At 33.1% G+C, this 52,620-nt stretch overlaps 4 protein-coding genes across 4 annotated transcripts; all 4 read left to right on the top strand.

Annotated features, from left to right (window-relative positions):
- Window positions 1-1,633: 1,633 nt before the first annotated feature.
- On the top strand, window positions 1,634-2,093 carry LOC120172737. Its single transcript, XM_039180132.1, has 2 exons — window positions 1,634-1,985; window positions 2,071-2,093. Exons 1-2 carry the CDS (start codon window positions 1,634-1,636, stop codon window positions 2,091-2,093), a joined length of 375 nt encoding a protein of 124 aa, XP_039036063.1.
- Window positions 2,094-22,308: 20,215 nt separating this feature from the next.
- On the top strand, window positions 22,309-22,800 carry LOC120172736. The gene is made up of 2 exons (XM_039180131.1): window positions 22,309-22,580; window positions 22,746-22,800. Exons 1-2 carry the CDS (start codon window positions 22,309-22,311, stop codon window positions 22,798-22,800), a joined length of 327 nt encoding a protein of 108 aa, XP_039036062.1.
- Window positions 22,801-24,134: 1,334 nt separating this feature from the next.
- LOC120172667 lies at window positions 24,135-24,589 on the top strand. The gene is made up of 2 exons (XM_039180077.1): window positions 24,135-24,457; window positions 24,543-24,589. Exons 1-2 carry the CDS (start codon window positions 24,148-24,150, stop codon window positions 24,557-24,559), a joined length of 327 nt encoding a protein of 108 aa, XP_039036008.1. The 5' UTR covers window positions 24,135-24,147; the 3' UTR covers window positions 24,560-24,589.
- A 9,781-nt stretch (window positions 24,590-34,370) lies between these two features.
- Window positions 34,371-35,042, top strand: LOC120172666 (putative lipid-transfer protein DIR1). Its single transcript, XM_039180076.1, has 2 exons — window positions 34,371-34,779; window positions 34,865-35,042. Exons 1-2 carry the CDS (start codon window positions 34,428-34,430, stop codon window positions 34,879-34,881), a joined length of 369 nt encoding a protein of 122 aa, XP_039036007.1. The 5' UTR covers window positions 34,371-34,427; the 3' UTR covers window positions 34,882-35,042.
- Window positions 35,043-52,620: the final 17,578 nt, after the last annotated feature.

The raw sequence follows: 52,620 nt of genomic DNA, 5'->3' as shown, positions 1-52,620 counted from the left end.
GGCACAGAATCAAAACACAAAATCTTGAGAATTGTGAAGATTATGATCAAATACTTGGTGGGCAACTTCGAGTGATGAGCCGGAGCAAGGAATGTGGGATTTTCACCATCCATATGCAAACAATTAACAAAACTAAACAAACGATCCGTAATGAAGAATATGAGAACCACACAAACAAACAATTTCGACGCTATTCCATCAATGCAGTGAAGACCCAAACTGCCCAGAAAATGATGCAGTCCTTCCCCTTCAAGCACTAACCTGACCAAAGAGCCACTTGCGTATCCAAGGTTCAAAACCCCAATGATGTGGCGAAAGGTAAATGCATAGCTTGTAGATAACTTAGTTAGGTTTAAATATAATATATATTTTAAACCTATAAAAAAGAATGAATTTGTGTAATTCATATATTCTTTGGAAATTTCAAATTCACTGCTTGATAGCTTCTGCTTCTTTGGAATTCCATCTTTTGCTTCAAAATGTGCTCGTGGTCTGGACCTTGGGGACTCTCGGTGAGAAGCTGATCTGCATTGAACTGTGCAACCACGTCCTTCAAAACCTCCCTTCCAACAGCTCTTTGATCACCGTCAACGGTGTACATGGAAGCGCCGAGGATACTGGCGGCCGCACCGAGACCGAAAGCGACGCGTGCAAGGTTGGTCAAAAGAGAGACAGCGACTTGGTTGCCTCCCCTTTGTCTCTATTTCTTGCTTACTTTTCAGCTGGGTTTTTATGCCTATCGAGCCCTTTTCTTCCCGTCGTTCCCCTTGGCATTTTATACATAATATATATATAGGAAGAAGAAATGGGATTTGGTTTGAATTAGTGGGGTAGTGGTCGGTCATGATGGAAGGGGGAAGTAATGATTGTTGGGTAGTGTTCGAGTGGTGAGATAATAGTGGGCCTACAAAAAAAATAAAAAAATAATAATAAATAAATAAATAACTAAATATTTTTTATAAATTCAGATAAAAATAAGTGTCTATAATATATGTCCTTCATAATGTATTACCTATTTACACGAACTGAAGCACAATAAAATTATTAAAAAAAACGAGGGAAAAGGGAAAGAAGATAGGTCTTTTACAGCTGATGAGGTGTGAAAATACTCCCAAAGATAGATCCCACAGAAACAAATTGAAAAACACAAATTTTTATATTAAAAAAAGAGTAAAAGAACGACGAACTGGCAATTGATAGACCATGCATTTAAAAGGTAATGCTAGCTGCTCAGTTTCAAATTCTCTCTTTCGATTGTTATTGACCTGAGCTTGCGCTGCTTGATTCTAGCTGGTATGGGCGCTTAAACTGTGGATCAGTTTAATTAGGTTGGTTAAATAAAGATAACACAGTGAAACAAGATGTCTGTAACCTAGACTTAATATGTTCAGCTGACTCAAAATACATGTTCTTCAATACAGATACTGCACCTCACCAAACACTCTTTCTCTAGTTCCATGTCCCTTGTATTTGTAAAAGGCTGAATTCATATTCATTTGCCCACTTTTTACTTCTTTTATTCTCACTATAAATAGCTGAGGACCATCTTCGTTTGAGTTCAAGTTTTTCACAAGAATATCTTCGATAGAGTTCAAGTTGTACATCAAAAGTATCCCTGAATTGGTTTGTGGAAATGGAAACTCCAGTGAAGTACATGTGCGTTCTCGTGTTTCTAATGAGTATGACCATTGCAGCGCTCAATGGAGTCGAGGGAACTGCTAATTATTATGGTCCATGTGGGAAGCATGACATCCAGAAGGAGGCTGAGAAGTTGGAACCGTGTACATACGCAGCACAGCATCGGAGAGTTCCGGTTTCCGAGCGTTGCTGCACCGTGATGGAGAATAAGGTGAAGAATCCAGCCTGCCTGTGCGCTATTCTGTATTCTCAAACAGCATACGATATGGGGGTGAGGCCGGAAATCGCAGTGACCATTCCGAAACGCTGCAACATAGCTGATCGCCCTGTTGGTTACCAGTGTGGAGGTAAAATTGGCATTTCGCATCACCTTTACTCCTTGTATAGTGTTTGTTTCAATACTCTAATGAAGCTATTGTTTGTTTCTTGCAGATTTCACTCTGCCTCAACTCTGAAGACTCCCCATTACGTAGTATCAGCATGCTGGATTAGTTATGACAAATGTCGTGACACATTTCAATACATGATTGGAAGATTTTTTTATTAATTTAAATTTATTTAATTAAATAATTTTTTATCCAAACAAGCAACCGATTGGATAAAAAATAAAAAGATGCAAATACTATTGGGTCGAATTGAACTTGGGCCTAACTGGATACTTAAATAACACCCCAGCCACTGCACCTAACATACCTGATTATTTATTACTTACAACAAATTAAATTTTCTTTTAAAGCATTATAATTGCATAAAATAGAAGTAAAAATAAATTAGAATTAAATTTTTTTAATATTTGATTCAAGTTAATCTATTAATAAATTAATTACTGTTGATTATAAAAAATATTTTTAAAATATTTTACATCAATTTTTTATAAAAAAAATAAAGAAATCTATTTTTTTTTATTTTTTTAAAATCACATTTTTATCCCCTTTATTTATTAATAGATTTTTAATTAAAAGTCTATTAATAAATAAAGAGAATAAAAATTTTTACTCTTATTTAATTTTTTTTAAAATTTAACAGCATTTAAATTGATGTAGAGTATTTAAAAAAAATTAAATCAGCAATAAAAAAATAAAAAAATATGATTTTAAAAAAATTAAAATAAATAGAAAATTAATTTTTAATAATTTTGATGTAAAGTATTTCAAAAATAATTTTTTATAATTAACAGTAATTAATTTACTAATTCTAATTTATTTTTACTTCTATTTTCTTGTACCATTATCAAGCTTTAAAAGAATAATTACAATTTGTTAAGGTATTGGGATGTTTGGTGCAATGGTCGGGGTGTTGTTTATGCATCCAATTGTTCCTAAGTACAATTTCACCCAAGAGCAATTTCTTCTCCTTTATTTTCTATCTAATCGGTTGGTGACATGTGTCACCTTTTGATTGGATAAAAAATTATTTAATTAAATAAATTTAAATTAATAAATAGTCCTACAATGATGCATTAACACGTGGCATGCTCTTCTGGTGACACGTGTTAGATATTGATTGAATGGTTAACTTATTAAATTAAAGGGTAAAGTATAGTAATGTTCACTGAACTTTTCGAAAGCTTTCATTTAGGTCCCCCAACTTTTCAACTTATAATATAGTCCTCTAACATTTAGTCTATTTGCAATATGGTCCCTTGCCATTACACTACCGTTAGTACATTTGCAATATGATCACTGAACTTTTCAAGCACTTGCATTTAGGTCTCCCAACTTTTAAAACTTGCAAAATAGTCCTCAATTTCATTCTAAACCCTAAATTCTTTTTTCGATCTCGAATTTCCTTTTTCGCTTCTCTCTTCTCATTTCCAACGTAACTTTTCAGTCGGGGATGCATGGGAAATTCTAATCTAACTTTGAATTATGTGGAGGTATTGACTTGAATAAGGAGTATTGAATATCTTTCATAAGGAATACTAAAAGTTTTTATTAAGAAGAAAGAAAGAAAATTAGATGATTTTGGTTCAAAACTAACACGAATATCCAGATCATTGACATGCAGTTCCATAAACATAAAAATTTCAATAAAAAAGCACACGATGCGAGCTGAAAATGAGAAAGTGCGAAAGAGGAAAAGCTTACTTTCGGATAGCCCAAAAGAGAAAATAAATACCTTCTTGCAAGTGAGGGGAGAGGCTAATAAATAAACGCAATCGGTGTTGTGTTCCAGCAATTCTTCCTCCATTTTTTTCTTTGTAAATAAAAAGCTAAAAGGCAGAGCACTGTTGGGTTTACAATTTTACATGGCGGAAAATTGAAGAACAAAAACCAAACAAGAGTGCATGTGAGCAAAAGAGACTGAGAGGTGAAAGCGCTGTTTGGGATTTCATTATATTTGATCATCTGTTGAAAAATCTTTAACCACAAGGATCAAACGAATAAATTATTATATGTCATTTATACAAAATAATTCCAGCTTTGTTGGTGACTTTCAACAATGATACTTAGTTCATCTTAGTAGTATTTGTCAACTATGCATTTCTAACCCCATTTTTTCTCACAAGCATTTCATTGAACATCTACACTTCACTTGAGATGACCTGTATCTAACATTACACCTTGAATCGTTGATGGTCCCGATAGTCCATTGGTTGGGTCTTATCTTAATGGACTCTTATTCATGTCAACACCTCAACATAATTTAAAGTTAGATTAAAATTTCCCATGCATCCCTGACTGAAAAGTTATGATGGAAATGAGAAAAGAGGTGCGAAAGAGGAAATTTGAGATCGAAAAGGAATTTGGGGTTTAGAATGAAATTGAGGACTTTGTTATAAGTTTTAAAAGTTGGGGGACCTAAATACAAGCACCTGGAAAGTTCAGTAACCATATTGCAAGCTTACTAATGGTAGGGGACCATATTACAAATGAACTAAATATTGGAGGACTGTATTGCAAGTTTTAAAAGTTGGGGGACCTAAATGAAAGCTTTAGAAAAGTTGAGTGACCATTACTATACTTTACCCTAAATTAAATTAAATTTATGACCGAATTGAAAGAATATATAAATATTAAGGACTAAATGTAAAAATATATAAATTCTTTTAACTGTCACGTCAATATTTCCGTCAAATATTAACGACTAGTGGTCTGATTGATTAAATTAAATAATTAAGTGGTGTGATTGACAAAATTGAAAGATTGATGACAAAATAAAAGAGCTAAATAGTTAAGTGGTCAACTGAGTAGTTTACCCTTTAATTTTTATGTTTCAATTTAATCATTATACTTTAATGATAATATTAGTTAGTCTAAATAATTAAAACTTCTAACTATTTAAGTTAAAATTCTGATGTTGATTTTTTCTTTATAATATCTATTTTAATAGTATGCCCTCCTTCCCACTAAATATGTCCATTATTAACTTTCAAAATATGATCATGATTATTTTAAATAGTTTAACAATTAAATTTTATAAAATATATATTTAAAAAATACTTGATTAAAGTTTTATAAAATACATTTTTATCAATAATAAATTTTAAATAATGATGAGTCAAAATTAAAAAAATTGACAAAAAATCAATAGTGGACCGATTTAATAGGATAGAGAGATTTTTTTTAATTTCAAAATTATTATCAATGATGATGCGTAATATCTGAAAAATAATAAGAACAAAATAAAAAAGCATATATTTTACATAAAAAATTATTTCAGAAAAAAACACATATAGGGAAGATAAATTGTATTGTGTCGACAATAAAATACGAAACATACACATATCAAAAACCTAAATCCTCCACAATATCGAACAAGCTTAGAAACCTAAATTTATGTTTCACCACATATTCCCATTATTTTTTCTCAATTTATTTCTTCACCAAACAGGTCACTTGTGAATTTTTTGGATTTAGCAAAAATAAAAAAAATCAGATCACAGTTTCTATCAAACTTGATAAATTATAATGAATCTTTTTTTTTAAAAATCTATATCATTGTTTTAAATTGATTACTTAATGGTGTGTACTATTTGGATTAACTAATGGCGCTATCAAAATAAAGAATCGAATTATGTTAAATTAAAATATAAGGACTAAATTTTAAATTTGTATCATAGTAAAAGGAGTATAATCATCATTTGACCCTAGTTTATAAAACCTAAAAAGAAGGTTTAGGTCACCACTTGCTAGGGTGGCAATCGAGTGGGGGAAAAACCAAAAATCCTGGGGATTCGAACAAATATGAATGAGGAATAACTGAAATCTTCACCCATGGGAATGAGGATGGGGACGGGGATTGTTATATCCGAACCGTAGAGATAACTAAACTGTACCAATATGAATAACCATGGGGAACCCTGATATTTTACAAAATAACCGTGGGGGTCCTCGAAAGATATTTGTGAGATTACGTGTTGCCATTGCTACATCTCAAATGAACTAAAATTGAAGTTTAGATCTTTTCTCATTTAATATACAATGATTTTTTAGATTGAAATGGTTAAGATTATACATATACATTGGGTGTTAGATGAATATTAACGTTTGAAACTTTCATATTATAGATAAAGACCAATTTGAGACAATATGATATATCTTACAAGTTTTAGGTGTTGCATTAATTTCAAAAATGTTTTTTTTTATTTTTTTGGGATGAATATTAATCGCAAATCGCGGAGATCCGTAAGGGATGGGTACGGGGACAAAAAATTTCTGAAACATATAATGAGGAATCCCCAAAACCGTACATGCAAGTGTTGGGAACATAATGGGTAATGCAAAGCCGTCTCCACCCTTCCCTTTGCCACCCCTACCATTTGCTTCCTAAGGTAAAATCATTTGACATAAGTACTTCAAAGATTAAGGAAATTAAAGATTATCATTACATCTAGAAATTTTCTTATTAGTTTATATAAATAATCAATTTTAGAGAAAGATATATTTATTATTTGATGGAACATATGTTAAAAAGAATCAAAATTCCAAAACTGCACTTATAAAAATTCTATTTGTCTAGCCTAAAATATAAATTAGATAACAAGAAATTTAATCCAATCATATTTAATTATAGGGTAAACTACACATTTTGTACTTAAATTATCAATTTTATTTCGTTTTAGAACCTAAATTTTTATTTATTCAAAATCATATTTAACGTTTACTTTTTGTTTTATTTTAGTACCTCATTGTTAAAAACTTAATGGAACTACTACACATGACATTTTTATGGGTAAATTATTCATCATTTAACTATCTTTTCTCTCCTATTTTTGTTGCTAAAGTTTAAAAATTTTCAATTTAACTATTCAACTTTGAAATTGTTCATTTTTTAATCACTCTAATTTATTTTTTTAATAATTTTGTGACATGACATTTTATTATTATTTTATTAGCATATAATTAAAATAAACAAAATTAAATTTTGAAGTTAGAGTGATTAAATTAAGAGTAATTTGAAAGTTAAGTAATTAAATTTAAAAAACTAAATTTCAGTGACCAAAATATGAGTTAGAAGATAATTAAATTATGATTGATGTAATTTATTCATTAAAATGTGTCACGTTATAATAATCCTGTTAAGTTTTTTAACATGGAGGTACCTAAATAAAAATAATAAAATTAACATAACTATTCAAAACAAATATATAATATATAACAAGTAACCAAAATAAAATGCAACAAAACCTGCTGGCTGAAATCAAAACTAGCAAATAAAGATGAATCTAGTGGCCTTAAATCCCTCAACGTTTAGCGCATTTTAAAAAATGGTCATCTATAGGGATCAAACTTGATATTTATCATTTTTTATACGTATTGTATAATTTTTAGTTTAATTTTTGTTTAGTCCCCCTAGTTTAGCCATGTTTTTGCATGTTAGTCACCTGTATGGATTGTTTTTGTGATTTACCCAGTTTTATGCATGTTATGTATTTTTAGGGTTATTTTTCGAATGGTCCTTTATGTTTAGCATGTTTTTATAGTTTGGTCCTTGTATTTTTAGGGCTATTTTTAAATGCTTAGGGACTAATATTTTAATTTTCCTTTTTTATTTCGAATGTATTATTTTAGGTTAGGAAAATTGGAATATTTATAAAATAGCCCCTGTATTTTTGCATGTTTGTATTTCGAACCCGAATGTGCTTTTCATTTATTTTAATTTGGCTTTGTATTTTTAATTTATTTTAATTTAGTCCCATGTTTTATTTATTTTTCATTTATTGTAATTTTAGCATAGTATATTGAAAATGTTTCTTTTAGTCACTTTTATATTTTATTTTTGTTTCAATTTTGGCATTATGGTTTGATTATTTGTGCTTAGTCCTATTTTTAGTTTATTAGAATTTTTGCATGTTATTTGCATATTAGTTCATTTTAGTCTTAATTAATTTCACCTGAAAGCCTCATAAGCATAACTCAACTAATTTCATAATTAGATTAAGGGTAGTATTTATTTATTTTATAATATTAAGAAGGGACTGTATTAATGTAACTGGATGTCCTATTCCGATGTTTTAAAATAAATAAATGCCCTACTAAAAAAACCCAAAAAATTGATTACATGTAAAATTAAATCAAGATTAAAGGGAATGTTCTTCTTTTTAAACTTGTCGAGATGATTCGTCTAATTTATATTAGATATTTACTCTTGATATTTTTAAATAATTGAACATCTCTTATCTTTTCTGATTAATATAATTTGGATTAAGTGGCTTAAATTTTTATTTGGTCGAATCAAATTATTTTAATCTCGAATTCTGGGGGAAATTATTATATTCTTTTTATTTCAGTTGGAAAGAGAAATATTTATCCTAAATTATTTTAGGGATTATTTTCTCTTCGATTGGAAATATTAGAATATTTTCTATTTCTCTTTAGAAATTTTCATTCAATAAAAATTGCATGGTTGAATTTGAAATAATAAAATCGTAACTTAAATTTATATTCGAATTCTTAGATTTCCACTATTAGAGACAATTTATAATCGATGGGATACCAATTTTGGGCGTTGTAGGGGTGCTTATCCTTCCCCACACGTAATTAATCCCTGAACCCTTTTTTTATTACAAAAAAATGAATCTCTGGTTACACGTAGACTTGTTTATCTTTTAAAATGATGTTTTCTTAAAAACTCTTTTAAAAGAAAATTTTTAGGTATTCGACTTACCTAACCCAAAAGGTCGATGGCAGCTCCAAAACATTTTAAAACCTTTTCAAAGAAAAAACCCCCAAGTAAAACTAAGTTTTTCCCCGCCCAAGCAAAAAACGGTGTCGACAACTTTAAATCTCTTTTCCCAAAACACTCTGTCAGTTTCTCTTTGCTGAGAATTTCTTTTGTTACTTTTCTTCTTTACTTGCCTCCAAATAACTCTAGGGTGGAAAAAATTTGCACACTTTTCAACAACGATTACAAGTGCTGACATTAAGACTTAATTTGGATTCCATGCACTAAAAATATTAACTTAACGTGATACCATAAATCTTTTGCATATCTTGAGATTATGTTTATCCACCTATAAGATGCTTATAAAAGAATAAAATTGAAGATCCAAAAGATGAACTTGGAATTTATTGATAAAGATATGAAAATTTGTTCAAAGTCATGGTAATCATATGAATGAGAAAATATAGAAATCAGAGTCAGATGACCCAACAATTATTAGCATGAGTATTTCTGAACCAATCAACTTGATATGATTTAGAGCACTGAGGTAAGCTTATGTCTGAAAGATCTCAAATGTTTCCAGAATGTTTGTAGACATGAAGTTCTTCCCAAAATATCATGCTCTCAAGAAGGTTTAATTTCCAGATGCCTAATATCAACATGTATTTGAGCCGCCCTTCCAGGTTTTCAACTCAAATCCTTCATTTGGTTGCAAGACGCCCTTTGCGGGTTTTCATCTTGACCCCTTTTTTATTTTTTATTTTATTTTCTTTTTTTCTTCTTTTTTTCTTCTTTTCTTCAAGCATAATATTTCTTGACAGAATATTATTTTATTGGGTTTCTCAGAACTTCTCCATCCATTTCTGTCAAAATTAATGCTCATCTGGAAAAGACATTTTTGACAACATATGGCCCTTCCCAATTAGGCATCCATTTCCCACGGAAATCTTTATGTATAGGCAAGATCTTCTTAAGCACTAGATCACCCTCTTGGAACTCTGTCGGATGAACTTTCTTGTTATGAGCCTTTATCATCCGTTTCTTATACATCTGTAAACGTAAAATAGCTTTCAATCTATTTTCCTCAATAAGGTTAAATTGATCAAATTGAGCTTGGACCCATTCAGCCTCATCTAATTTTACCACCTTCAAGATTTGAAGTGATGGGATGTCAACTTCATTAGGTAAGACTGCCTCCATCCCATAGACTAAAAAAAAGTGTTGCACCAGTAGATGTTTGCACTGTAGTTCGATATGCATATAGGGAAAAGGGTAACTTCTCGTGCCAATCCTTGTAAGTTTCAGTGGTCTTTGTAATGATCCTCTTAATGTTCTTATTTACTGCTTCAACTGCCCCATTCATCATCGAGTGATAGGTCACTGAGTTTGCATGTTTTATCTTAAACTGTACGCAAAGTTCAATAATCATTTTATTGTTCAAGTTCATATCATTATTCGTAATGATTTTCTTTGGTAGCCCATACCGACAGATTATTTATTTCCTTATAAATTTACAAACTGTAGATCTCTTTATATTGGCATATGAGGCAGCTTCAACCTACTTAGTGAAATAATTAATTGCCACCAGGATGAAACGATGCCCATTTGATGCTTTTGGTGTGATTACCCCAATGACGTCTATTCCCCACATAGAAAATTACTAAGGTGCCGTCATCACATGTAAAGGCGATAGAGGTGCATGAATCTTGTCTGCGTATATTTGGCATTTATGACATTTTCTTGCATAATCAATGCAATTTTTATGCATAGTAGCCCAATAATACCCAAATCTCATTAATCTTTCTAGCCATAGAAATACCGTTTGCATGTGTTCCACATATCCCATTATGTACCTCCTCAACAATACTTCTTGCTTCTCTAGTATTTACACATCTCAATAGCACTCGATCACTGCCCCTTCTATACAAAGTCTCTTCATCGAGAATGTATCCGACAACCATTCTTCTTAGTGTTCTTTTCTCAATCTCAGATGTATTTTATGGATAAATTTGATATTTGATATATTGCAAAATATCATAATACCATAGATTACCATATGCCTCTTCTTCTACACTGTAGCATTGTGTCGGAATTTCATATACTTGTATTCTAATTGGCATCATATCAGCTTTCTTATTTGCTTTAAACATAGAGGCTAATGTCGCCAAAGTATCTACCATTTGATTATCTTCTTGAGGGAGATAAGTAAAGGTGACCCTTTCAAATTCCTTTACTAGTTCGAGGATTAAATCTCGGTATTCCAATAATTTTGGATCTTTTGTTTCCCACTCTCCTCGTAATTGATACACCACTAACGATGGATCTCCATATACCTTTAGTGTTTTAATTTTCCTCTCTATGGTTTCTTTCAATCCCATGACACAAGCTTCATATTCTGCCATATTATTGGTGCAAAAGAACTCACATCTACTTATAAAATAATAGTAGAAATTTTCTGAAGAAATTAACACTACCCCAATTCCTCGTCCCAAAGTGTTAGACGCTCCATCAAAATAAAGCTTTCATGACTCGTTATCTAATATGACTTTTTCGTCTGTAGATATGCACAATAAATCCTCATCTAGAAAATTAAAACTTAGGGATTGATAATCATCTTATGCACGACTGGCCAAAAAATCTACTATGGTACTTCCTTTTAATGTTTTTTTAGTTGAAATATACGATGTCAAACTCGAATAACAACATCTATCATCTAGTCATTTTGCCTATCAAAGCTGGTGATTCCATTAAGAACTTTAAAGGATTAAGTATGGATATCAAACAAGTGGTATAATATAACATGTACTATCTGAGCCTTCGAGTAGCTCACACCAAAGCACAATATAATTTTTGTATTGGTGGGTATCAAATTTCACAATCAGTAAACTTCTTTCTTAGATAATAAATGGATTTTTCCTTCCTTCCAGACTCATCATGTTGTCCTAGCACACATCCTATTGAATTTTCAAATAATGTCAAGTAGAGAATTAACGGTCTACCGGGAACTGGTGCTACTAAAATGGGGTCATTGGATAAATATTTTTTAATAATATCCAAAGTTTCTTGGCATTCATTATTCCAAACTTCAGGATTATTCTTTCGAAGTAACTTGAACATTGTATAACATTTATCAGTTAATTGAGAAATGAATCGAGATATATAATTTAAACTCCCCAAAAAACCTCAAACTTTTGTAATGGGTAGTGGAAGATCTTGAATTGCTTTTACTTTATCTGGATCAATCTCGATTCCTTTTTGGCTGACTACAAATCCCAAAAGCTTTCCTAATGTTACCCCAAAAGTACATTTAGCGGGGTTGAGCTTTAATTGATACTTTCTCAATCTCTGAAAAAGCTTTCTTAAATTTTGAATATGTTCTTCCTCAATTCATGATTTGGCAATCATGTCATCCACATAAACTTCGATCTCCTTGTGTATCATGTAATGGAACAGAGTTACCATTGTTCTCTGATATGTCTCCCTTGCATTTTTCAATCCAAATGGCATTACTTTGTAATAGAAAGTTCCCTACATGGTTACAAATGTAGTTTTTCCATGTCCTCAGGGTCCATTTGTATTTGATTATATCCTGAAAAGCCATCCATGAAGGAAAACCATGCATGCTCGACGGTATTATCCACTAATGTGTTTATATGAGGCAGTGGAAAGATATCTTTTGGACTAGCTTTGTTGAGATCTCTGTAATCTACGCACATTCAAACTTTCCCATCCTTCTTTGGTACTGGAACTATGTTAGCTACCTATTCTGGACATTTTGCTGCCTGTAGAAAACCTGCATTAATTTTCTTCATCACTTCCTCTTAATCTTCAACAACATTTCTGGCCTCATTCGCCTGAGCTTTTGTTGAACGGGTTTATATTCTGGCTTGATCGGAAGTTTGTGCACCACTATATCTGTACTCAAACCAGGCATATCTTGGTAAGACCAAGCGAAGATATCTTTGAACTCTTGGATGAGATTTATCAATTCTCGTTTTATCTGGGCTGACAAAGTAATGCCAATCTTCACCTCTTTTATTTCTTCATTGGTTCCCAGATTTACAATCTCAATCTTTTCTTTGTGAGGTAAGATTTGTTTATCTTCTTTTTCTATCTGCCTTAACAATTATGTAGGGACATCACATTTCACTTCATCCTCAAACTCATTGACTTCTTCCAAACATATGGGATGCACTAAATTTATCTCATGATTAATTTCATGAATAATCATGATATTAACGTTGTGAAACTTGCAAAGAAAATTTAAATCGAATATATTTTCGAATAGACATAGTGAATTTATGAAATAAATATAAAGAATGAGAAATAATGAATGTGAATAATGTAAAAATGTGAAGAGTACAAAGAATGAATGTCATTTGAGAATTTAAAGAAAACATATTCTATTTAATATTAAGTAAGCTTAACATAAATGCCCTTACAAAATAACAAAAACTTTTAATATTCTTGGGCCAAATCATAAAGGTTGGTTCTGGGTATTACTCTGAGTTAATCCTAAAAACTACAAGGAGATCCTCCATAGTCCAATTATTTAGTGTTTCTCCAGGAAGACAAGGGCGAATCCCATCCAAGTATATGCTAGCCTTATGGTCATTTGTGATCATGTTGATGAACAATATTTCCATAGCTTCATCAATCATGCTTTGATCTTTCATCAACTCTCCCTCCTTAAAAGCATCGACCAGTTGTTGTTCCACTTAACCAATCCTCCAGATTTGAATGTGAGCTTCAGATGAGGAAAAGATATTCATTCTCATGGAATTTCCTCTCTTTTCAGTCTTGATCTTCTATCATCACCTCTTCTTTTTAATTCTTTTCTCATTTGCTAAAAGTTAGGCTTAAATCCAATCCCAAAACGATCTTTTTTCATCTTCACAACTACAGATTGTGAACTTACCTGAAGATTCTTACCCAAACCTCTTCCAATTTTAGCTCATATTCCTAAAGTCTGTTATACAACCATTTTAATGCAAACATATAATATAGGGTGAGGATTTTTTCCTCCTTTAGCAATAAAGGTTGCATTGATAAACTCCAAAGCTCGAAAAGAACACTCAAGAGCATCATCATTTGTCTCAATGTATGGAGCATTACTTGTCACAGAAGTGATGATTTCTTTCTCGGCTCCCAAACAGATCAATTGACCGTCAATAAAAAACTTCAATTTTTGATGTATTAACACGTGGCATGCTCTTCTGGTGACATGTGTCAGATATTGATATAATGGTTAATTTATTAAATTTAATTTAATTTATAACCAAATTGAGAGAATATATAAATATTAAGGACTAAATGTAAAAATATATAAATTCTTTTAACTGTCACGTCAACATTTTCTTCAAATATTAAAATCTAGTGGCCTGATTCATTAAATTAAATAATTACTTGGTGTGATTGACAAAATTGAAAGATTGGTGACAAAATAAAAGGGCTAAATAGTTAAGTGGTCAACTGAGTAGTTTACCCTTTAATTTTTATGTTTTAATTTAATCATTATACTTTAATGAAAATATTAGTTAGTCTAAATAATTAACACTTCTAACTCTTTAAGTTAAAAATCTGATGTTGATTTTTTTCTTTATAATATCTGTTTTAATAATATGCCCTCCTTCCCACTAAATATGTCCATTATTAACTTTCAAAAGTTCAAAAATTTTAAACTTTGATCATGATTATTTCAAATAGTTTAACAATTAAATTTTATAAAATATATATTTAAAAAATACTTGATTAAAGGTTTTTAAAATACATTTTTATCAATAATAAATTTTAAATAATGATGAGTCAAAGTTAAAAAAATTGACAAAAAAATCAATAGTGGACTGATTTAATAGGAGAGAGAGATTTGTTTTAATTTCAATATTATTATCAATGATGATGCATAATATCTGAAAAAAAATAAGAACAAAATTAAAAAAAAACATATATTTTACATAAAAAATTATTTCAGAAAAAATCACATATAGGGAAGATAAATTGTATTGTGTCAACAATAAAATACGAAACAGACACATGAAAAACCTAAATCCTCCACAATATCGAACAAACTTAGAAACCTAAATTTATGTTTCACCACATATTCCCATTATTTTTCTATCAATTTATTTCTTCACCAAACGAGTTACATTGTGAAATTTTTGGATTTAGAAAAAAAAAATCATATCATAGTTTCTATCAAACTTCATAAATTAAAATGAATCTTTTTTTAAAAAATCTATATCATTATTTTAAATTGAGTAATTAATGGTGTGTACTGTTTGGATTAACTAATGGCGCTATCCAAATAAAGAATCAAATTATGTTAAATTAAAATATAAGGATTAAATTCTAAATTTGTATCATAGTAAAATGAGTATAATCATCATATGACCCTAGTTTATAAAACCTAAAAAAAGAAGGTTTAGGTCACCACTTGCTAGGGGTGGCAATCGAGTGGGGAAAAACTGAAAATCGTAGGGATTCGAACCGATAGGAATGAAGAATAACTGAAATCTTCACCCACGGGTGTAACCCCCTAGACCCAGCCTATGCGTTTCGACTAAGTCTAGCATATTACATTAAAGATTCTTAAAAATATTTCCCAAAAACGATATTCATTAATATCAATCATATTACAAATGGCATGTATAAAAGTATAATAAGTAACGATAAAACCCAACTCTTGAATATAAAACTAAAAGAGACCGAGTAAAATAAAATATGAAATAAATCCGGAGCATCGAAAATCAAATATCAGTAGCAAAAGCAGTAAACATTATAAAACGATAAATACTTCAAAAATAAGGCCCATGTCATCATAATTAAAAGTAATTCGGAAGATAGAACATTACAACAAAATAATCCGAACTAAATGTATCAATCCTCCAAGTGCTTGATACGGAGTATCCATCCGAGAGTATCTGAAAGGGGGTAAAATAGTTTGAAAAGTGAGTTAGAGGCTTAGTGTGTCCCAACAGTGCAGAAATAAAAACATAAATTTATGATTTTTAAAACCAATATAGATTACATTCATTAAAACATCATAGGAGTTTTTAATTTAAAAACTCCAAATCGTCCTCCAACCAAACGTCAGGTGCAGTTCCCCAGAACTGCATAACCTAAGGGAGTACCTTGGGGCCTGCGAGCCTACCCAAGACAATTCTCGGGCCACAAAGGCTTACCCAAGAAAATCTCAAAGCCGCAGAGCCTCCCCAAGGGTCGCCATAGGTCCATAAGGAATTACAATCAGGTAAATTATACAGTAGTCAAATCAGATGAAACATTTTATTTCAAATCAGACAAAACAATCATGTGCACATGATATTTCAAACAAATATTTAAAACAGTTATTTTGCACACAAGGAATACATCTCGATAATAGGCTCAGTCTGAAAGATCTATCGAGTACCAACTTCATTAGGCTCTTCGACTGAATGGGAACCTAAGCCATATCAGAACAGGGTCATATTCAGAATAATATTATAAACAGAATAACTAACAAGGATACAGAACTATACGAGTATTCACGGTCTCTCGAGGATGGGAGGATCGGGAGGAACCGGGTCGAGCAGTGAAACAGTTAGGAGATTCCCGAGTACCTTTTAACATATTATAACAATAATTAGTCCTTAACCATTCAATTCAACTAACTGAATTAAAACACTAAAATAAATATGCATTTTTTGGATTTACGGGTCAGTTCAGAGGTTTTCGGGTTTGAATTTCGCAAAACATACTTCAGAATCAGACGCAGGACGTCGAAAAATATAAAATATGACTTTTCGAAAATTTTGACTTTTTGATCAAAGTCAACGGTCAACAGGTCGGGTGGGGTCGGACCGGGTCGGTCGGTCAAACTGGGTCGGGTCAATGGTTCAAAGCTGTCCACCACGCGGTGGACATTCCCCACATGCAGGGGCTGCTCGTGGGAGCGTGTGTGGTGGCTCGGGAGTCCTAAAAAATTTTACAAAAATTTCTAAAATTATTTTAAGGGATTTTGAGAAGGGATTTTGAGAAACTTACCAAGCTCAGTTCAAAATTTTAAACGGCGGAGAGCTCAATTTTAAAACATCGGAAACTTTAACTTCCTCACTTCCCTCACGCATCAGTGATGATAGAGACAAGAAGGGCACTAGTAGACTCGGAACGACGCAAGGAACATGATGTGCAGGAGGTGTCAAAAACAGAGCAATGATCGACGATGAATCGACAATTTTCACAATGGTGGTGTTAAAAAAATTTGAAACTTTGAATCGAATTCACAGCGCTAGAAAATGTTTCACGACGAGAGGTTTACAGGATTTTGTTCACCGTTCGACGATGAACCAAATAAAAGTGGTGGTGCAGGCTGGAACGGCCGGTCGGCGACGAAATCGGCCTTGGAAGAATGGTATGCGGGGAGAAAGTTTTGTTAATTTTTTTCTTATTTAACAAACAGAAACCAAAACCGACACTAAATGGTCAAATTCAGGGCTAGGTCCCTGAATTTCCTTTAACTTCTAAAATGGCCTACAAGTTCTGAAAAGTTTTAATTTGACCCTCAAATTTCACCCAATTGATTAAATTATAATTTTTTTGGGTTGTTTCAATGGGAATGGAATAGGGATAGGGAAGAGGATTATTATATCCAAACCATGGGGATAACTGAACTGTACCTGTGTGAATAAGCATGGGGAACCTTGATATTTTACAAAAATAATCGTGGGGATCCTCGAAAGATATTTGTGAGATTACGTGTTGCCACTGTTACATCTCAAGTGAACTAAAATTGAAGTTTAGATCTTTTCTCATTTAATATATATTGATTTTTTAGATTAAAAATGGTTAAGATTGTACATATACATTGGGTGTTGGATGAATATTAACGTTTAAAACTTTCATATTATATATAAAGACCAATTTGAGACAATCTGATATATCTTACAAGTTTTAGGTGTTGCATTAATTTAAAAAATGTTTGTTTATTTTTTTAGGATGGAGATTAATCGAAACTCGCGGGGATCCGTAAGGGATGGGTATGGGGACAAAAAATTCCTGAAACATATAATGAGAATTCCCTAAAACCATATTCGCAAGTGTTGGGAACGAAATGGGTAATGCAAAACCGTCTCCGCCCCTTTTCGTTGCCACCCCTACCACTTGCTTCTTATGGTAAAATCATTTGACATAAGTACTTCAAAGATTGAGGAAATTAAAGATTATCATTCCATCTAGCAATTTTCTTATTAGTTTATATAAATAATCAATTTTAGAGAAAGATATATTTATTATTTGATGGAACATATGTTAAAAAGAATCAAAATTCCATAATTGCACTTATGAAAATTCTATTTGTCTAGCCTAAAATACAAATTAGATAGCAAGAAATTTAATCCAATCATATTTAATTATAGGGTAAACTACACATTTTGTACTTAAATTATCAATGTTATTTCGTTTTAGTACCTAAATTTTTATTTATTTCAAAATCATATTTAATGTTTACTTTTTGTTTTATTTTAGTACCACATTGTTAAATATTTAATGGAACTACTACACGTGACATTTTTATGGGTAAATTATTCATCACTTAACTATCTTCTCTCTCTTATTTTTGTTACTAAAGTTTAAAAAATTTCAATTTAACTATTCAACTTTCAAATTTTTCATGTTTTAATCACTCTAATTTATTTTATTAATAATTTTGTGACATGACAATTTATTATTTTTTTATTAGCATATAATTAAAATAAACAAAATTAAAATTTGAAGTTAGAGTGATTAAATTAAGAGTAATTTGAAATTTAAGTAATTAAATTTAAAAAACTAAACTTCAGTGACCAAAATATGAGTGAGAAAATAATTGAACGATGATTGATGTAATTTATTCATTAAAATGTGTCACGTTATAAACCCGCTAAGTTTTTTAACATGGAGGTACCAAAATGAAACAAAAAAATAATTATTAGATATGTGTCGTAACCGATTTTCGCCCGGTAGGACGTTTCTTGGGGAAAAGCAAGTACATAAATAAATGGTTTTTCATGAAATATTTTGGAGTCGTCATCGACCTTATTGGGTTAGGTAGGTCGAATACCTAAAAACCACATTTTAAAAGAGTTTTTAAGAAAACATCATTTTAAAAGATAAATCAGTCTACGTGTAACCATAAATTCATTCTTTTTTAGTAATAAAAGGGATTCGAGGTCGATTACGCGTGAGGAAGGATAAACACCGCCACAACGCCCAAAATTGGTACTCCATTGATTATAAATTGTCTCTAGTAGTGGAAATCTAAGAATTCAAATATGAATTTAATTTACGATCATATTATTTCAAATTCAATCGCAAAATATTCTAAGGAAAAAATAGAAAATATTCCAATATTTCCAATCGAAGAGAAAATAATCCCTAAAATATTTTAGGAAGAATATTTCTCTTTTCAATTGAAATAATAAGAATATGTTAATTCTTCCCAAGAACTCAATATTAAAATAATTTGATATAACCAAAATGAATATAAATAAAGTAGGCATATTCTATTTTTTTAGGTTTTTATAAGTGGGGTATTTATTTATTTTAAAACATCAAAATAAGACATCTAGTTACTTTAAGACAATCATTTCTTAATATTTAAAAATAAATAAATATTATCCCTTAATCAAATTATGAAATGGGTCAAGTTATACCTATGAGTCTTTCATATATATATATATATATATATATATTCATGTGACTAAAATGGAATAAAAAAAATAAAAGAAATAATTGAAGTACTAAATTTAAAGTATCAAAAAATAAAGGACAATAATAAAAATAAAATAAAATTGCGATTAAACAGTGACCAAAATAAAAGAAATTAAAACTATAGCATCATATTTAAGAATAAAATAATAACATAATTAATTAATGACTAAAATGAAATAAAATAGAAATTAACATGCAAAAATCGAAGAATATCGGTGACCAAAATAAAAAAAAAGCCTAAACTAGAAGGGCTTATGGGTGATTAACCCACTAACTAGTGACTTAAATGAAAAAACACGCTTAAAGTACAAGGACTTTAGCGTGGTTTACCCCAAAAATTAAACCCTTCACCGACCAAAATGCAAAACACGTCAAATATATAGAGACTTAAACGTGATTTAACCCTAAAACTTATGGCTAAAATATAAAAATATGGATAAATTTAAAGCACTTAAGGATAATTTACCCAAAACCTAAGCTATATTTATATGTATTTTTCTATTGTTTGGCTAACCTAGCCACTATTATCCTCTTCTTTTCTCTCAACCGAAAGAAGTAAACTTCTCTATTCTTATTCTTTCACAACCGACTGAGCAACCCAAGCATAACATCTCGTCGCCAGCCATCGTAAATAGGTGGTCATTCACTCTTCCGACCACCCTAAACAAAAACCCGAAACAAAAAACATTCCCCCCATAAATTTTAAGTCCCAATTTGGGTCTAAAATACCGAGCACGAGACTTGAACAAACTCAAGTCTTCCTCCGATGTTTCGCCGGTGACCTGGACTCCAATGATGAACCAAGAACGAGGTAAAATTATCCTCTTTACTATTTTTTTAGCTTACTATTTTTTTATTTCAAAAAAAAAATAAAATGTAAAATACAAAGCTGAAAAAAAAAATAAAACCAAATGTAAAAATAACCTTTGATGTTTTCTTTCTGATATTTTTTTGTATTGCTGGTAGTTTTCTCCGAAAAAATTTACATACTGTTCTGGGTTTTTTATAACCCCAGTTTACATGTAAAAAATAAAATTTTACATTATCCTTTGTTTTGTGATGATAAACTGATTCAGGACGTGGATCATTGGTGGCCACAGGTGGAGCTGCCGGTGACGTGGAACACGTGAGACTACAGGCGTGGCGGTTGTGCTCTAACGAGGAGGGACAATTGGTGTTGGTAGAGCTAAAACGTGGAGGGACAGCTGGTCTGGAAGCTGCTGGAACCGTCGGCTAGAGCTGCAACGTGGAGGGACAGCTGGTGTTCCTCTAGAAGCTACTATAGCCGTCGGTTGGAGCTGCAACGTGGAGGGGACTGCTATTAATGTAAAAATGGTGATTACAATATGATTTTAAAACAAATAAAACTAATAATTTAGATACTAAAGATGCAATTTACCTTTAATTATAGTGGGAACAAATAAATGGCAGGGGTTCGAATCTTAGCGTTTAGGTATGGAGTAAACTGGATTGGGAGGGTCGACCCATAATGGCCTATGCAAAACTCGATCTGGATTGGGAGGGTCGACCCATAATGGCCTATGCAAAACTCGATTTGGATTAGTCGGTCAATAGATCGAATACCGGTGATTAATTCAAAAAAAATCAACCAGTTTTCTTAAATATGAGAGTTAATTGCATTATATTCCCTCAAACTATGGCCCTTATTTTAAATTGGTCCTTAAACTTTTGAACATTCTAATTTCATCCTTAAACTATCACTCTCAATTTAAATCTATCCCTAAACTTTTGAACATTCTAATTTCATCCCCAAACAATGATCCTCTTTTAAATTAGTCCCCAAACTTTTGAAAATTCCAATAACATCCCTTAAATCACTTAAAAGTTTAGGATTAAAATTAAAACATTAAAAGTTTAGGGACTAATATAGAACTAGGGTCATAGTTTACAGATGAAATTGGAATGCTCAAAAGTTTAGGGATTACTTTGGAATGAGAATTATAGTTTAGGAATAAAATTAGAATATTCAAAAGTTTAGGATCAATTTAGAATGAAGACCATAGTTTGAGGACGTTTAGTGCAATTAACTCTAAATGTGAACTAGAGATGACAGTTCTTCGTCTACATCAGACGAGATAAAATGTCTGAAGTCACAATTATTATTTCTTCGGTTGTACACTAATAAAAGTAAATAAATTCTAATTGTTTTCAATTATTTTTTATAAGAATAAAAACCAAAAATAATTATAATATAATCCCAAAAAAACAATAATGTGGGCGGCTCACTACCAACAAGGCAACAGCCATGGACAAAGAATGTCTTCTTACCTCAAGCTTAACTATTTTCTTTCTTTTTTTTTTAATATTAAGAATCCTTGTAATACAACAAACCCACAACCATGAAATCAAAATAAAACCCCAAATATTAAATATTTGAAAGATCAAATAAAATAATTTCAATGAACGTGTATTACATGATTGGATTTGAAGGGAGATAAGGTTCATTCTCTTATTGATTATTGACTTGGGCTTGCGCTGCTTGATTCTATTTCGCATGTGCGCTTAAACTGTGGACCAGTTTCATAAGATTGTTAAAAGAAATATAATGCAGAGAAACAAGGTGTAAACTATATGACAATATCAAAATCCATGTTCTTAAAAAAAAAGGTACTGCAGCTGTCCAAACACTCTTTCTCTACTTTCAAGCCCATTGTGATTGGTGGAATTCATATTCATTTGCCCACTTTTTACTTCTTTTTTTCTCACTATAAATAGCTGAGGACCATCTTCGTTTGAGTTCATGTTTTTCACAAGCACCGTCTTGGTTCGAGTTCCAATTGTAGATCGAAAGCATCCCAGCTGAATTGCATTGTGGAAATGGAAACCCCAGTGAAGTACATCTGCGTTCTTGCGTTTCTTGTGAGTATGACCATTGCAGGGCTCAATGGAGTGGAGGGAACTGCTTATTATTATGGTCCATGTGGGAAACATGACATCGAGAAGGAGGCTGAGAAGTTGGAACCGTGTACATACGCAGCACAGAATCGGAGAGTACCGGTTTCAGAGCGTTGCTGCACCGTAATGGAGAAAAAGGTGAAGAATCCAGCCTGCCTATGCGCTGTTCTGTATTCTCAAACAGCATACAATGCGTGAGTGAGGCCGGAAATCGCAGTGACCATTCCGAAACGCTGCAACATTGTTGATCGCCCTGTTGGTTACCAGTGTGGAGGTACAGTTCACATTTTGCGTTACATTTACTCCTTGTATGGTGTTAGTTTGAATATTCTAATGCAGCTTTTGTTTATTTGTTGCAGCTTTCACCCTGCCTTAACTCTCAAGACTCCCCAATACATGGCATCAGCAGTATAAGCATGTTGGATTCTCTGTGACATCTAGCATTTTCAAGTTAAATAAAATCTGTTGATGTATCTTTAAATTATAAGAAAGAAATGTTGTTGTTTCTTTGAATAATGATAAGCAAAAGTGCACTTGTCTTTGCAAATCGTCTGCTTCTTGTTGAATAGAGCATGTGTTTGAGTTGGCAAGGGATAAGATTATGGGTTCACTTTTTGGAGGAAATTTTAGTCATTTGTGAAAATAATTAGGTTCAATAGAATTCTGAACATTGCAGATGATAGATAAAACAAATAACAAAGTCAACAAAAAGGGTAAACTACCTCAAGACGAGTTTTTTTGAAGAAGGGACCGAGTTCGCAAATAAGTATTTTTATGGATTTTTAAGTTTTACATTTCACCTACACTTTTTGGATGATGAAATAAATGATAAAAAATTGCTTAAGCTTCACAAATTTATGTTTAAACTAATGTAGGGTTTCTGTTTTTAGAGTTTTTGGGGTTTGAAGAAATATAAACAAAGGTTTCCCATTCCACGCTTAAACAATGCATAATACCAAAAAAATGCCCCTTACATTTGACAATTGTTATTTTGACCCCTATTCATTTTTCAGAATAAAATACTTTCCGACTTTTCATTTTGGATCAAAATACCACTCGATACGGAAGTAGTTTGTTCTTCAAAATCCACCATCTTGGTCAATGGTTTAACCATGCAAAATAATTCTTAATTTTCCCCTTATTTTCATTAAAGCACCTAACCTTTCAACTTTTTAATTTAGTCCTTAATTAAAAATCGAATCAAATTATATTTCAATCGAGCAGATTTATCTCCATCAGACACGCATGCAAGAGCTTAAAACAATCAAATATATTCAATATATTTTACTTATCATATTTTATAATGTCGTGTCTTCTTCGTATTATAATTATTATATCACATAATCATGTCCTGTTCATACCCATATTTCTTATCTGTATCCGTCCTTATAGAGTATTGCCTTTCTACGCGAACTGAAACAAAACAAAATTAAAAAGAAAAGAGGAAAAAGGGAAAGAAGAGTGGTGTTATACAGCTGATGGATGGAGTGAAAATACTCCCAAAGCTAGATCCCACAGAAACAAATTGAAAAACACTCTTTCTCTAGTTCCATGTGCATTGTAATCGGTGGAATTCATATTCATTTGCCTGCTTTCCACTTCTTTATTTCACTGTAATTAGCTGAGTACCATCTTCGTTTGAGCTCAAGTTGTTCACAAGAATATCTTCGATAGAGTTCAAGTTGTACATCAAAAGTATCCCTGAATTGGTTTGCGGAAATGGAAACTCCAGTGAAGTAAAGGTGCGTTCTCGTGATTCTTATGAGTATGACCATTGCAGGGCTCAATGGAGTCGAGGGAACTGCTAATTATTATGGTCCATGTGGGAAGCATGACATCCAGAAGGAGGCTGAGAAGTTGGAACCGTGTACATACGCAGCACAGCATCGGAGAAGTCCGGTTTCCGAGCGTTGCTGCACTGTGATGGAGAAAAAGGTGAAGAATCCAGCCTGCCTGTGCGCTGTTCTGTATTCTCAAACAGCATACGACGCGGGGGTGAGGCCGGAAATCGCAGTGACCATTCCAAAACGGTGCAACATAGCTGATCGCCCTGTTGGTTACCAGTGTGGAGGTAAAATTGGCATTTCGCATCACCTTTACTCCTTGTATAGTGTTTGTGTCAATACTCTAATGAAGCTATTGTTTGTTTCTTGCAGATTTCACTCTGCCTTAACTCTGAAGACTCCCCATTACGTAGTATCAGCATGCTGGATTCGCTATGACATCCAGCATTCTTAACTTAAATAAAATCTGTTGATGTATCTTTCAATAACAAGTAAAAGTGGTGGTGTTTCTTTGAATAATACTAAATAAAAGGTCCCTTATCTTTGCAAAATGTGTTCTTCTTGTTTCTTGATTACCATTCCCCCCCCCCCCAAATCTATGCTGTGAACAGACTAATAATCAAGTAGTTGAACCAGATTTGTCAGTTCTAACATTTGTAGGTAATCTATTTATCAAGAAGACTGCTGTAGTGGACATTGAGAATGGTAGTTTGTGACACTTTATTCTCATCAATGGGTATATTACAAGACTTAAGGATAGTCTTTATAACACTTGGAAATATTACAGACTTTTAGCGTAGGAACTGTGTTATCTCCATTATCCTAAAGATGGCCAGACGTCTTCATCACGTAGGAATTGTGTCATCCACCGATCAGATCTCCTCATCGCGTAGGAACAACATCACCAATAGATAACCAAACTTCCTCATCGCGTAGGAACCGTGTTATCTCCCTTTATCTCTAAAGATGGCCAGACGTCCTCATCACGTAGGAACTGTGCCATTCACTGACCAGATCTCCTCATCACGTAAGAGCCGCTTCACCCTTAGATAACCAAATTTCCTCACCACGTAGGAACCGTGTTATTTCCAAATTTACCTAAAAACGAACAGAACTCTTCATCGCGGATGAGCAGCGTTGTCTTCAATATCAAGTCTCAACAAAAGAGTGACTCGGACAAAAACTCGTTGACTTATCATCTTTGCTCTATTCTTGTTAACACAATAATGAGTAAAGACGAATAACTGTAGACACTTGTTTTTTTCCGGGTTTTATTATTATTATTATTATTATTATTATTATTATTATTATTATTATTATTAATTTATATTTTAGAGAACCAAATGAGGCTCAAGTCACAGCCCAACCAAGGTGCAACCCAAAGCCCACAAGTTACAAAAGCCCAACAGTATCTTGCTACCAGCCCAACAACAAATATTTAAGACCCAATTACAGCCGACCCGACCCGACCCGGTTCAAGCCCAACAACAGGATTCGACCCGAATCGGCCTAAAGTCAACAAACCCAAACAAGAATTAGGTTTTTGTTTTAACCCTAGCATGATCTGCCACCGCCATAACCACCAAGGAGTCACCAACCGGCGCGTGCAACCCATCGCTCGTCACCTCGCTGCGTACGTCATCACTGATGAATCCCTCTACCACTTCTTTCATCAACAGTGACAGAAAACTGCTCCAAATCCATTAAACAAATAAAATATATATATATATACCCACTTTCAAGCAGCAAGAAATCTCGAGAAAATCAAGGTTGTCAATGAAGTCGAAAACAGGTATTCATACCCTATTTTCTCGAAAGCAAAACCAGTCATTCATCAAAAGCCATCACATGCATCACCATAAAAGAGGGAGGGAGAACATTAAAAAAAATAGGGAGAAAAAGAGCAAGAATCGGATTCGAACCAAACAAAAAACAAAAATATCAGTCAAAAGAAAGAAGAAAACTCACCTTTTAGACAATATTCAGCCGTCATTTACTTTATCAGAGTAAAGGGGTTACTCTAATACCCAAGTTAAATCTTTAACCTTTAGGTTTCAGGTTTAGTTGTGGGTTTGAGAATATTTGGGTGTTTAGTAAAGGGTTATGGATTTCAAAGAGTAAAAGGAAGAAAAAGGGGAATCTTTTTATGTTTATCCACCATCGGAAGTCATTGATTTGGACGGCCAGAGGGAGAATGGCCTTGGCTCTCGATGGAAGAAAAGGGAGAGATCAAAGGGCCGAGTGGCCGGTTTGAAATGAAATGAGTTTTACGGTGTTTTTAACCCTATAAAGATGGTTTTATATCATCTTTAGATTGGCGTCGTTTTGGCAAAGAGGGGAGACCGAACTTTAGGTTTAATGGATAATAGCAACCTTGGTCCTTGTAGCTTTATAATCTCACCAGTGTTTTTCACTTTTTGAAGGAAAATCACAGTTTAGGTCCCTCTAGCTTTGTAAGGGTGGTAATCAGGTCACTTAATGAAATTTCATTCTTCTATTTCGAGCTCCTTATCTGTTTTGTGTTATATTTTAGCCCTATATGTTTAGTATTATATTTGTTTAAATATTTAGATATTTATCTGTTAATTTTGCATAGTTTTCATTTTGATCATTATTTGTTCATTAATGAGTTTTGGGATAATTACTTTGTTTTAACTCCTGATTTGTTATTTATTTTATTCTAGTCATTTTTTATCCGCCTAAAAGATTATTATGTACTTTATGTTTTAGGTTTCAAATGTAGCATCATGTTCATTTTAGTCATTATATTAGGACTTAATCTTTGGGAGTTATTGTTGCGGAAGACGCCTATCGGATAGAGCAAAATCGCAACTGATAATTTGAGAAAATAAAAATGAAGATAAAAGAGACATAAAATTTACGTGGAAAACCCCTAAATAATATAGGGTAAAAACCACAAACAACGGTAGAAGAATTTCACTATGAGAAAATAGGAATTACAACTTCTCTCGATCTACCAAGGAGAAAACAATGATAATTCTCTCTTGATAAAAAGGAGAAAACAACTCTTAATAAACTCTCTAAATTCTCTCTAGTATTGGAAGAAAGCTATAATGCTTTGGGATGGTTTTGAAGCTAAATGAGCTAGGGTATTTATAGTTGAAGCTTAAGGAATAACTTATAAATACCCTAACTTACAATGGCTAAAATTGAGTTTCTACCATTGTTGAAAAATCAACAATTTCTGCAGCCCTTTCTAAATGTCAACAAATGCTGCCACCAAATAATTTCCACCGAAAGTTTGGTTTACTTTCGGTGATGCCACTTATTTTCAACAATCTCCCACTTGAAGATTTGACTGGAACAATCATATCTTCACACAATTCTTTCTACCTTGTACCATCATGTTGCTTACGTCTCTGACAGGCCACAAGAGGATCGACACCAGGTAAATTTATCAGCATTGATCGCCTTCGTCATGAAATCTGCTATATTGTCTTTGGTATGGATCTTCTGCATATCTACCGTCCCTTCTTCCATCTTTTCACGAATGAAATGGTACTAAACTCGTATGTTCTTTGTCCTTGAATGAAATGTTGGATTCCTTGCTAGATGCAAGGTGCTTTGACTGTCACAAAATAGAGAAACATGCTCTTGATTGTGCCCAAGCTCCTCCAATAACATCTTCAACCAAATTGCTTATTTCTGGCTTGTGTAGCTGCTACATATTCTGCTTCTGTTGTTGACGTAGCCACAACTGACTACAATTTTGAAACCCAGCTTACAACTCCACTAGTAATTTTAAACACATATCATGTAGTAGATTTGCTTTTATCCAAATCCCCTGCATAGTCATAATCTACATACCCATTGATTAGTAAATTTGATCCTCCGTAACATAATGCAACATTTGAGGTCCCTTTGATGTATCTTAGGATCCTCTTTATTGTATTCCAATGCTCTTTTCCTAGATTCGCCATGTACTAACTAACCACTCCCACTACTTGTGCAATGTCTGGTCTTGTACATATCATAGCAAACATTAAACTTCCCACTGCTGATGCATACGGTACGCGAGACATCTCCATCCTCTCTTCTTCACTGCTAGGACTCATACTGGAGGATAATTTGAAGTTAATAGGAAGAGGTGTAGAAATTGGCTTACAATCTTGCATGCTGAATCGTGACAAGATTTTCTTCAAGTAATTCTTTTGTGAAAGCCAAATCTTCCTATTACTTCTATCTCGGTGAATTTGTATCCCTAGAATCTTGTTTGCTGATCCCAAGTCCTTCATTTCAAATTCCCTAGCCAGTTGTGCCTTCAATTCTTCAATATGATCTTTGTTGGGTCCTGCAACCAACATGTCATCCACATACAACAGCAAAATAACAAAATCGTTATCACCAGACCTCTTGAAATAAGCACAAGGGTTTGCATTAAGTCTGTTGTATCCAAGGCACATAATGAAAGAATCAAATCTCTTATACCAACACCTCGGCGCCTGCTTTAGACCATACAGAGATTTGTTCAACCTGCAAACCAAGTTCTTCTTTTCTTTTTCTTCAAAACCTTCAGGCTGAAGCATATAAATTTCTTCTTCAAGATTTCCATGAAGAAAAGTTGTTTTAACATCTATCTGCTCTAGATGTAAGTCCAATGTAGCACATATTGCCAAAACTACTCGAACTGTTGTTAGTCGAACCACAGGAGAAAATATTTCATTGAAATCAATACCTTCTTTTTGAGCATATCCTTTGACCACCAGTCTTGCACGATACCTCTCAACTTGATCGTCACTATTTCGCTTGATTTTGAAGACCCATTTGTTACCAATTGGCTTCCTTCCTTGTGGTAGTGGCACAAGGTTCCATGTATTATTTTTATGAAGGGCTTCAATTTATTCTTGCATCGCCATCATCCATAGTGAAACATCTGAGCTGTTTATTGCCTCCTCGTATGTTGATGGCTCATCGTCCTCTATTAAAAGGCAATATGCAATATTTCCTTCTATAACATAATCTGAGTGCCAATTGGGACGTCTTCTCACACGATCTGATTGATGAGTTGTTAGAGCTTTAGAACTCTCTGGTTCTTGTTCATCATGTTCTGGTTCTGCTTCAGAAGAATTTCCTTGTTCAAACTCTTTTTCCACATGTATCTGAGTAGTCTCTGACTTTTCAGCGCTATCATCGTCTTCTTTTCTCTGTAGTTTATCTTCTACAAAGATAACATCCCTGCTGATGATCACTTTACGGGCAGTGGGATCCCACAAGCGATACCCCTTTACTCTATCAGCATACCCCAAGAATTTGCATTTCCTGGATTTTGGATCCAACTTTGAAATTTCTTGGGAGTTGTACATCACGTAAACTATACTTCCAAATACATGGAGGTTTGAATAATCAGCTGGTTTTCCAGTCCACATCTCCATTGGTGTCTTCAGCTCTATTGCAGTTGATGGAGCTCGATTCACCAAATAACAGGCGGTATTGACTGCTTCTTCCCATAATGATTTTTCTAGGCCTGCATCCCTCAACACTGCTCTTGTTCTTTCTAACAAGGTTCTGTTCATCCGCTCTGCCACTCTATTTTGTTGAGGAGTGTTTGCCACTGTGAACTGTCTTTTGATGTCTTCTTTCCTACAAAAGTCATCAAATTCTTCGCTTGTGTATTCTCCTCCATTATCTGTTCTGAAACACTTGATCTTATTTCCAGAATCAAGTTCCACCCGCGCTTTGAAGTTTTTGAAAGTTGAAAACACATATGACTTCTTCTTAATAGGGTACACCCAGCATCTCCTAGAGTAGTCATCAATAAATGAGACAAAGTATTTTGCTCCGCCTAGGGATGTAACCGGTGCTTGCCATACGTCAAAGTGAACCAATTTTAGAACACTTTTGCCTCTAGAATTTGATGTGTTGAATTTCAACCGGTGCTGTTTACTTGTTATGCAATGCTCACACAAGGTAAGTGATACCTTTGTTAAGCCTGGAAGTAGCTTTTGCTCCACAAGGACTTTCACTCCTTGTTCTGACATGTGTCCAAGTTCCTGATACCATAGCATTGTCGAATCTGAACTACATGAGGCAACAGAGGCTTCTGCTTCTAGCAAAGTCACTCCCTTCAACATGTACAAGTTTGCTGCTATCTTTTCGCCTTTCAGCACCACAAGCGCTCCACGGAACACCTTCATGATTCCTTTCTGTGTTTCAATCTTGCTTGCATTATTATCCAATAATCCGTAGGATAATAAATTTTTCTTCAGGCCTTTCACGTGCCGCACATCTCGAACAACTTTAATTGTTCCATCATACATCTTCAATTTGATGGTTCCCACGCCAACGATCTCTAAGGCATGATCATTGCAACTATACACAGATCCTCCTGAGACAGGTTCATAATGATGGAACCATTCTCTTCTTGAGGTCATGTGATATGTTGCTCCCGAATCAATGAGCCATATATCTTTATATCTCTTTCTACCTTCCACGGTGGTTGACGCTTCACAGCATAGAGCATCTCCATCATCTGAAGTGTTTGCGGTATTGCCTTATGGATTGGAGTTTTTATTTAGACTCCAACAATCCTTCTTCAAGTGACCCTTCTTTCCACAATTGTAGCACTTTAAATTCTTTTTGCTCATCGACTTCGATCTACCATGTTTGTGACTGCTGCTTTGGCCACGTTCTGTTGATCTCCCTCTCATCGTTGTCAACGCTTCTACTTGTTGCAGATTTACTTGTCTGTCTTCCTTGTTCTTGTGCTGATTTTCTTCTTGGAGAACAGCAGCTGCAACGTCATCGAAGACTAGACTGGTGACATTACTGTTTGTCAAGTTTATGATGAGTTGATCATACGAATCCGGTAGACTTTGAAGTAGAAGTTCATCACGTTCTTGTTCTCCTATTTTATAGCTTAAAGATGTAAGCTGAGAAAATAAAGTGTTCAGTGTATTTAAGTGCTCCGTCACTGAAGTAGATTCTGGCATACGGAGAGTGTACAATTTTCTCTTAAGGAAAATTTTATTGTGCAGCGATGTGGCCTCGTACAGTTTGGTGAGATGATCCCATATCTCCTTAGATGTCTTCTTCTCCTCGATGCTTGACAATACTTCATCTGCTAATGCTAGATGAAAGTTTGCCATATCATTCCCGTCCATTTCGATCCATTTGTTGTCATCTATGAAATCCACCGGCCTTTTACTGATAGCTGCTAGACAACCATCTTTTCTCAGGATGGCCTTCATCTTCAATTTCCACAATGAGAAATTTCTCCCATTGAATTTTTCAATATCAAATTTCGTTGCCATAGCTTCTTTTACGGATAGCTCCCACTATTTCACTATCGTGAATAGTTCTCTGGAACCTTCAAAGAATGGGTAATAACTTCTTACTTTCTTATGTTGGAGGATCCACCTTTTGGTGGCAACCACAAAGACAATAAGCAGATATTACACACTCAAATCTGGCTCGGATACCAATTGTTGCGGAAGATGGCTATCGGATAGAGCAAAATCGCAACTGATAATTTGAGAAAATAAAAATGAAGATAAAAGAGACACAAAATTTACGTGAAAAACCCCTAAATAATATAGGGTAAAAACCACGGACAACGGTAGAAGAATTTCACTATGAGAAAATAGGAATTACAACTTCTCTCGATCTACCAAGGAGAAAACAATGATAATTCTCTCTTGATAAAAAGGAGAAAACAACTCTCAATAAACTCTCTAAATTCTCTCTAGTATTGGAAGAAAGCTAGAATGCTTTAGGATGGTTTTGAAGCTAAATGAGCTAGGGTATTTATAGTTGAAGCTTAAGGACTAATTTGTAAATATCCTAACTTACAATGACTAAAATTGAGGTTCTACCATTGTTGAAAAAATCAACAATTTCTGGAGCCCTTTCTAAATGTCAACAAATGCTGCCACCAAATAATTTCCACCGAAAATTTGGTTTAATTTCGGTGATGCCACTTATTTTCAACAGTTATTGCCTATTTAATCCTCAGTGTTTCGATTTTAGTTTTTTTAATACTTGAAATGGTTGTATGACATGTTTTGTGTTTATTTTCATTGGTTATATATATATATATATATGTATGTGTATTATTTATTATTTATTCTTATGTACGATTGCTTTGCATCTTATATAATTATTTTCATATTTTTATAAGTAGTAAATATTAATGTTGCAATATTAGTAGATGTGTATACATTGATTGTTTTAGTACCTCTCTCTATATATACATGTGTATGTTTCGTTTCTTTAGATTCAATATTTTTCAAAGACTACAAAAAGCTCGTTTTATTTGCTAATTTTAAACGTTTGTCATACTCGAATATTTCCAAGAACTTTATTTGTAGAATGGGCGTGGAAAGCACCGCTTGATCGAAGTGGTGTAATCCGATACGATGTTTGAATAAAATATGAACTTGAAATAAATTGATTTTATTTTTGTTAATTAATTCATTTTTTATTATTTCATTTTAAGTCAATGCATGTTTCTCTAAATATCAACTTATTTTATTTTATATAAATATCGATGCTCAATTTATATTTGACTTGTAATTTTTTAAAATCAATGAGGGAGTATTCTTTTAAGAAAGAAATAAGAAGAGATAGTCTTGCTGTCAGAGGATGAGCTAATCTCGATATTTCTTTTCGAATTAAAGGATTTTCCCTAATAAATAATTCGAAGCAAATTAACTAAACTTTAATAAATGGATCACATTCTAACTATGTATTCGATTTATGATTTCCATCATTTACGAAAATGTGTAAGCGATTAAGTACCAATTTTGGGCGTGATGGGGGTACTTATCTTTTCCCACACGTAACCGACTCCCGGATCCATTAAGTCGAGTTTTTGGTAAACGTGGACCAATTTTTGTCTTAAAAACGATTTTTCCTTAAAATTGTTTTAATAGACGTTTTTGGGTATTCGACCTATCTAGCCCAAAGGCCGATGACGACTCCTACTCAAAACTTTCAAATAAAGTCATAATTATTTTAAACTTAAATGTTTTTCAAAAAAATGGTTATGACACCACCCTCATTGTAAAAGTGATCGACGGGGATACAATGCCGCTTCGATTTCCAGCTTAAGCTCCAGATTTGCTGCCTTCGGTGAAGAGAGGAAATGGTAATGGGGAAGAGAAAGGGGAAAGAAAAAGGAGAAAGAGAAAGAAATTATTTTTTATTTTAATTTATTTTTTATTTTCAAAAATTATTTTTAAATATTAAAAAAATATGTCAGGTGACATTTAACAGTCGAAATAAATGGTCTTTTACGATCTGATTTAAATTGAGTTACGGAATGAAATGTTAAAAACCAAGACACCAAATTAAAAAAAAACATACAGTCATCACTTTTTTATGTTTAGGTCTATTTTTTATTTTAATTAACTTTTTATTTTTAAATATTAAAAAACATGTCATATGGCATTTAACCATCGAAATTAACAATCTGTCACGACCTGATTCAAACTAAATTACAGAATGAAACTTTAAGTACTAAATTAAAACAAAAAAAAGTTAAGTAACAAACTGAAAAAAAATATACATTAAACACCTTTTTTACGTTTAAGCCTATTGAAAATTATTGTTTCACATGCTTGTCGTGTTATACTCGTATTCCTTATTTGTATCCGTCCATTGTAATGTATACCTATTTACACGAACTGAAGCACAATAAAATTATTTTTAAAAAAACGAGGGGAAAAGGGAAAGAAGATAGGTCTTTTACAGCTGATGGAGGTGTGAAAATACTCCCAAAGATGGATCCCACAGAAACAAATTGAAAAACACAAATTTTTATATTAAAAAAAGAGTAAAAGAACGACGAACTGGCAATTGATAGACCATGCATTTAAAAGGTAATGCTAGGTGCTCAGTTTCAAATTCTCTCTTTCGATTGTTATTGACCTGAGCTTGCGCCGCTTGATTCTAGTTGGTATGGGCGCTTAAACTGTGGATCAGTTTAATTAGGTTGGTTAAATAAAGATAACACAGTGAAACAAGATGTCTGTAACCTAGACTTAATATGTTCAGTTGACTCAAAATACATGTTCTTCAATACAGATACTGCACCTCACCAAACACTCTTTCTCTAGTTCCATGTCCCTTGTATTTGTAAACGGCGGAATTCATATTCATTTGCCTACTTTTTACTTCTTTATTTTCTCACTATAAATAGCTGAGGACCATCTTCGTTTGAGTTCAAGTTTTTCACAAGAATATCTTCGATAGAGTTCAAGTTGTACATCAAAAGTATCCCTGAATTGGTTTGTGGAAATGGAAACTCCACTGAAGTACATGTGCGTTCTCGTGATTCTTATGAGTATGACCATTGCAGGGCTCAATGGAGTCGAGGGAACTGCTAATTATTATGGTCCATGTGGGAAGCATGACATCCAGAAGGAGGCTGAGAAGTTGGAACCGTGTACATACGCAGCACAGCATCGGAGAAGTCCGGTTTCCGAGCGTTGCTGCACTGTGATGGAGAAAAAGGTGAAGAATCCAGCCTGCCTGTGCGCTGTTCTGTATTCTCAAACAGCATACGACGCGGGGGTGAGGCCGGAAATCGCAGTGACCATTCCAAAACGGTGCAACATAGCTGATCGCCCTGTTGGTTACCAGTGTGGAGGTAAAATTGGCATTTCGCATCACCTTTACTCCTTGTATAGTGTTTGTTTCAATACTCTAATGAAGCTATTGTTTGTTTCTTGCAGATTTCACTCTGCCTTAACTCTGAAGACTCCCCATTACGTAGTATCAGGATGCTGGATTCGCTATGACATCCAGCATTCTTAACTTAAATAAAATCTGTTGATGTATCTTTCAATAACAAGTAAAAAGTGGTGGTGTTTCTTTGAATAATACTAAATAAAAGGTCCCTTATATTTGCAAGATGTGTGCTTCTTGTTTCTTGATGACCATTTTCCCCCCAAATCTATGCTGTGAACAGACTAATAATCAAGTAGTTGAACTGGATATGTCAATTCTAACATTTGTAGGTAATCTATTTATCAAGAAGACTGCTGTAGTGGACATTGAGAATGGTAGTTTGTGACACTTTATTCTCATCAATGGGTATATTACAAGACTTAAGGATTGTCTTTATAACACTTAAAAATATTACAGACTTTTAGAAGAAATAATTGGAGGTACTAGCTAGTAGAGCCCTCATGAGTGAGCTTCCCTTCCAGCAGGACTCTCTAGATCTGTGAATCCTTAACAAAACATCCGTAAAGATGAATCCGAGCAAGTTGAGACACAAAAAGAAGATTCTTCTTTATATCAGGAATATGTAGTAAATTTTACAAGAACAAAGGCTTAAAATGAGTATTAAGGGAGCCCAGACCAACATGAAAAATTCTAATACTGTCACCAAAGCCCATGAGTAGTGAAGATGCACTTAAATGAAGTTTGGCATAATCAGTGATGATATGGTGTAGATGCACTTGCAGGTACTGAAACTGAACTTCCACCATGTCGACCACCTTGAACACTTATTTCATCACTTTCTTCACATTACGTTTCCCCTTGTTTTATTATCACGTGTCTAAGAGATTCTCAATCAAGAAACATTTCTGTTAGTGTCACACAACTTTATCTTAGCCAGAAATTCTGTAATAGTCAAACCTTATTTCTTTTGAGAGCGCAGACTATAGTGTAGGGCCGAGATCTTTGCACTGGAACGAGTTCCAAACAAACAATTATTGTTTTGTTCCCCATATAACACGAGTGGTGTAGCAACTAGCAACAAAATCATCAGATATGTGCTATAGTCCATAACCATCAATAATCAATTCAATCTGATGTTTCCAGAGAATATATGAACTTTCAGCAAGTTTCACAGTGTCCTGCTTAGGAATATGTTGATTTGTGAAAACAGAAGAGTCAGGCCTAATATCTTGAATGTGATTCTGATTCCTATGTAAAACAAATACCCAACACTTGCCTTTGAGCTTATGCTTCAACCATTACAACACCATATAAGATATATAGAGTTTCTCTAATGCTGCAACACCATAATTAATGCAAAGCAACATTGTAAAATTATACTCAAAATCTAATTAAAGTTTTAATTTGAGAAAAAAGATGTCAGCAAAATGGTAAAAAAGATTTTGCAACTCCAATACCTTCTGAACATGTTTCATGCTCCTATCTATTATATTTTTTTCTATTATTATATGATACAAACTTAAATATTATTATATGATACAAACTTCAACACAATTGATAAGCATGATTTACACAATTTATAGTTAGATTCTATTAAAAAAATGAGAAAAAAAGGGAAAAAAGAGAGGTCTTAAACAGCTGATGGAGGTATGAAAATGACCCCAAAGATGGATCCCACAGAAACAAATTGAAAAACACAATTGTTTATTTAAAAAAAGGCCAAAAACGATGAGTAAGCAATGTAGGCGATTGATAGACTATGCATTTATATGGTAATGCTGGGTGGTCTGTTTCAATTTGTCCCTTCTTTCAATTAGTCCATTGTAACCGGTGGAATTCATATTCATTTGGCTACTTGATTTTGGTATAAATAGCTGAGTTCCATCTTCGTTTGAGCTCAAGTTGTTGACAAGTACGTCTTCGTTCAAGTTCCATTTGTAGATCAAAAGTGTCCCTGAATTGCTTTGTGAGAATGGAAACCCCAGTGAAGTACGTGTGCGTTCTCACGTTTCTTGTGAGTATGACCATTGCAGGGCTCAATGGAGTGGAGGGAACTGCTTATTATTATGGTCCCTGTGGGAAACACGACATCGAGAAGGAGGCCGAGAAGTTGGAACCATGTACATACGCAGCACGGCATCGGAGAGTCCCGGTTTCCGAGTGTTGCTGCACCGAAATGGAGAAAATCCAGCCTGCCTATGCGCTGTTCTTTATTCTCAAACAGCATATACAATGTGGGAGTGAGGCCGGAAATTGCGGTGACCATTCCGAAACGTTGCAACATTGTTGATCGCCCTATTGGTTACCAGTGTGGAGGTACAATTCACATTTTGCAGTACATTTACTCCTTTTATGGTGTTGGTTTGAATATTCTAATGCAGCTTTTGTGTATTTGTTGCAGCTTTCACTCTGCCCTAACTCTCAAGACCCCCCATTGCCTGGTATCAGCAGTATAAGCATGTTGGATTTACTCAGCATTTTTAAGTCAAATAAGATCTGCTGATATAAACCCAAATTTTCAATAAAAAATAACCGACCCCTATACTTGAATATGTGTATTACAAAAAATAATAATAAAACATAATATTCTTATAATCATGTGTATGAACTTACCTTTTGATATGATCCTATAATGTCAACAGACAACAATTTTGCTCTGAACATGCCGTGATTATCGCTGAGGATTTGTGTAAATTAATTCTAAATCAAATCCCAATAAAAACACATCAATCATTATTAGTTAATCTGAAATTCTTTTTGTAATAACCATTTAAAAAAACAATTTTATATTATTTAAAAAACAATTATGACTTTTATTTGAAAAAATTGACGATTTTGTATTAAATTGAATAGGAGTCGCTATCGACCTTTAAGTTAGGTAAGTCGAATACCTAAAAACATCTTTTAAAACAATTTTAAGAAAAATCTTTTTTTAAAATCAATAGTTAGTCTACGTGTACCAAAAATCTAATTTAACGGTCCGTAAGTCAGTTATGCGTGGGGAAGGATTGACACCCCACAGCGCCCAAAATTGGTACTCAATCGCTTACATATTGTCGTAGTAGTGGAAATTATACATCGAATATAAAGTTAAATTATGATACATGCATTAAACATTGATTAATTTATTTCAAATTATTTATTAGAGAAAATTCTTTAATTTGAAAAGAAATATCGAGATTCGCTCATCCTCTGACGAGTAGGCTATCTCTTCTTATTTCTTTCTTAAAAAATATTCCCTCTTTGATGTTAAAAACACAAATCGAATATAAATTAAAAATTGACATTTTGCATATGACAAAATAACTTGTTATTTACAGAACCATGCATTGCATTGTTCAACTTAAAATAAAAATGAATTAATTAGCAAAATAAAATCGATTTATTTCAAGTTCACATTTTGTTCGAATGTCGTATTGGATCGCACTACTTCAATCAAACAATGCTTTCTATGCCCATTCTACAAATTGATGTTCTTGAAAAACATTCGCGTGATAACAAATAAAGGAGTAAAAATTAAATTCTAAAAATAAATACATATTTAAATATGCAAAGGAACTATAATAATTTGAAATATATAAATAAATATGCGCATATATAAGTGTCAAAATATATTAAATAAACCTATGCAAAAATAGCAATTCAAAATTAAAAAGAAAAAAGAAAATTGTCAAACATGGATTAAATCGAATACAAATATAAATGTGTAATCGAACATCAAATAAATTGAATAATCAAATAAAAATTTATCTTAGGACTAAATCGACAGTAAAAACATGTTCAACTTGAATAAGATAAATAAATATCTTCAACTAACAAAGGACCAAAATATAAGTCGACAAAAAATTGAAGCACGGATCATAAATATTAACAAATATAATAATGAGCTAACTAGGGCCAAAATCGATAGATATAAAATACTAAGCTCAAAATAACAAACTTGAAAATATACGAGTAAATGTTGAAAATTACTATTAAATATAAAGACATTTTAAATAAATACATATATATGGTGCATATACATAAAATACATAAGAATATGAAACATACATGTATATTAAAATACAAGGACCAAAATGCAACAAATAAGAAAAGTAGTACCAAATGAGAAATAAACATTGACTAAAATGCATAAATTGAAACTACAATGTCAGATTCATAAATAAAGAAACAGAATCAGTCAGTGGCTAGAATGAAACAGAATAAAAAAATCAGTGTCAAATTTCAAAATAAATAGAATAGCATGCATGGTGACTAAATTAAAATAAAATGAAAGTAGAGGTTCATTTCAAATGCAATAAACAAAAGAGGAAATAGGGACCAAAATGTAAATATGCTCTAAAAGTATAGGGACTAAAAAATTATTTACCTAGTTTCAAACCTAAGCAATTTCTAAAAATAATAAGGAAAAACATCTTTATTATTCTTGACTTCCTCGTGAAGAGAAGTCGATCTTTGTTATTCTTGACTTCCTCGTGAAGAGAAGTCGATCTTTGTTATTCTTAACTTCCTCGTGAAGAGAAGTCGATCTTTATTATTCTTGACTTCCTCGTGAAGAGAAGTCGGTCTTTGTTATTCTTGACTTCCTCGTGAAGAGAAGTCGATCTTTGTTATTCTTGACTTCCTCGTGAAGAGAAGTTGATCTTTGTTATTCTTGACTTCCTCGTGAAGCGAAGTCGATCTTTGTTATTCTTGACTTCCTCGTGAAGAGAAGTTGATCTTTGTTATTCTTGACTTCCTCGTGAAGAGAAGTCAATCTTTGTTATTCTTGACTCCCTCTTGAAGAGGAGTCAATCTTTCAATGTTATTACCGACGTCCTCGTAAAGAGAAGTCGATCTTTTTTATTCTTGACTTCCTCGTGAAGAGAAGTCAATCTTTGTTATTCCTGACTCCCTCGCGAAGAGGTGTCAATCTTTCAATGTTATTCTTGACTTCCTCATGAAAAGAAGTCAATTTTTTTTATTCTTGAGTCCCTCATGAAGGGGAGTCAATCTTTCAATGTTATTCTTGACTACCTCCTGAAGAGGAGTCAATCGTTCAATGTTATTATTAACTTTCTCGTGAAGAGAATTTAGTCTCTCATTATTATTATTCTTGACTTTCTTGTGAAGAGGAGTCAATATTTCAGTGTTGTATTCTTTAACTTTATAGTGAAGATGGGTCAATCTTTTAGTTTTATCCTTCTTGATTTTCTCGCGAAGAGTAGTCAATCTTTCGGTGTTGTCTTCTTGACTTTCTCTTGAAGAGAAGTCAATATTTTAGTGTTGTCCTTCTTGACTTTCTCAAGAAGAGAAGTCAATCTTTTAGTATTGTCCTTTTTTACTTTCTCGCGGAGAGGAGTAAACTTTTCAGTAGTATCCTTCCTCAACGTGACTTTTTCGTGTAGAGAATTTAATATTTTTGTAATGTTGTCTTCAATCTTGAATCTCTTAGGATTTGTGTCCTAGAAAGTTCAGTTTAGTCTTTCTTGAGATCGTTCCCCTAGAAACCTCAACCCTATCTTTCATAAGACTATAAATTAACTGTGTCTATTTTGGGTCGTTTCTGTGAAAGTTTAATTTTGTCTTTCTTAAAGACTTTTTCACTTTCTAAAAAGATTAATGATAAATTAATTATATCACTGCATTCATTATTCAGATACGTTGCACCTTTAAAATGAATATTTTAGAGTTTTTTTCAAGAATTCAAGAAAAATACAGATTTATGAAAAGCATGAGTCATCATCCAATCCAAAGTCCCAAAAAGGGAGATGTTCAAAGGGCACTTGAGTCAAGGCAGATTCCCATATCTGGTGGCTGCGAGACAAGTTCCTACAATAGAAATGTATTCTCAAATATTCTCTCAAATTCTAAACTTTAGTGTATGATGTTTTCAAGTTCTCAAACATACGCTGATGATTGGTAATGTTTGATTTTCATATTCAATCTTCCCTGAAGAGCAGTGAAGTGGATCAAAAATTTTCTCGAGTTTAATCTCCTCTAAAGAGTAGCAGAGCAGATTCTTCTTCTTTCAGATTTTATCTTCCTGAAAAGAAATGAAACAAATCAAATTCGATTCAATCTTCCCTGAAAAGAAGTGAAGTGAATCAAAATTTTCTCGAGTCTGATCTCCTCTAAAGAGTAGCGGAGTAGATTCTTCTTCTTTCAGATTTGGTATTCCTGAAGAGCAACGAAGCGAATCAAATTCGATTTAGTCTTCCCTGAAGAGCAGTGAAGTGGATCAAAATTTTCTCGAGTCTGATCTCCTCTAAAGAGTAGCGTAGCAAATTCTTCTTCTTTCAGATATGGTCTTCCTGAACAGCATCGAAGCAAATCAAATTCGATTTAATCTTCCCTGAAGAGCAGTGAAGTGGATCAAATTTTTCTCGAGTCTGATCTCCCCTAAAGAGTAGTGGAAAAGACGTTTCTTCTTTCAGATTTGGTCTTCCTCAAGAGCAGTAAAGCAAATCGATTCCGATTCAATTTTCCCTGAAGAATAGTGAAGTGGATCAAAGTTTCCTCGAGTCTAATCTCCCCTAAAGAGTAGTTGAGCAAATTATTCTTCTTTCAGATTTGGTCTTCCTGAAGAGCAGTGAAGCAAATCGATTCTGATTCAATCTTCCTTGATGAACAGTGGAATGAATCAACGTTTCTCGATCTGATCTACCTTTTAGAAACAGTAGAGTAGATCCCTTATCAAATCTCAAAGCACATATTCGACCGGACGAAAACTCATTGTCTTTTCGTCTTTGTCATATCCTTGTTAACACAAGAATAAGCAAAGAGGGGTAGATTTTGACACCGTTTTCTCCCGGACTCGTCTTTATTTTATTATTATTATTATTATTATTATTATTATTATTAATATTTAATTATTATTATTATTTTCTTGCAGGCTTTACAATAAACCCAAAACTGGGCCCCGAATTACAAATTGGCTATATCGAGCCCAAAAGAGATTCAATCCCAAAATTATAACCAAATCAGCCCAGCAGATTACAACCTAAGGCCCGAAGCCCAAATTTGACCTGGTTATAACCCGACCCGAATACAGACCTAACCCAGACCTAGTTAGGACATCACCCACGTCAAGCATTGACCCAAAATCTCTCAGTCGGACTTCACGTTGTTGCCATACCCTATGCCCTGCCATCCTGTAACCACTGTAATGCCAGGACCACAACAAACATTAAATCAACAGGATTTTATTATTATTATGGGAACATTTGTATGGGTTTTAAGGGGGTTTGAAAGGAAAAAAGGATAAGGAGAGAGGAACCCAAAATAAATTATAATAGAGATTCTTTTTGTTTTTAGGGGAGATGGCAACCAAAACATGGGGTTTTTAAAAGTAACAATATAAAAGTAATGGGGTTTTGGTTTTAGAAAAAAAGAGGGCAGGGGCTCTTATTTTCAAAAACTATGTAAAAGAGTTGGGTTCATTCGAACCAAAGGATGTGGAGGAGAGAATCGAGATTCAAATCGAGCAATGTAAATCCCTTTCCCTTTTTCGGTGTTTTTAAAAAAGAAAATCAATACAACAACAACATATTGGTTTTTTTCTTTCGTTCGTTCATTATAGTAGCATATATATATATATATATATATATATATATATATATATATATATTATTTCTATCCTACAAGTTCAAAATAAGACAAAAAAAACTAGAGTAAAAAAAGAGGGTGGTTCAGTTTAATTATACCTTCGGCCGGAGCCTTTTTCAGCGATCGAGACTTTCGTTCAAAGATCCCAACAGTGAAACGGGAGAAGAAAGTGTGAAGACCAACATTTTTGAAAATCGGGATGATCCAACGACGGATGAGTACACTTAGGTTCCCCTAAATTAGGCATGTTTTTACAAAATGGCCACCTGAATAGATCGTTTCTGTAATTTATCCACTTTTGTTGCATGTTATATAATTTTGTTTTAATTGTTGTTTGGTCCCTATACTTTTTGGCGTGTTTTACATTTTAGTCATGTATAGTGATTATTTTATTTTTTAAATACTTAGGGACTAATTTAGTAATTTTACCTTTTTATTTTCAGCATTAACTTTTTGGTTTATTTTTTTCCAGGTCCTTTTACTTTATGCATGTTTTTCCATTTCGATCACTAGTTCTCTATTTATTTATTTATTTATTTAATTTTGTCCTATAATTTGTGATTATTTTAATTTAGTCATTTTTATTATTTTAGATTATTCGAATTTATTCACTTATTTTTATTTTTATTCATTTTAGCCATTATTTGTATTCTAATTAATATTTAATTATAATTTAGATACAATATTTTCAATTTATGCATTTTAGTCACTGATGATTTATGATTTGGATATTGTATTTATTTTTATTTCATTTTAGTCTCATTTCACTAGTTGTCTTATTTTTTAGAAATATTTTAATTTGAGTGTCTTACTTTAATAATTTCCATTTTGGTATTGAATGATTAAAGTTGGTGTATTTACGATTGTAGTGCTTGGATTGTGAAATGTTTGCAATGGTTGCCTTTATTTTTGTTGATTGTATAATTTAATCCCTAAAGTTAACATTTTTATTATTTTGGTCCATCATTTGTGTATTTGTTAATTTCCTGCTAGTTGTAATATTTTCAAATAGTATTTTACTCGAGGAATTTATAGAAACGCACCTTAACTGACAAGGAGTGTGTTTCCAAGAATTGTTCGAACAAGATAATGCATTTATATTCGAGTGAATTTATTTTTTTAATGTAATCAATATATGTATTTCATCCAAAAATTTGGGCAACATTATTTATATGGGGAATCCATAGAAACACGCCTTAACTGACAATTAATGTATTTCCAATAATTATTCGTGCAAAATAATACCCTTGATATTTTTCTAAAAAAAGACCGTAGTTTAAATGTATATTCAAATTTGCCAATTTCAATATTTAGATGATGTATAATCGCTTAGGTACCAATTTCAGGCGTTGTGGGGATGTTAATCCTTCCACACACGTAATCGACTCTCGAACCCTTTTTCAAAATAAATTTCTGGTTTAACACATATCATTTTTTTATCTTTTAAAATTATTTTTCTTAAAATTATTTTAAAAGATATTTTTAGGTATTCGACCTACTTAACCCAAAGGTCGATGGCGATTCTGAAAATATTTATTTGTTTTATTTTGAAACCCAACCTTTTCCCAAGATTAAGTTGGATCGATCCCCGTAATAGCCCTAAAATGCTTAAGGACTGTTCCGACAAACTATTTGTTAATCCTTCAATTTTTATAAGATGTATGTTTTAAAGATCATGAAATAAAACAAGATTAAGAACTAGAACCGTAACAAATAACTCTGTGAAATTCAATTCGGTTTACCGGCTTAGGTGTGTTACATAATTTGTTTGAATTTTAAGGGTTAAGATTAATTTGTTTTAATGAGTAAAGGTTGATGGTCAAATTTCTTAAAATTGAGATTAAATTATTACAATGCAGGTTAAGGGTTAATATTTTAGAGTTTAAACTAGATTCAAATTGACTCTTGTTTACACGATCCAAGCGATTTTAATGGTTAAGACTTAAGGGATTTGTTGTTAGAGAAAATAACCTCAGTGACCAAAAATGCTTTATAATATACGATTTTAACCAACTTTTTTTGGATTTGCCAAAATGACCAACTAAATCGCAATGCGATTGATAATTCGCAACGCGATCTCCGATATCGCAAATCAGTTTCCAGATTCGCAACGCGAACTTCGACTATCGCATTGCGATAGTCCAAGTTCGCGTATAGTCCAAGTTCGCGTTGCGATAGTCGAAGTTCGCGTTGCGATAGTCGAAGTTCGCGTTGCGAATATGGAAACTGATTTGTGATAGTCGAAGTTCGCGTTGCGATTTATTACAAATTCGTTGCGATAGTCTAAGTTCGTTGCGATAGTCTAAGTTCGTTGCGATAGTCGAAGTTCGCGTTGTGATTTATTCCAAATTCATTGCGATAGTCGAAGTTTGTGTTGCGATTTATTCCAAGTTCGTTGCGATTTATTCCAAATTCGTTGCGATTTATTCCAATTTCGTTGCGATAGTCGAAGTTCGCGTTGCGATTTATTCCAAATTCGTTGCGATAGTCCAAGTTCGCATTGCGATTTATTCCAAGTTCGTTGCGATAGGCCAAAATCGCAACGACTGGTGGTATTGCATTTGTTTCTTAAGAATTTTCTCTAAAAAGATAGTATTCGCACGGACGTGTCGAAGACACGTATTACCACGACCACGACCTGAGATGAGACGGACGGCGGCGCGCGAGAGTCCCCCTTGTTCTCTATCACTCAACAAGGAAGTGGGAAAGCCAAGCCTTAAATACCATTCCCAATAGTGTTTCCAATACTATGTGGGATTGAGCATTACCAACACTTGTTTCCAATACTATGTGATTATTCAGGAAATAATTAACAATCATGCACCTTAAAACAATTGAATCAGCAACCAATTGCATTAGTATTATACGATTAAATATGTCATAATTAAAAGTCAATCTACAATCAATCGCGATTATTGCAACTTTAAGCAAAACATTAAAAAAAATTGCATCACTCGCGAGAATAAAAAAATTGTTATCGTGCAATTACAATCAATTGAAAATAAATTAGAATTACATTAAAACTAAATGAACCACAAATACTTTTCATACAAATACTAAAGTCATTAACTATAATTCACAAATAATATCACTACTTAAGGCTCAATCCCATATAGTATTGTGAACAAGTGTTGGTAATGCTCAATCCCACATAGTATTGGAAACACTATTGGGAATGGTATTTAAGGCTTGACTTTCCCACTTCCTTGTTGAGTGATAGAGAACAAGGGGGACTCTCGCGCGCCGCCGCCGTCCGTTTAATCTCGTCTCGGGTCGTGGTCGTGGTAATATGTGTCTTCGACACGTCCGCGCGAATACTATCTTTTTAGAGAAAATTCTTAAGAAACAAATGCAATACCACCAGTCGTTGCGATTTTGGACTATCGCAACGAACTTGGAATAAATCGCAACGCGAACTTCGACTATCGCAACGAACTTGGAATAAATCGCAACGCGAACTTCGACTATCACAACGAATTTGGAATAAATCGCAACGTGAACTTCGACTATCGCAACGAACTTAGAATAAATCGCAACGCGAACTTCGACTATCGCAACGAATTTGGAAAATCGCATTGCGATAGTCGAAGTTCACGTTTCGATAGTCAATGTTTGCGTTGCGAATCTGGAAACTGATTTGCGATACCGGAGATCGCGTTGCGACTTATCGATCGCATTGCGATTTAGTTGGTCATTTTGGCAAATCCAAAAAAAGTTGGTTAAAATCGTATATTATAAGGCATTTTTGGTCACTGAGGTTATTTTCTCTTGTTGTTATCATTGAGTTATCAAGTTCGAGCGCTGCTTATGTTAGGGTACAAGAGTTCATTATTAAATGGTTGAGAATATTTGAACATATACACTACCGTGTATTCGCCCAAGATTAAAAAAATACTCTTTTCTTTCGATTGTTATTGGTTTGGGCTTGCGGTGCTTGATTCTACGTCGTATGTGCTCTTAAGCTGTGGATCAGCTTTGTAAGGTTGTTAAATAAAGATAATAAACAAAAACAAGGTGTTACCTATGGCTTAATATGATCGGCTAACTCAAAATCCATGTTCTTGATCGTAGGTACTGCGGTTGACCAAGCACTATTTCTTTATTTCCATGCATTGTAACCCCCTTAGACCGATATAGGTGTGTTGAGTTAATCGATTAGATGAATCAGCCAAGAGGGGGTAAATTGGCAATTAAAACGTCGGTGAAAGATTTTGTAGAAAATTGAAAGTATTTGCAAAGCAATTTAGAGTGGTTTGACTTTCTCAACCAAAGTCTACGTCCATTATTTAGCTATCAACACTAAGGATTTTCCACAAATTCACTAATTTGTCTTTCTTTTGAGGACAAAGAGTAATCTTACAAATCCCTCAAAAATTATACCCCTAATTCTTGAGAACACTCTCTCTCAAAGAGAAAATTATAAATTCGCAAACTTTACAGAAAAACCTCACAAGGTAGATTGTTTGCACAATTCTAGAACAAAGAAAGAACACTCAAGAATTAATACAATTGAGCACAAATGGTGTTCTTGAAAGCAAAATGAATATTGAATGGAAATATGCTTGAAATGCTCAAACAATAAGTTTAAGGCTTTCTCTTTGATTCTCTAGCTTCTCTATCTGATCAATGGCTTCAAGACTTGTTTAAATACATATTGGATACATCTTGAATGTTGTTGATCATTGGTGAAGTCAATAGAGCCATTGTTGTATGTTTTCCATTTTAAAAAATATGTTGGAAACGTAGGGTTATCAGTACACCTTCAAAGGGTATCGGTACCTCCCATGTAAAATTCAAATATTTCGACCGTTATATGACTAGAGGTATCGTTACCTCCCAGGGGTATCAGTACACCTATGACATTCGATGTTTTTCGGAGCCAATTTTGACATGAGGGGTATCAGTACATTCAACTATGTATCGATACCCTTATTACATTCGAAATTCAGTGGTATCGATACATTCAAAGAGTGAATCGGTACACCCCTACTTAAAACTCATTTTTGGCTCGATTAAAGTTTGAAGTACTTTGTAAAAATTGTTTCAAAAATATTTTAAGATTGAAGCACAATTTTTCACTTAAGTAAGGAGTAAAATTGGCATTTGAAAACTTGGAGTAATATTTTTTATATTCGAATAATTTAATCGAATATATAATTTAAAATTGAATACAAAATCTTAAAATTCATTAACACTTTATTTGTTATATTGAAACATCAAAATATTTTCAACAATCTCCACCTTTTTGATATAACAAAACATTTTAGTAATTTTAAGATTTTCATTTTGAAAATCATTTTTGAAATCAATTTTGAAAAAATTACCCCCTTACTATATTATTCTCCCCTTTTTTGTTAAATCAAAAAGACTATATGAAAAACGTTTTAAACAACTATTTAAGGAAAATAAGCAATAGATTTATAGTGATTTAGCTGCTAAGATCACAGTCAAGAGAAATGTTAGCCATTAGCCCATAATCAATATTCATAAGTAATGTGTAATGGTAATTGGTCATTTGATATCTAATATGTAAATGATGCAAAACTATTTAATTTAAGTGCAAAAACTAATAACAAACCAAAATGAAACAAAAAAATCCAAACATTAAACATTCAAAACAAATATTCACACAAACATCCAAAAAATTCAAAATGTTTAACAATATTTCAAGTTCAACTTCAACCTATGAAAAGAAAGAAAAGGTTTAGTCATCCATCGGTGAGTCGAGAGAAGGAAAATGTGCTCGCATAGTAGCCATATCGAGTGTAAGTGCATTGAGCCTTTCGTCCATATTATTGAATCGATGATCTATTGCTTCGCGGTTAGCTTGTATCTCCCGTTGATTATCCAATTGTTGAGCCACCATAGCAGTTAAGTATGACTCTATGGATGCAAACCTTATGTCAAATGTCTCCATGAATGATCGAAAATATGGAGGCATATAACTCTCTTGCTGGATTGGCTCATCCTCAACTAGGTTAACCAGATCATCGACATCCCAAAGAAGATCTTCAAATTCTGGATCATCAGTAGCCGGTGTCAGAGCAGCTCGTGAAGAGCTAGCGCCCGGTGTTTTCTGGGTTGATTGAACCCATTGATCTATATCCCCAGACCATTCCGATTTACGCAAAGATTTGAGATTGATTTGAATTTTAAGAGGGATGGTAACATCAAGTTGTACCCTAAGCTTGGCTTTGATAAACATATTACTAAGAAGACAACCGTAAACTAAGGTTTCTACGTGTTTAGAAGGGACATTGTTTACGGTTTCAACTAGTTCAGTAAAATTTATTTGTGGTAGGTTAATTTTCTTATTATGTTGGATACAATGTATCCACCATAAATCTAAAGCTCTAAGAGTGGAGTATTTTCCTCCGGATGGTCTAAACCACCAAGAGATGATCAAATGAAGAAAACGTTCGTGGTGATCTGATAACGTACACGCACTAGCTTTGGACACTATGAATGTATTGGCCTAGGAGATAAGAATGAATACTAACAATGGTAGTTTAAGACTCGTTTTGGACACAAACCGCATTGGAATAGAAAATGCGAACGAGTTGGTGATAAATGACAGGTGCAAGCTGAAATAGTTTATAAATTTCCAAGATTGAAGGGTAGAAAGATATTTAAATTTCATATTAATCATGGCTTGAAGTGAAGGGATACGTTCTTCCCGAATGTTATAAGATTTGAATAAATTAACAAACCTAGTGTAGAGATTTTCCCGACGGCCAGATTCGTTAAAACAAGAATTTCAGATAGTCATTTCGGGTTCAATTGGGTTTGGATTGGGAGGTGGAATAGGAGGTTGGTTTGACCGACTAGACGAAGTCCTAGGTCGTTTTGGAATGAGACATGGTTTAAATCAGAATGGGATAAGGATACCTGCAATTTGAAAGCACATGTATGCAACAATATCAATCCCAAAACTCAATATGAGTCCTCAATATTCAAGGTCTCTAAAACTAATCCTAATGGGCAATTTTGAATACTATTTGAAAAACTAAGTTTGAAAAATAATTATATGTATAGTTTTCATTAAAACAACATAATTAAATAAAAAATAACCCTTTTAAAATAAAATCATTTTTTATTTCGAAAATTAAAAAAATTTGAAAAATCTTGTGTTTTTTATGAAATTTATTGTAGATTCTAGTGTAAAATCATAATACAAGCAATGCCTGATCACTAATTCAAACTAGAACTAATTAAAACTAGTCCTATGTTAACAAATCAATAAAATAGTATTTTAGAAAAGTTTACATTGAAAATCGAAGATTGAGTAAGATTTTTTGTTGGTTGCATGAATTTGTTGATGCAAACAGGATTAGAAGTTGAAAGACGAAAGGATTCCGACTTGATTTCATTGAGAATGAGCAAATGGAGAGTTTGGGGTCTTTTAGAGCAAACGACATGAGTGTTTCGTTTTGAGGAGAAGTTTGGCAAAATGAAATTTTAGGGATTTAAAGACTAAAACCGACATGGAGTATCGTTACCCCTCAAGGGGTATCGATACACATTCAAGGAATGTATCAGTACACATTCAAGGTGTATCGATACATAGAAAGGGGGTATCAATACCTTGTGCACAAAAATGTCAAAATATATTTTTAAGCACTTAGAATGCTAAATTAATTAGCTCTAGTGGTATTGGCAACTCATATTTCGAAAATTAATCAATAAAATTTATCCTTAAAATTTTATTTGAACATTTTATTAATTTTCACTAAAGATCATAAACTCCCCCTAATTATTAGAATAGAATGCAATAAAAAATGTCATTTTTATAAGCATTTTTTATTTCTAATTAAAAATGCTAAAATCATTTTAAACACTATGTCAAGGTAGGTCAGTTAAACCCAATTCTCTCCTAAGTGTCTAAAAGCTTTTTTTGTCTAAAGGTTTTGTAAAAATATCAGCTATTTGATGCAAAGTATCAACAAATTCTAGAACTATATCTTCTTTTTTGACATGATCTCTAATGAAATGATGTCTAATTTCAATAGGCTTAGTTCTAGAGTGTTGGATGAGATTTTTAGTGAGACAAATAGCACTAGTATTGTCACACTTGATAGGTATGGTACCAACTTCAATTCCATAGTCTAAAAGTTGTTGTTTCATCCATAAAACTTGTGCGCAACAACTACTGGCTGAAATGTATTCCGCTTCAGTAGTAGATAATGCAACACTATTTTGTTTCTTTGAAAACCAAAAAATCATCATATTTCCTAGGAATTGAACCAGAGGTACTTTTTCTATCAATTTTGCATCCTCCATAATCCGCATCTGAGAAGGCATGCAAGCTAAAGCCAAAGTCCTATACTAGAAGTGTTCTTAATGTATCTAAAGATTCTCTTAATGGCTTTTAGATGTGATTCCTTAGGACATGATTAAAATCTAGCACATAAGCAAACACTAAACATAATGTCCGATCTATTTGCGGTTAGATAAAGCAAAGAGTCAATCATAGACCTATAAAGTTTAACATCTACACATTTACCTCCTTCATCTTTGTCAAGCTTTGTAGATGAGCTCATTGGAGTGGCTTGGGGTTTGACATTTTCCAATCCAAACTTCTTGAGCATATCCTTTACGTACTTTTCTTGATTAATGAAGATGACATCTTTTCTTTGCTTGATTTAGAGCCCCAAGAAAAATGAAAGCTCCCCCATCATGCTCATCTCAAATTCACTCTGTATTAGCTTAGAAAATTCTTGACAAAGAGCATCATTAGTAGAACCAAATATTATATCATCAACGTAAATTTGTACTACTAATAAATCTTTATATTTTCGCTTTAAAAACAATATAGTGTCAACCATTCCTTTTGAAAAACCTTTTTCAATTAAAAAGTTTGACAGTCTTTCATACCAAGCTCTAGGAGTTTGTTTTAAACCATATAAAGCTTTTGTCAACTTAAAAACATGATTTGGAAATTTTGAATCTTCAAAACCAGGAGATTGTTCCACATACACTTCTTATTATATAAAACCATTTAAAAATGCTATTTTAACATCCATGTGATAAAGTTTAAATTCATTGAAACATGCAAATGCTAATAACATTCTAATTGCTTCTATCCTAGCTATGGGAGCATATGTTTCATCATAGTCTATTCCCTATTCTTGAGTCTTTCATTTAATTTGTTCCTTAACACCCATTTATTACCTACAGTAGATTTATTATTAGGCCTTTCAACTAATGTACATACTTTACTTCTCTCAAATTGATATAGCTCTTCTTACATAACCATAATCCAATTTTCATTTTCTATTGCTTCTTGAATATTCTTAGGCTCTATGCATGAGATAAATGCAACATAATTACATACGATCCTAAGAGAAGATCGAGTAGTTACCCCTTTGGATGGATCACCTAAAATCTCACCATCCTTGACATAGTTGAATTCTCTTGGGTATGAGATTTCCCTTTCTTCAATGGTCAGATTCTTGAAGGCATCTTGAGTTTCCTCATCCATAACGTCTTCCTTTGATGATGATTCTCCAACGTCATGTGTATTTATAATACCTACATCATCATTAACATAAGAATCCTTCCTCGGAAGGGGATCATCATCGAAAACAACATGAATAGACTCTTCTACCACTAAAGTTCCTTTATTAAATATCCGATAAGATTTAGAATTTAAGAAATAACCCAGAAAATTTTCTTCATCACTTTTAGCATCAAATTTTCCAAAATTGTCCTTACCGTTGTTTAAAACAAAACATTTACATCCAAAAGGATGAAAATAGCTAATGTTAGGCTTTTTATTTTTGAAAATTTAATATGGAGTTTACTTCAAAATAGGCCTAATCATTACTCGATTTATAACATAACAAGCGATTTTTGTGGCTTCCGTCCAAAAATGTTTTGGCAAATTGTTTTCACAAAGCATGGTTCTAGCCATTTCTTCTAAAGTTCGATTTTTCCTCTCAATAATTCCATTTTGTTATGGGGTTCTAGGTGCTGAAAAATTGTGGCTAATTCCATTAGAATTACAAAACTCAGTAAATCCAAGATTTTAAAATTCAGTACCATGATCACTCCTAACACTTGAAATAGAGTAACCTTTATTATTTTGGATTACTTTTGAAAATGTGATAAAATTTTCTAATGCTTCATCTTTTGTACTTAAGAATAGAACCCAAGTATATCTAGAACAGTCATCTACTAATACAAAATCATATTGTTTTCCACCCAAACTAGT

The sequence above is a fragment of the Hibiscus syriacus genome, unplaced genomic scaffold (genome assembly GCF_006381635.1).
Source record: "Hibiscus syriacus cultivar Baekdansim isolate YM2019G1 unplaced genomic scaffold, ASM638163v2 tig00111877_pilon, whole genome shotgun sequence".
Classification (NCBI taxonomy): domain Eukaryota; kingdom Viridiplantae; phylum Streptophyta; class Magnoliopsida; order Malvales; family Malvaceae; genus Hibiscus; species Hibiscus syriacus.
This window is presented reverse-complemented; position numbering and strand designations above follow the sequence as displayed.

Excerpts from the sequence above, each read along its gene's own strand:
- LOC120172737 (XM_039180132.1), top strand. The coding sequence starts at position 1,634 with ATGGAAACTCCAGTGAAGTACATGTGCGTTCTCGTGTTTCTAATGAGT. Across the intron at positions 1,986-2,070 it reads TGTTGGTTACCAGTGTGGAG|ATTTCACTCTGCCTCAACTC; the intron begins GTAAAATTGGCA and ends TGTTTCTTGCAG.
- LOC120172736 (XM_039180131.1), top strand. The coding sequence starts at position 22,309 with ATGGAAACCCCAGTGAAGTACATCTGCGTTCTTGCGTTTCTTGTGAGT. Across the intron at positions 22,581-22,745 it reads TCTCAAACAGCATACAATGC|CTTTCACCCTGCCTTAACTC; the intron begins GTGAGTGAGGCC and ends TATTTGTTGCAG.
- LOC120172667 (XM_039180077.1), top strand. The coding sequence starts at position 24,148 with ATGAGTATGACCATTGCAGGGCTCAATGGAGTCGAGGGAACTGCTAAT.
- LOC120172666 (XM_039180076.1), top strand. The coding sequence starts at position 34,428 with ATGGAAACTCCACTGAAGTACATGTGCGTTCTCGTGATTCTTATGAGT.